We start from the raw sequence: 66,421 nt of genomic DNA, 5'->3' as shown, positions 1-66,421 counted from the left end.
CAATAAGCCCCTTTTAAAGTTTCTAGGACCACCCGTGTATATGAAGTGCCTCGAGGAAGGAAAATACATCGAAGGCTTATAACTTGTTTACAGGTAACGCTAGAGTATTACCTTTAACAAAAAACTATTAAGTCGAATTTGTTGATAGTTTTTTCAAGTTCATGTACAACAAAGAATTGGGGATATAGGCGTTTTTCTCAAAATGTGTGCTTGCTCCTTTAGTAGCAAAAAAGGGTCATTGTGCCTTTAAGTTTGAAATAAGCACACACTGTGTCTTAAATTTAGCCCTAATTTAGGTTTCTTTAACTGTATAAGTTCACCTCGAAACCCACCAAAGTTTTTTTTTTACACTTAGGGCTAAACAGGTCTTAGCCCTAAAACCTGTTTGTAAAATGGCTGTAATATTCGTTTTTTGTTTTTTTTTTTGTGTGTTTTTTTTTCAAGATGCTTTGCGCAATTATTTTTGTTTGCGTCTCATTTCTCATGGTTTTAATTTGAAAGGTATTGTAATATTGCGATGAATCAAAGATAGTAGAGCTTGTTAAAACTATATTTGACCCGCCAACAACAGGCCAGCTCTCATCATTTCTACTCATGTAAAATGCTCGTTCTATACTTTAAAATTAACTGTAGAATGAGGCGTTTTTGGAAACGTCTCTACTTCTTCTTTTTTTAAACTGGAAACTCGAATGACTGGATCGAGATGTCGTTAAGTGATTCAAAAGACTTACCACGGATCTCCAACAAAACATTCGCGGACCACCGGGTTAAAGAATACTGATTTAGATATAGACTTCAAATCTTACTCTATGCTAATAAGCCCTGGAATATGTTTCGGTCAAATCAAGGGAATACAGCCTTTCTCGGGTTAAAAAAAAGTAAATAAATAAAAATAGATTAAGCCTGCTGTGCTAGGTATTTTATATTAATCGTGTATGTAAACAGCTATGCCAATTCACGATTTTTTCCATTTGTTTTTTAACAAAGGATACAAGAAAGGTTTTTTTTTCAGAATCTAGCAGGTGAGGCGCTGGTAACAATTGGGCGTGACTAAGGCTGATTTAAGATACTATTTTCTTTAAATCCCAGCATAGCAGGGGCCAATGATCCAATTGGTTAGATTGGGACAACGGCCACTGATGTAGAAGACGTTAACTGTCACGATCAGCTGAAAGTACGGTTTAGACGACTGCATTAGCAGTTTAATATCAAAACAAATAAAAATCAAATATTTAAAACTGGACATGAAACGGTGGTTCAAATCTCTTTTTCTTCTTCATCTTCGTCTTCGGACTCGTTCTTATTCACATCGGAAAGTAGGCATTTTTGGGGGTCAGCTCCACACTTGCATGCGTTGTCACAGAAACCTGTTTTGGAGCATTTACATTGCGAGCCACACCTCGTCTTGTCACATTTTGCAAAAAGAAAGCGATGCTAGCCCATGCGGCATCGCAGAAACTAGGTCTGGTTTCAGTTCATGATCTTCAATTTCCAGCCTATATCGGTAGCTTGAGATAAATCAATACAGGGCTTGTGAATTTGGATCCAAATCAGTGACTGGAACATGCACCTTTTCAAATGAAGCAGAAACGATATATCAGTTGGTAAATGCCGCAAATCCTCCAATCTTGGGTACAAAGGTGCTCGAAGATCATTCAGATTATTGAAGTTAGTCGCACTTCTGCCATACACTGTAACCACGAGCTGCTTACAGACGTTGACTAAACCATCACTTTGCACAGATGATGGCTTCTCTGCAAGGGCTCGAACTTCATCACCTAAAGGCCCCAACAAATTTTCTGATGACTTCGCAGCTTGAAAAAAGCGGACCTTTCCAATTCCATACATAAAGCTTGGGGTGTCACATCCACTCAAAGTATGGACAAGTGGCAAGGCGTTGCAAAATATCACTCCTAGTTTTTGTGCTGCCGTATGAATAGGTATGCAGTAGGACGGAAACTTAACCCAGAGGTGCTTGAGCCCGAGATTAGCAAGATACTGGAAGTAATGTGCAGCTAGTAAGACGATATCAGTATCGTTGACTTGTATTATGACAAGTGTGCTCTTTCGTCTTGCGGCAACTGCTGTGTAGTATAACACCCGAGTGTCTGCTTCCTCATGGCCAGACGAGAGATCACCATCAACTGAGATTCCATGGGGTGTAACGGTAACAGCTCTATGTCGACTCTCAAAACCTCCAGCAAGATGAACCATCAGACGGGTCAAAATTTTGTACTCCCATACCCCGATAAGAACTTTCAAGAGTTGATATTTGGCTGAGCGACTACTGAGAATCCCGTCCCAGAGTGTTACAGCTTTGCTGGAGAAAGTGAACGGGCTGGAAATATTTCCTCTAGGTTCTCCTCTTCTTTCTCGATAGCCAGATGCTTCTTTGAGGTTGAACAAGCAGTCATCACGGGTTCTATCGTCACTAAGACCGTCATACCTGTCACCAACAAAATGGATAGACTGACAAGCTTCGGGTATGTTCCTAAGAATCCCATCGTAAACTCTTATTCCAAAATCTGCTAGAGTCTCATTTTGTTCTGGTCGATAACACCTTATGACATTCATGACATCAGCTATATAGTCAGATCGAGGAGAGTCTTCAAAAAGCGTGTGTGTAATTATTTTTGGCCATGACTGCAAGTCAGACTGTTGTAGAACGCAGTTCAAGGCTGTTGAATTTCTACCAGTACGTAGCTGAGGCTCCCTACGACTTGATGATAATACTGCAAGTGAGGCCAGATATGGCTGTAGCTCGTACTTCAGCAGCTCACAGAGGGACTAATTTTGTGTTGAATTTGCAAGACACAGAGCTGGTTACAGCAGTTCGGTTTCCCCAAAATATTTTTTTGTGGTACTTTCTTTTTTTCCTTTTTTGGCAACAGAGGCGAAAGTTTGTACTATGCCAACTTTTACGTTCGTGGATGTCCCTTCAAGATACGAGCTCATGGCTTCGAAGCCAATTTCTCGGAGGTTCAGCAGACTATTTGCTACGGCTTCTGGAGCTGTATCCCCTGTCATAAAGTTGTGCAGGTCTGTTCTCGTCGTCTCGAATGGGTTTCCGAACAACTCAACCAAGTCCATAACCCGATTTCTGCCTTTTATTGTCAAATTCGTAATCGAAGTGGTATCTTCATGATGCTTCATTGCCTCGTCATCCATATTCAGGTTTGCTTTCAGCGTTTTGGGACAGCTGTAAGAAAGGGGAGAGTAGCCAGATATCGATCCCTGGCATTTTCATTCGTTGTCGCACCAACGATACCAGAAACTCCTCGATGACCTTTGATGTCCAGATTCACTCTAAAGTCAGATCGCATGCAATGCTGCAAAACGGCTCGGTTGTTTTCCTAACAACAAAATTACCACTTACAAACTATCTGTGAACTTCTGGCGGTTTTTCAGGCAGGTGTAGTATTTCTTCTAGGTAGTTAAGTGCAGCTACGGCGTATTTATGGTTTCCAGGTGCGAAGAAAATCGGAATCATCTCTTTTGTGGCGTTTAAGTGTGATCCCCAGTGCTCTTTCAACATAAAGATAGTCGTTTCTGGTACGGATAAGATCTAAATAGTTGATCCAGAGGCTATGATTCCTTATGGTAGATCTGGACTCGTTGTACTTCGAGAAAAGCAGAGCAATACTGGCCAATGCACCTCCTATCTGTTTACATGCTTCACAACTAGTTTCACTTTTGAAGCGTTCAATTGCATCATTCAGGATTCGAAGCTACTCGACTGTAGAAGGTACTAAAACGAAGCAGGATGTTTCAAGCCATTTCTCAAATGCCTCCCACCAAAGTGGGTTAATTCCTTCGTAGACCTGGAAGTGAGCATAGAGTGCCTGGTACATGTTCTTTCCCGAAAGGACCTTATTCACAGTACATTCCCAGAGAATGTCTACCACAACAATAACTTCTTTTAGCTTTGCTCCATCCATGAGAGATCCAACCGCTTTCAAATAGTTCATGAGCTTTTGAAAACCGCCCAATAATAGAACTAGATCAGAAAATTTTTCGGGCTGGGACTTTTGAAGGCCATATCTTATTTCATAAACAGCTAGATCCTGACTGATGACTGTGTACTTGTTTCCAAGCTTCGCTGCTGTTTTTTGACAGATGCAAATGACACAGACTACAACTTCACAGGATGTTGGTGAATAGGGAAGTAAGGGTAAGTAACCTACTGTGGTTTTGCCACACCAGAAAAGACCGATTCTTGCATTGAAGGCTTTTCAACTGGGAGTTGGTTCTTCATATTCCACTTCAAAAAGTTTCGTAGGACACAACCTACAAAGCGTCCAGCAGAGGTCCAGGTTTGGCACCGAGAATGGCATTGGAGTCTCGTAACTATTTTCAAGCAAAGAAAGTAAGGAAGCAGAGTCACAAGGTCGTGTTTTCCTGGGGATTTTAGCCTTCCAGGTATGCTCACTAGCTTGAGTGCCAAGAGGGTAGTCGATTACCATCTTTCGAGTTCTTTTCCAGGGAATCCTCCCGAAACTTCCGCTCGACATACCAGTCACATCAACAGTTCTTCTGAAGTCTGCAGGAGACGTTGATGAGCAACTTGTAGAAAATAAATCATCGATAAAAATCAGAATTCATCACAAAAATTTGCAATAAAAGTAAACATCCGAGATTAAATCTGGATTAATTAGGACATGGAATGTACATCAGTCCCAAGTTGTGGAACCCTCGGTCGGAGGGAAACAGGAAACGGAACAAACTGAATGTCAGCAGAAGACACAACAATCAAACAGTTCGTGGTAACGAACTGTAAGTAAGGAGCGACCCGGCTCAATGGTAACCGAAACTCTAAAAAAAGAAATTTCGATACCAATAGATACATAAAAAGAACCAAATTTCTATTCTGATTTCAAATATATAAGTTTCATCAATTTTAGTTTTACCTATTAAAAGTTACACGCCTGAGAAAATTTGGCTGATTTTCGAAAAAAGGGAGAAAGATCCCCTAAAAGTAATAGAACCTTAATGAAAATCACACCATCATATTCAGCCTATCAGAGAACCCTACTGTAGAGGTTTCAAGCGCCTATCTACAAAAATGTGGAGTTTTCTATTTTTTCCCAAAAGAAAGATCACGAATTCGTGTTTATTTGTTTTTTTGTTGTTTTTTTCCCCAGGGGTGATTATATTAACTTAGTGATTCTATAATATCGTGGGAAGAATCATTGGAACGTACATTAAAAGTTCTAGTGCTCTTGTTAAATGAACAAAAAAAATGGAGGGCACCTAGGCCCCCTCCCACGCTCATTTTTTCCCCAAAGTCATCTGATCAAAATTTCGAGATAGCCATTTTGTTCAGCATGGTCGAAAATATTATAACTATGTCTTTTAGGATGACTTAATCCCTCGAAGCCCCTAGGAGGAGGGCTGAAAGTTATGAACTTTACCCAATGTTAACATATAGTATTGGTTATTGGGACCCGGCTCAATGGTAACCGAAACTCTAGAAAACGGTATTTTGATACAAATAGATGCATCAAAAGAATCGAATTTTAATGCTGATTTGGGATATTTATCTGATCTAGCTAAAGGTAAGGATTCTGGCAACAACGATTTTAGGGGGTGTCAGTTGTCTTGCGTGAGGTACACCATGTTTTCTAGCCTAGTAATGTTGTTTCATCGCCGGGTTTTCATTCTTGTATGACAAAAATTAAATAAAAAAACAAGTTTTTTTAACTGAAAGTAAGGAGCGACATTAAAACTTAAAACGAATAGAAATTATTCCGTATATGACAGGGGCTGTTCCCTGCTCAACGCACTGCTCTTTACGATAATGTTTTTTATTGTTTTAAAAAATAGAGTTGTGAGAAAGTCAAACTTTAGCGTAAAGAGCAAGGCGTTGAGGAGGGACAGCCCCTTTCATATACGGAATAATTTCTGTTCGTTTTAAGTTTTAATGTCGCTCCTTACTTTCAGTTAAAAAAACTTGTTTTTTTATTTAATTTTTGTCATACAAGAATGAAAACCCGGCGATGAAACAACATTACTAGGCTAGAAAACATGGTGTACCTCACGCAAGACAACTGACACCCCTAAAATCGTTGTTGCCAGAATCCTTACCTTTAGCTAGATCAGATAAATATCCCAAATCAGCATTAAAATTCGATTCTTTTGATGCATCTATTTGTATCAACATACCGTTTTCTAGAGTTTCGGTTACCATTGAGCCGGGTCCCAATAACCAATACTATATGTTAACATTGGGTAAAGTTCATAACTTTTTTTTTATTAATAAAATTAAATAAAAAACTCTTTTATAAAATTAAATAAAAACAATAATTTTATAAAATTAAATAAAAAAACAAGTTTTTTTTTAACTGAAAGTAAGGAGCGACATTAAAACTTAAAACGAACAGAAATTATTCCGTATATTTAAGGGGCTGTCCCCTCCTCAACGCCTTGCTCTTTACGCTAAAGTTTGACTTTCTCACAACTAATTTTTTTAAACAATAAAAAACTTTAGCGTAAAGAGCGAGGCGTTGAGGAAGGGACAGCCCCTTTCATATACGGAATAATAAAATTAAATTAAAAATTTTAAAAAATTAAATAAAAATAATAATTTTATAAAATTAAATAAAAAAAACAAGTTTTTTTAACTGAAAGTAGGAGCGACATTAAAACGAACAAATTATTCCGTATATGAAAGGGGCTGTCCCCTCCTCAACGCCTCGCTCTTTACGCAAAAGTTTGACTTTCTCACAACTCTATTTTTTTAAACAATAAAAAACTTTAGCGTAAAGAGCGAGGCGTTGAGGAGGGGACAGCCTCTTTCATATACGGAATAATAAAATTATATAAAAAACTCTTTTATAAAATTAAATAAAAATAATGATTTTATAAAATTAAATTAAAAAAACAAGTTTTTTTAACTGAAAGTAAGGAGCGACATTAAAACGAACATAAATTACTCCGTATATGAAAGGGGCTGTCCCCTCCTCAACGCCTCGCTCTTTACGCTAAAGTTTTTTATTGTTTTAAAAAAAATAGAGTTGTGAGAAAGTCAAACTTTAGCGTAAAGAGCAAGGCGTTGAGGAGGGGACAGCCCCTTTCATATACGGAATAATTTCTGTTCGTCTTAAGTTTTAATGTCGCTCCTTACTTTCAGTTAAAAAAAACTTGTTTTTTTATTTAATTTTTGTCATACAAGAATGAAAACCCGGCGATGAAACAACATTACTAGGCTAAAAAATATGGTGTACCTTATGCAAGACACCTGAAACCCCCCTAACATCGTTGTTGCCAGAATCCTTACCTTTAGCTAGATCAGATAAATATCCTAAATCCTTTCCTTTTATGTTGTAACGTTCGCTAATTTATGCAACTTAAACCCGATATGTAAGATGATCAGTTTTTTTTTATTGCTAGGAAACCAAATTCGCGTATGCGATCGCAGAGCGAGGCATCTATTGTTTTTTGTTTTTTTTTGGGGGGTTAAAAATATTAGTTAAAAATTATTATGCAACTTAAACCCGATATGTAAGATTATCAGGTTTTTTTTATTGCTAGGAAACCAAATTCGCGTATGCGATCGCAGAGCGAGGCATCTATTGTTTTTTTTTTTTTTTTTTTTTTGTTAAAAATGTTAGATGTATAAAATGTAAATACAAGATTTGATTCAAAAAGAGTGATATATGGTTTTGTGAGATAAAAATTATTGGTTGTGTTGAAAATATTTCAAGTAAAACGCCACTATTTAGAAAATTTTCTTTTTTGTGGGGGGGGGGGGAATTTTCTTGTTCAAACGATTATATATTCTTGCAGATTCAAGTATCGACTTTGTTTTTCGTAACAGCGTGTAAAAGACATTCTGACGGTTCGAATGATGTGCAGTTTGATTCGTTTTCATTTTTTGTCAATAGCTAAAATAAATTTAAAAAGAAACTTGGTCATTGTAGGCTAATTTTTGAAAGCGAAGACGTTATTTAGAAAAAATAAATAGTTGCTCAAGAATTAAGATTTTTTGGAAAAAAGGCACATAGTTTGACTTGTAATGATGAGCAGAATTCAAATAAAGCATAAAAAAATACTTAATGCAAGCAAAAATTTCATAAAAACCGAAAAAACTAAGAAAAAGCATATTAAAAAACCTTGTTTTCTAAATTGAATAGGGGTTAACTAAAAAAATAAAGGTTGTGGGGAAAACTAAAAAAAGAAGTGAAAGTACTTGTTCTTAGGATTCAGAATATGTCAATTTTATAAAGTTTTCAGTTTATTTTACCATGTAAAAAAAAATCAAGAGCGGTATGACGTCGTTATAGGCCAAATGATTTTGATAGACTCCAGGACGAGAATTTAAGAGAAACTTTCCAGGAACAGTTGAATACTAAACTTCAGAGTATAAAATTTGATAATGTAGAAGATGGTTGGAATAATTTTAGAAAAATAATTTGTGAAGTTGCTGAAGGTGTCATAGGGAAGAAAGCTAAGACTGCAGCTAAGAACATTAGTGAAAAACCTTCATGTTTAATAGAAAGTAGAATGGATTTCTACAAGAATTATCTGACTGATATATCATATGAAAACAAAAGGAATGTAAGGAAAGAGAAGAAAGCAGTAAAATATGGACTAAGGAGGTATGAAGGGGAGGCAATAGATAAAATTGCCGAGGATCTGGAAGAAGCAGCTAGACGGCATAATAGTAAAATATTGTACAGGTATGTTAATAAATTGAGAGGGAGTAGTCAATCCGGAATTGGCCCAGTTAAAGACAGGAATGGGACCACAATAAGCGATAAGGAAAGAATTAAAGAGAGATGGGCAGAACATTTTGAGAATTTGCTACACCGAGATAGAGTTGCAGGAAAAGATGTAGAGGAAGATTAACACGTTTGTGATACCTTGGATGTGAAAGAAAATTTGTTTTGTGAGGAAGAATTAGCGACGGTATTAAAAGGATTAAAGAATAATAAGGCTCCAGGTGCTGACAGGGTGGTAAATGAGTATCTTAAATATGGTGGCTCTGAGGTTAGAAATTAGTTATTGAAGATTATGAATGATATTTGAAAAAGGGGAAGTACCTAACGATTTTAGGAAAACCTTAAGTAAACCACTGTATAACAAAGGTGATAAGAGTGAGTGTGGTAATTATCAAGGCATTAGTCTGGTCTCTTTTTGTAGCAAATTACTTAGTAGTATGATACTTTTTAGACTGAGAGATGCTGCAGACAAAGTTTTAAGAGAAGAACAGTACCGTTTTAGAAAAGGTAGAGGATGTGTCGACCAAATTTTCACAATTAGGTTAATAATTGAGAAGTGCCTGAGTTTTCAAACACCTTTGGTCCTCATTTTTATGGATTATGAGCAAGCGTTCGATTCTGTTGATAGAAGAGCTTCAGTAAAGGTTTTATCCTTTTATGGTATACCAGACAAATACATTAAAGTGATTAGTGCTATGTACGAGAATAACACTGCTGCAGTTAAGGTAGGAAATGAAGATAGCAGCTGGTTTTGTATTCAATCAGGAATTAAGCAGGGTTGTCTTCTATCCCCCTTTATGTGGATTATTCTGATGGACTTAGTCTTAAGGAGCACAGGAAAGGCAATGGGAGACCAAGAAATCAAATGGGAAGGAAAAAGTCTCCTGGACTTCCATTATGCTGATGATTTAAGCATCCTAGAGGAAAGTGTGAGCAAAATGAATGAACTTTTAGAGGTTTTGCAAGTTCAGGGTGCTAGAATATGTTTGAAAATTAATGTTAAGAAGCCTAGGAATAAGTGAAAACGAAAAGGTGACATTGGGTAATGAAAAGATTGACCAGGTGAGCAGCTTCACTTACCTTGGTAGTTTTATTAGTAAAGATGGTGGGAGCAGTGAAGATGTTAAAAGTAGAATAGCCAAGGGTCAGAGTGTTTTTTCACAGTTAAAAAAAAGTTTGGAAGAATAGGAAGATAAGTCTGCAAACCAAGATTAGAATTTTAGATGTTTCAGTGATGACAGTAGTCAAATACGGCTCTGATAGATTGGCGCTTCGAAAAGCCGATGCAGATTTTCTAGATGTTTTCCAGAGAAATTGCCTAAGGATTGTTCTGAGTACCCGGCTGACTGACTGTATTTCAAACAATAGGCTCTACGGAAAAAGCGGTTCAATACCGCTCTCTAGGGCTATAATAAAGGAAAGGTTGAGATGGCTAGGGCACGTTGTGCAGATAAAAAATGGTGGATTGCCGAAGATTGTTCTTTTCGGCCATCCGTCTAAGGCTAAGCGGAAAGCGGATCGTCCTCGTCTGGGATGGGACGACGTCATAAAGCAATATTTAAAGGAAATGGGAACTTCGTGGAAGGATGTAAAAAGGGAGGCTTTGAATAGATTGGGATGGAGGAGGAGCGTGCGTAGCTATGTTGGTCTCAGGCGGCTTGGTGCTGTAGTGAGTTGTTAGCAGTAGTAGTAGTAGTAGAACATAATTGTTGCATATTATTTCTTCTTTTCTTTTCTTTTTCTCCTTCCTTTTTAATAGGAGCTATTTCTTTGAGTTACAAGTAAGAACCTATTTATGTGAAATAAATTCGTTTTATATTAGACTTGAAGATAACGATTTAAACACATTTTCATGCTATGTAACAAAGCGTTAAATTGTGTTTCAAACATTACATTCGAAGTCTTTCAAAGCTGTATGACGAAAAAAAAGAAACACAAGCTTAAAACGAAAAAAAAATATTTTGCTATTGAAGTATAAATGAAACTTTAAACGAACAGAAATTAAATAAACAATCAATGCAAACAAACATACAATAAATATTAATGTAAATGACTAAATAAATCTTAAAACGAGTGAAATTTAAATTGAATATGCAAATCAATGTTGAAATAAACGATATTCACTGCAAACAAGACTTTGTGTATTTCTTACTTTTCTCACTGTAAAAGTCTGAAACCTACTACCTCAATGGCGCTTTCTTGAAGACCGTTAGTATCAAAAATATTTTCTTTTGTACTTAATATTGAAAATTAACATTAAAATTACAGTGAAATTTTGAACTGATGAACTTTCAGCAATTTATATTATTATACATCAAATATTCAGTTTAATTTATTAGTTCTTTCTAAAGAACTAATAAATTACAATACTAATACATTAAAATACTAATAATTTACATTAGATATGGCCGAAAAAGCAGATGGTTGGAAAAGCAGTTGATAAAAGGCCCTCCATCACACTATTGACTGCCCCCCCCCCTAGATAATATGCTGCCTACGCCCATGCTGGTTAGGGGCTTGCGTTTGAAACTAGGTTATTTGCTTTCAAAATTTTAATTCTGTTGATTTTGATTTGAACTTTTGTTTGTTTTTCAGTGTTGTTTGGTTTTTATAATTCTCCCAACTTTCGTTTTGTTTGTTTTTCCTGTTCTTTTGTCGCGTTATTCGTTTTGTTCATATAGTAGTTCAGAAAATGTAAATGTGTTTTATTTTAACTTCCTCTTATTGTGTCAAAGAAGGAGAGCGATTTTCCTCCCGAATATTTGTTTTGTTTCCTCCAGTAGTTGCGTTGGCCTTAAAAAACCCCATTCTCGATCTTCATTTTTGAATCTATTATTTGCTATTGAAGCTAAATATAGTTTACGAAATTAACTTTATTTTATTTTGTCTGGATAGTTATCTCTGGCAGATATTTATAAAATTATTTTCATATAAAAAACACTATTTATTTGCCTTTTTGTAGAACCCCTCTCTTGGAGTGGTTTTTCTGGATGTTGCTAAATAAAGATGCAGTCTTTACCAGCCTTTTTCTTTAAAGTATCCTAAATTACATCCAAATCAATGACAAATTAAGGCACACCATAGCAGAGCTTAACCAAATGTGACCTATGTATAGAAAACTGTTTTGCTTAATTCCTCCACATTCTCGAGGATTTTCGTTTACAAAATGTGACTGATCAATTTAATGTTATGGGCTGTTTATTTTTATTTTTCCTATGCAGTCACAAAGTGTCATTCAAAATTTCTCGAGAAGAAAGGCCAAATTACACTAGAGCCAACTGGGATTTTTTTAATGTATGACTGTTTCAGCTGGAAAAGTGACACAGGGTTATAATTTCAAAAACTTTAGAACGAAGCAGAGGGATTTCAAATTTTTTAATTAAAATGCAAAAGAGGTATTTCTTAAAACTTGAAGGCAGTGGTGGATCCAGGGGGCAAGGGGGCGCGTGCCCCCCTAACGTAGTCTAAAGTAGTTTAATTTACTTAATTAACGCAAGTTTGTGTTGATTAAACTTCCTCCTAACGCAAGTATATTGGATCAACCTATATCCGCCCCTGCTTGGAGGGGGATTTTTTAATGATATTGTATGAAAATATTTTTTTTAAATAACGAGGCAACGGCTGTCCCCTCCCCCTCTAAGTGAAATTCTTAATAGCGAATAAAGCTACCCTGCCTTGAAAAGAGTTTTCTCTATCAAAAACTCTACAAACAGTTACGTTTTTATTCGTTTGGACAATACGAAATTCTTTAGGTTTATCTGCTTTTTAAAGCCAAAACCAGGTAAAGTTTTGAAAAATGCCTGGCTTAATCATAGTAAATGTGTAGTTCGAAAATTTTTACCAAATCATATTATTGACTTACGAATAAAGTGAATATACCACTTGATGCCTTTTATTATGCTCTTTCTAAGCATAATAATCATTTTTGTCAGAAATGAATTTTACCCCAACCCTATATACCCAATTCAGGGTATATATTTGCACATTAGGGGAGAGGGGGTAAAGTTTAAACTTACCTCCCACTTACATCAGAAATAAAATTTGCCACCCCCCCCCCTAATGTGCAAATATATACCCTAAATTTGTATATAAGTTATAGGGGTGGGGGTAGAATTCATGGTAAATTTTTACCAAATCATATTGACTTACAAATAAAGTGGATATACCACTTGATGCCTTTTTTATGCCCTTTACCATATAGGTAAATATCTACCAAATCATATTATTGACTTAGGGTCTATGCATAAAGTGAATACCCCCAGAGCCTGGGGGCAAGAGTTGTAAGTTATGCCCCAGGGGCATTTAAGGTTTTTATGAAAGGGATGGTTGTATAAATTTTAGAGGCGGCTCATTTGGTTGAAATTGGGAAGTTCTAGTTCCCCTTTAAGAGTCAAAGTGATGGAGAGTGGCAAGCCCCCCCCCCAACTAACCCCCTTCACAAAACAAATTTGCTCCAAAGAACATATAACAATGCCTCTAGGGTTGACACAACCCCCCAGTTCCCTGGGGATTAGGTTGTAAGTCATGCCCTGGGGACATATAAGGTTTTATGAAGTGGGTGGTTGTATAAACTTCTGATGAGGTTCACTTGATTTGAAATTGGAAGTTATGGTACTCTATTTAAGAGTCAAAATGATATGAGACCAACCAGTCCTCAAACACACACATCATTTCCCAAAAAACATCCAATTAAAATTTGGAGATAGCAAATTTGTTCATTGTAGTCAAAGGGGCCGGAAATTAGTCCTTGAGGAAGACAATCCCACTCCCACAGCTCTCAGGGCAAGGGTTGTAAGTTATGCCCTGGGACATATAAGGTTCTTATAGAATAGGGGTGGTTGTATATACTTTGGAGGGGACTCATTGAATTGGTGATATGAATTTCTAGTACCCTTTTTAAGAGTCAAAATGATCTGAGGGTGGCTATTCCCCTTAACACGTGTTTTTTTCCTGAAATACATCAAACAAAAATTTTTGAGACAGTCATTTTATTCAAAATAGTCCAAAGATCATATAAGAAGGCTTTTGGTATTGGTACAAACCACCAGAGCCTGGGGTGAGGGTTGTAAGTTATGCTGCAGGGCATTTAATGTTTTTATTGTAGGGATGGTCCTTTAACTTTAGAAGAGCCTTGTTTGGTTGAAATTGGAACTTCTAGTTCCTTTTTAAGCATTGAAGTGATGGAGGGCATTTAGACCCCCCCTCCCCCTCCCCCGACAATCCCTCTTTTCATTAAACGCCTCGGATTGAAATTATGAGATAGCAATTTTGTTCAAAATAGTCCAAAGAACATATAATAATGCTTCTAGGATTGACACAACCCCCCAGTATCCTGGGGATAGGGTTTTAAGTAATACCATGAGGGCACATAAGGTTTTCATGGAATGGGTGGTTGTATAAAATACAGATGGGGCTCATTTGATTTGAAATTGGAAGTTATAGTGCCCTTAATAAGAGTCAAAGGGATTTGAGAACAATCAGCCTCCCCTCCCCTCCATGCTCATCATTTCCCTTAACACCTTCAATTGAAATTTGGAGATAACAATTTTGTCCACTCATAGTTGAAGGGTCTGGAAATTATGTCTGTGAGGAAGACCCCCCCCCCCAGGGCAAGGGTTGTAAGTTATGTCCTGGGAGCCTATAAGGTTCTTATAGAAAGGGTGGTAATATATGCTTTTGAGTGGACTCATTGGTAATCAGAAGTTCTAGTGCCCTTTTTAAGAGTCAAAGTGATCATAGCAAAGCTACCCCCCCCCCCCCCTACACACACAATCACGTCGTGTTTTCCCGAGATGTATCTAATAGATATTTTGAGACAGGCCTTTTATTCAACATAGTCTAAAGACCATTTAACAAGAGGCCCGTTTTTTAGCACTAAGATCTTACATCTAAGATCTTACATCTTTCTGCAAAGATTATCGTTTTTTAACTCATCTTTGTTCTAAGATCTTACAGATCACTGATGTTAGCAAAAAGTGTGAAGACTGCCACTGCTTTGCCACATAGAACAATGATGAGAGAACTTTATGATCTACTCATCATTGTTCTGAGACCTCTTATCAGAGTATAATGATAAAAGGCATTTGCACAAAAACAACCAAAGATGTAAGATCTTAGGTCAAAGATTTCACTTTTAAGCGTTTTCTGACAAAAGATGCAAGATCTTAGCACATTGACGAGTGAAAAAACAAGCCTAAGGCTTTTGAGGTTGATACAAACCACCAGAGCCTAAGGGCGAGGGATGTAAGTTATGCTCCTGGGGTATTCAAGGTTCTTATGGAAAGGATGGTTGTATAAACTTTAGAGGTGGTTCATTTGGTTGAAATTGGAAGTTAAAGTTCCCTTTTAAGGGTCAATAATGAGGGAGGTCAACTAGCCCCCCCCTCAATTACCCCTCTTTACATCAAATGTATATGATTGAAATTGCATGATGGCAATTTTGTTTAAAATAGTCTAAAGAACATGTAACAATGCCTCCTAGGCTGTAACATCCCCCCAGAGCCCTGGGGCAAGGGCTTTAAGCTATGCCCTTGGGGCATATAAGGTTTTTATGGAATGGATGGTCGTATTAAATTCAGATGGATCTCATTTGATTTTAAAGTGGAAGTTATAGTGTCCTTTTTAAGAGTCAAAGTGATTTGAGACCCCCCCCCCCCCACGCCCATCATTTTCCATAACAAACATCCAAACTAAGTTTTGAGACCTTAATTTTTTAAGCATTGTTAAAAAGCTTAGTAATTATATGTTTGGGAATGGTACCCCCCCCCCCCGAGGCCGCAGGGTAAGGGCAGCCAGCTGTGCAATTTGTTCACTGTTTATATATAGTATATGTTATTGAGAAGAGGAACAGGTATGCGTGTTTGACTTAAATACAAAATACAAATACAAAGGGCATTAAGATGAGTCTTTCAGGGAATGTTGAGAGGAGTTTTAAACTGCATCATTACATGTTATGTATATATAAATTGCTAAAAGGGTGTCCCTCAGGAATGACTGAGTGTATTAATTTGGAATTTTCAGGAAATGATAAGAGAGATGATCAATTGACCAAAAAGGCAATATTTGTATGCTTCTACTGCTTCAACTGCTACCAAAATTACTATTACTACTACTACTACTATCACTAAAACTAGTACTTCTGCAGCGAGTACTACTAAGGCTGAGGATATTGAAAATAATATCTGAGAAAACATTGAGGGGAAATTTGAACTAAATCAAAACAAATTATGCGTATACAAATTGCTGATATGGTCGTATCAGCAATATTTTCAGAACGACTTATCATACCAAGAGGAAGCTTCAGGGGCATCATGAGTGGGATAGTCAGTTGACCAAAAGGCAAAATGTAATTGTTACTACTGTTATTAACGTTGCTGCTACTACTGTTACTACTAATAATTATACACTATTACTGCTACTACTGTTCCTACTACTACCACTATTACTATGATACTATTACTATTAAGGCTAAATATATAAAGATGAAAATTTGACAGAGTATTGAGGGTGAAGTTGAAGTAAATAATAACACACTATGTGCATGTAGATTGTCGAAAGGGTGTATCTCAAGAATTGATTTGGGTATTAAGTTGAACCTTGGGAGAATATTTAAAGGGGAAGATCAATTGACCAAAAAGTAATAAATGCTTGTCATTACTAACACTAATACCACTGCTACTTTTCCTTATGCTACTACTGCAACTAAACTCCTCCATCTACTACTTCAACATCAAAACTTTAAACGAACAGAAAATATTACATATATGATTGGGTTCACCCCCTAGTCAATACCTCACTTTTTAAGCCAGAGATTTTTTAGTACTTTCATAAGAGCTATTTATTCTAATTAACGGCCTTTGTGATTAAGCGGTCATTTTTAAAGAATTGGAACACAATTCGAACTTTCGCTTAAAGAGCTAGGTATTGACTAGGGATCGAACCCCCTAATGTATGTATTAAAAATATATGAATATAGAAGTTCGTTACGTAAGTAAATTCGTAAGTTACGTATATTTATTACTAATAAAAACGTTCGTAAATAAAATGAAACAAGTTTCGAGAAAGCTATTTAACCAAATAAAAGTAAATTATTATTCATGTACTGTGAGCTAAGATCAAAACCTGCATTTATTCAAAAATGTTCAAAAATTAAATAAAAAAAAACAAGTTTTTTTAACTGAAATTAAGGAGCAACATTAAAACTTAAAACAAACAGAAATTATTCCGTATATGAATGGGGCTGTCTTATCCTCAACGCCTCGCTCTTTACGCTAAAGTTTGACTTTATCACAACTCTATTTTTTTAAACAATAAAAAAATTTAGCGTAAAGAGCGAGGCGTTGAGGAGGGGACAGCCCCTTTCATATACGGAATAATAAAATTAAATAAAAAACTCTTTTATAAAATTAAATAAAAATAATAATTTTATAAAATTAAATAATAAAACAAGTTTTTTTTTAACTGAAAGTAAGGAGCGACATTAAAACTTAAAACGAACAGAAATTATTCCATATATTTAAGGGGCTGTCTCCTCCTCAACGCCTTGCTCTTTACGCTAAAGTTTGACTTTCTCACAACTATTTTTTTTAAACAATAAAAAACTTTAGCGTAAAGAGCGAGGCGTTGAGGAGGGGACAGCCCCTTTCATATACGGAATAATAAAATTAAATAAAAAACTTTTATAAAATTAAATAAAAATAATAATTTTATAAAATTAAATAAAAAAAACTAAGTTTTTTTAACTGAAACTAAGGAGCGACATTAAAACTTTAAACGAACAGAAATTGTTCCGTATATGAAAGGGGCTGTCCCCTCCTCAATGTCTCGCTCTTTACGCTTAAGTTTGACTTTCTCACAACTATTTTTTTAAACAATAAAAAACTTTAGCATAAAGAGGGAGGCGTTGAGGAAGGGACAGCCCCTTTCATATACGGAATAATAAAATTATATAAAAAACTCTTTTATAAAATTAAATAAAAATAATGATTTTATAAAATTAAATTAAAAAAACAAGTTTTTTTAACTGAAAGTAAGGAGCAACATTAAAACAAACAGAAATTATTCCGTATATGAAAGGGGCTGTCCCCTCCTCAACACCTCGCTCTTTACGCTAAAGTATTTTATTGTTTTAAAAAAAATAGAGTTGTGAGAAAGTCAAACTTTAGCGTAAAGAGCAAGGCGTTGAGGAGGGGACAGCCCCTTCCATATACGAAATAATTTCTGTTCGTTTTAAGTTTTAATGTCGCTCCTTACTTTCAGTTAAAAAAACTTGTTTTTTATTTAATTTTTGTCATACAAGAATGAAAACCCGGCGATGAAACAACATTACTAGGCTAGAAAACATGGTGTACCTCACGCAAGACAACTGACACCCCCTAAAATCGTTGTTACCAGAATCCTTACCTTTAGCTAGATCAGATAAATATCCCAAATCCTTTCCTTTTATGTTGTAACTTTCGCTACTTTATGCAACTTAAACCCGATATGTAAGATGATCAGTTTTTTTTTATTGCTAGGAAACCAAATTCGCGTATGCGATCGCAGAGCGAGGCATCTATTGTTTTTTGTTTTTTTTTTTTTTTTTTTTTTTTTTTTGGTTAAAAATATTAGATGTATAAAATGTAAATATAAGATTTGATTCAAAAAGAGTGATATATGGTTTTGTGAGATAAAAATTATAGGTTGTGTTGAAAATATTTCAAGTAAAACGCCACTATTTAAAAAAATTTCTTTTTTGTGGGGGGGGGGGAATTTTCTTGTTCAAACGATTATATATTCTTGCAGATTCAAGTATCGACTTTGTTTTTCGTAACAGCGTGTAAAAGACATTCTTACGGTTCGAATGATGTGCAGTTTGATTCGTTTTCATTTTTTGTCAATAGCTAAAATAAATTTAAAAAGAAACTTGGTCATTGTAGGCTAATTTTTGAAAGCGAAGACGTTATTTAGAAAAAATAAATAGTTGCTCAAGAATTAAGATTTTTTGGAAAAAAGGCACATAGTTTGACTCGTAATGACGAGCAGTATTCAAATAAAGCATTAAAAAATACTTAATGCAAGCAAAAATTTCATAAAAACCGAAAAAACTAAGAAAAAGCATATTAAAAAACCTTGTTTTCAAAACTAAATAGGGGTTAACTAAAAAAATAAAGGTTGTGGGGAAAACTAAAAAAAGAAGTGAAAGTACTTGTTCTTAGGATTCAGAATATGTCAATTTTATAAAGTTTTCAGTTTATTTTACCATGTAAAAAAAAAATCAAGAGTGGTATGACGTCGTTATAGGCCAAATGATTTTGGTAGACTCCAGGACGAGAATTTAAGAGAAACTTTCCAGGAACAGTTGAATACTAAACTTCAGAGTTTAAAATTTGATAATATGGAAGATGGTTGGAATAATTTTAGAAAAATAATTTGTGAAGTTGCTGAAGGTGTCTTAGGGAAGAAAGCTAAGACTGCAGCTAAGAACATTAGGTAAAAACCTTCATGTTTAATAGAAAGTAGAATGGATTTCTACAAGAATTATCTGACTGATATATCATATGAAAACAAAAGGAATTTAAAGAAAGTGGAGAAAGCATTAAAATATGAACTAAGGAGGTTTGAAGTGGAGGCCATGGATAAAATTGCCGAGGATCTGGAAGATGCAGCTAGGCGGCATAATAGTAAAATATTGTACTGGCACGTTAATAAATTGAGAGGGAGTAGTCAATACAGACTTGGCCCAGTTAAAGATAGGAATGGGACCACAATAAGCGATAAGGAAAGAATTAAAGAGAGATGGGCAGAACATTTTGAGAATTTGCTACACCGAGATAGAGTTGCAGGAAAAGATGTAGAGGAAGATGAACAAGTTTGTGATACCTTGGATGTGAAAGAAAATTTGTTTTGTGAGGAAGAATTAGCGACGGTATTAAAAGGATTAAAGAATAATAAGGCTCCAGGTGCTGATAGGGTGGTAAATGAGTATCTTAAATATGGTGGCTCTGAGGTTAGAAATTAGTTATTGAAGATTATGAATGATTTTTGAAAAAGGGGAAGTACCTAACGACTTTAGGAAAACCTTAATTAAGCCACTTTATAACAAAGATGATAAGAGTGAGTGTCGTAATTATCAAGGCATTAGTCTGGTCTCTGTAGGTAGCAAATTACTCAGCAGTATGATACTTTTTAGACTGAGAGATGTTGTAGACAAAGTTTTAAGAGAAGAACAGTGCGGTTTTAGAAAGATAGAGGATGTGTCGACCAAATTTTCACAATTAGGTTAATAATTGAGAAGTGCCTGATTTGTCAAACACCTTCGGTCCTCATTTTTATGGATTATGAGCAAGCGTTCGATTCTGTTGATAGAAGAGCTTCAGTAAAGGTTGTATCCTTTTATGGTATACCAGACAAATACATTAAAGTGATTAGTGCTATGTACGAGAATAACACTGCTGCAGTTAAGGTAGGAAATGAAGTTAGCAGCTGGTTTTGTATTAAATCAGGAATTAAGCAGGGTTGTCTTCTATCCCCCTTTATGTGGATTATTCTGATGGACTTAGTCTTAAGGAGCACAGGAAAGGCAATGGGAGACCACGAAATCAAATGGGAAGGAAAAAGTCTCCTGGACTTCCATTATGCTGATGATTTAAGCATCCTAGAGGAAAGTGTGAGCAAAATGAATGAACTTTTAGAGGTTTTGCAAGTTCAGGGTGCTAGAATATGTTTGAAAATTAATGTTAAGAAGCCTAGGAATAAGTGAAAACGAAAAGGTGACATTGGGTAATGAAAAGATTGACCAGGTGAGCAGCTTCACTTACCTTGGTAGTTTTATTAGTAAAGATGGTGGGAGCAGTGAAGATGTTAAAAGTAGAATAGCCAAGGGTCAGAGTGTTTTTTCACAGTTAAAAAAAAGTTTGGAAGAATAGGAAGATAAGTCTGCAAACCAGGATTAGAATATTAGAAGCTACAGTGATGACAGTAGTCAAATATGGCTCTGAAGCATGGTCGCTTCGAAAAGTGGATGAAGATTTGCTAGATGTTTTCCAGAGAAATTGCTTAAGGACTGTTCTGGGTACCCGGCTGACTGACCGTATTTCAAACAACAGGCTCTACGGAAAAAGCGGTTCAATACCGCTCTCTAGGGCTATAATAAAGGAAAGGTTGAGGTGGCTAGGGCACGTTGTGCGGATGAAGGATGACAGATTGCCGAAGATTGTTCTTTTCGGCCATCCGTCTAGGGCTAAACGGAAAGCGGATCCTCCTCGTCTGGGCTGGGACGACGTCATAAAGAAATATTTAATGGAAATGGGAACTTCGTGGAAGGATGTAAAAAGGGAGGCTTTGAATAGATTGGGATGGAGGAGGAGCGTGCGTAGCTATGTTGGTCTCAGGCGGCTTGGTGCTGTAGTGAGTTGTTAGCAGTAGTAGTAGTAGTAGAACATAATTGTTGCATATTATTTATTCTTTTCTTTTCTTTTTCTCCTTCCTTTTTAATAGGAGCTATTCCTTTGAGTTACAAGGAAGAACCTATTTATGTGAAATAAATTCGTTTTATATTAGACTTGAAGATAACGATTTAAACACATTTTCATGCTATGTAACAAAGCGTTAAATTGTGTTTCAAACATTTCATTCGAAGTCTTTCAAAGCTGTAAAACGAAAAAAAAGAAACACAAGCTTAAAATGAAAAAAAAATATTTTGCTATTGAAGTATAAATGAAACTTTAAACGAACAGAAATTAAATAAACAATCAATGCAAACAAACATACAATAAATATTAATGTAAATGACTAAATAAATCTTAAAACGAGTGAAACTTGAATTGAATATGAAAATCAAGCTTGAAACGAACAAAACTCACTATAAACAAGAACCTTAGCATCACTTCCTTCCCTCACGGTGAAAGTCTAAAGCCTTTTGTAGCACCGGCGCTTTATTGAAGACGGAGTATAGTACAAATATTTTCTTTTGTACTTAATATTTAAAATAAACATTAAAACTATAGTAAAATTTTGAACTGATGAGCTTTCAGCAATTAATATCATTATCCATCAAATATTCAGTTTAATTTATTAGTTCTTTCTAAAGAACTAATAAATTACAATACTAATGCATTACAATACTAATAATTTACATTAGATATGGCTGAAAAAGCAGATGGTTGGAAAAGCAGTTGACAAAAGGCCCTCCATCACACTATTGACTGCCCCCCCCCCCCTAGATAATATGCTGCCTACGCCCATGCTGGTTAGGGGCTTGCGTTTGAAACTAGGTTATTTGCTTTAAAAATTTTAATTCTGTTGATTTTGATTTGAACTTTTGTTTGTTTTTAAGTGTTGTTTGGTTTTTATAATTCTCCCAACTTTCGTTTTGTTTGTTTTTCCTGTTCTTTTGTCGCGTTATTCGTTTTGTTCATATAGTAGTTCAGAAAATGTAAATGTGTTTTATTTTAACTTCCTCTTATTGTGTCAAAGAAGGAGAGCGATTTTCCTCCCGAATATTTGTTTTGTTTCCTCCAGTAGTTTCGTTTGCCTTAAAAAACCCCATTCTCGATCTTCATTTTTGAATCTATTATTTGCTATTGAAGCTAAATATAGTTTACGAAATTAACTTTATTTTATTTTGTCTGGATAGTTATCTCTGGCAGATATTTATAAAATTATTTTCATATAAAAAACACTATTTATTTGCCTTTTTGTAGAACCCCTCTCTTGGAGTGGTTTTTCTGGATGTTGCTAAATAAAGATGCAGTCTTTACCAGCCTTTTTCTTTAAAGTATACTAAATTACATCCAAATCAATGACAAATTAAGGCACACCATAGCAGAGCTTAACCAAATGTGACCTATGTATAGAAAACTGTTTTGCTTAATTCCTCCACATTCTCGAGGATTTTCGTTTACAAAATGTGACTGATCAATTTAATGTTATGGGCTGTTTATTTTTATTTTTCCTATGCAGTCACAAAGTGTCATTCAAAATTTCTCGAGAAGAAAGGCCAAATTACACTAGAGCCAACTGGGATTTTTTTAATGTATGACTGTTTCAGCTGGAAAAGTGACACAGGGTTATAATTTCAAAAACTTTAGAACGAAGCAGAGGGATTTCAAATTTTTTAATTAAAATGCAAAAGAGGTATTTCTTAAAACTTGAAGGCAGTGGTGGATCCAGGGGGCAAGGGGGCGCGTGCCCCCCTAACGTAGTCTAAAGTAGTTTAATTTAATTAATTAACGCAAGTTTGCGTTGATTAAACTTCCTCCTAACGCAAGTTTATTGGATCAACCTATTTTGCCCCCCCCCCCAAAAAAAAAAATCCTATATCCGCCCCTGTTTGGAGGGGGATTTTTTAATGATATTGTATGAAAATATTTTTTTTAAATAACGAGGCAACGACTGTCCCCTCCCCCTCTAAGTGACATTCTTAATAGCAAATAAAGCTACCCTGCCTTGAAAAGAGTTTTCTCTATCAAAAACTCTACAAACAGTTACGTTTTTATTCGTTTGGACAATACGAAATTCTTTAGGTTTATCAAGCCTGCTCCCACTCTTGACAAAGGCAAATTTATTTAAAATTTCAGGACATGACTCTCAGAAATGGGATTAACTGTTTTTTAAAGCCAAAACCAGGTAAAGTTTCGAAAAATGCCTGGCTTAATCATAGTAAATGTGTAGTTCGTAAATTTTTACCAAATCATATTATTGACTTACGAATAAAGTGAATATATCACTTGATGCCTTTTTTTATGCTGTTTCTAAGCATAATAATCATTTTTGTCGGAAATGAATTTTACCCCAACCCTATATACCCAATTCCGGTTATATATTTACACATTAGGGGGGTGGGGGTACATTTTAAACTTACCTCCCATTTACATCAGAAATAAAATTTGCCAACACCCCCCCCCCCCCTAATGGGTCAATATATACCCTAAATTTGTATATAAGTTATAGGGGTGGGGGTAGAATTCATTGTAAATTTTTACCAAATCATATTGAATTACAAATAAAGTGGATATACCACTTGATGCCTTTTTTATGCCCTTTACCATATAGGTAAATATCTACCAAATCATATTATTGACTTATGCATAAAGTGAATACCCCCAGAGCCTGGGGGCAAGGGTTGTAAGTTATGCCCCAGGGGCATTTAGGGTTTTTCTGGAAGGGGTGGTTGTGTGAAATTTTGAGGAGGCTTATTTGTTTTAAAATTTGAAGTTCTAGCTCCCCTTTAAGAGTCAAAGTGATGGAGGGTGGCAAGCCCCCCCCCCCAACTAACCCCCTTCACAAAACAAATTTGCTCCAAAGAACATATAACAATGCCTCTAGGGTTGACACAACCCCCCAGTTCCCTGGGGATTAGGTTGTAAGTCATGCCCTGGGGACATATATAAGGTTTTATGAAGTGGGTGGTTGTATAAACTTCTGATGAGGTTCACTTGATTTGAAATTGGAAGTTATAGTACTCTTTTTAAGAGTCAAAATGATATGAGACCAACCAGTCCCCAAATACACTCATCATTTCTCCAAAAACATCCAATTAAAATTTGGAGATAGCAAATTTGTTCATTGTAGTCAAAGGGGCCGGAAATTAGTCCTTGAGGAAGACAATCCCACTCCCACAGCTCTCAGGGCAAGGGTTGTAAGTTATGCCCTGGGACATATAAGGTTCTTATAGAATAGGGGTGGTTGTATATACTTTGGAGGGGACTCATTGAATAGGTGATATGAATTTCTAGTACCCTTTTTAAGAGTCAAAATGATCTGAGGGTGGCTATCCCCCTTAACACGTGTTTTTTTTCCTGAAATACATCAAACAAAAATTTTTGAGACAGTCGTTTTATTCAAAATAGTCCAAAGATCATATAAGAAGGCTTTTGGGATTGGTACAAACCACCAGAGCCTGGGGTGAGGGTTGTAAGTTATGCTGCAGGGCATTTAATGTTTTTATTGTTGGGATGGTCCTTTAACTTTAGAAGAGCCTTGTTTGGTTGAAATTGGAACTTCTAGTTCCTTTTTAAGCATTGAAGTGATGGAGGGCATTTAGACCCCCCTCCCTCCCCGACAATCCCTCTTTTCATTAAACGCCTTGGATTGAAATTATGAGATAGCAATTTTGTTCAAAATAGTCCAAAGAACATATAATAATGCCCTTATGATTGACACTACCCCCCAGCATCCTGGGGATAGGGTTGTAAGTTATACCATGAGGGCACATAAGGTTTTCATGGAATGGGTGGTTGTATAAAATACAGATGGGGCTCATTTGATTTGAAATTGGAAGTTATAGTGCCCTTAATAAGAGTCAAAGGGATTTGAGAACAATCAGCCTCCCCTCCCCTCCATGCTCATCATTTCCCTTAACACCTTCAATCAAAATTTGGAGATAACAATTTTGTTCACTCATAGTTGAAGGGTCTGGAAATTATGTCTGTGAGGAAGACCCCCCTCCCCCCAGGGCAAGGGTTGTAAGTTATGTCCTGGGAGCCTATAAGATTCTTATAGAAAGGGTGGTCGTATATGCTTTAGAGTGGACTCATTGGATTGGTAATCAGAAGTTCTAGTGCCCTTTTTAAGAGTCAAAGTGATCAGAGCACAGCTACCCCCCCCCCCTACACACACAATCACGTCATGTTTTCCCGAGATGTATCTGATAGATATTTTGAGACAGGCCTTTTATTCAAAATAGTCTAAAGACCATTTAACAAGAGGCCCGTTTGTTAGCACTAAGATCTTACATCTAAGATCTTACATCGTTCTGCAAAGATTTTGGTTTTTTAACTCATCTTTGTTCTAAGATCTTACAGCTCACTGATGCTAGCAAAAAGTGTTAAGACCGCCACTGTTCTGCAATATAGAACAATGATGAGAGAACTTTTCTGATCTACTCATCATTGTTCTCAGACAGCTGATCAGAGCAGAATGATGAAAGACGTTTGCACAAAAACGACCAAGGATGTAAGATCTTTGTTCAAAGATTTCACTTTTAAGCGTTTTCTGACAAAGATGTAAGATCTTAGCACATTGATGAGTGAAAAAACAAGCCTAAGGCTTTTGAGGTTGATACAAACCACCAGAGCCTAAGGGCAAGGGTTGTAAGTTATGCTCCTGGGGTATTCGAGGTTCTTATGGAAAGGATGGTTGTATAAACTTTAGAGGTGGTTCATTTGGTTGAAATTGGAAGTTAAAGTTCCGTTTTAAAGGTCAATAATGATGGAGGTCAACTAGCCCCCCCCCGCAATTACCCCTCTTTACATCAAATGTTTATGATTGAAATTGTGTGATGGCAATTTTGTTTAAAATAGTCCAATGAACATATAACAATGCCTTCAAGGTTGGAAAATCCCCCCAGAGCCCTGGGGCAAGGGCTTTAAGCTATACCCTTGGGGAATATAAAGTTCTTATGGAATGGATGGTCGTATTAAATTCAGATGGGTCTTATTAGGTATTAAATTGGAAGTTATAGTATCCTTTATATAAGTCAACGGGATTTGAGACCCCCCCCCTCCCATGCCCACCATTTTCCATAACAAACATCCAAACATAGTTTTGAGACATTAGTTTTTTCAGCATTGTTGAAAAGCTCAGTAATTATGTGTTTGGGGATGCCCCCCCCGAGACCTCAGGGCAAGGGCTGCAATTTATGCAATTTGTTCATTGTTTATATATAGTGTATGTTATTGAGAAGAGGAACAGGTATGCATGTTTGACTTCTACTTTCCCAAAATACAAAGGGCATTAAGATGAGTCTTTCAGGGAATGTTGAGAGGAGTTTTAAACTGCATCATAACATGTCATGTATATATAAATTGCCAAAAGGGTGTCCCTCAGGAATGACTGAGTGTATTAATTTGGAATTTTCAGGCTGAGGATAAGGCTGAGGATATTGAAAATAATATCTGAGAAAACATTGAGGGGAAATTTGAACTAAATCAAAACAAAATATGTGTTTACAAATTGCTGATATGGTTGTATCAGCAATATTTTCAGAACGACTTATCATACCAAGAGGAAGCTTCAGGGGCATCATGAGTGGGATAGTCAGTTGACCAAAAGGCAAAATGTAATTGTTACTACTGTTATTAACATTGCTGCTATTACTGTTACTACTAATAATTATACACTATTACTGCTACTACTGTTCCTACTACTACCACTACTACTATGATACTAGTACAATTAAGGCTAAACATATGAAGGTGAAAATTTGAAAGAATATTGAGGGGGAATTTGAACTAAATCAAAACACCCTATGCGCAAGTAGATTGTCGAAAGGGTGTATCTCAAGAATTGATTTGGGTATTAAGTTGAACCTTGGGAGAATATTTAAAGGGGAAGATCAATTGACCAAAAAGTAATAAATGCTTGTCATTACTAACACTAATACCACTGCTACTTTTCCTTGTGCTACTACTGCAACTAAACTCCTCCATCTACTACTTCAATTGCAACAACTTGTAAATTTTAGTGTAATAAGTTGAAAAGGGCGTCAAAAGGGCGTTGAAAGTACACATTAACAATATTTTTGGAACAGCTTAATGTGTCAAGGTAAAACTTCCAGGGCATCATGAAAGCAATGTTCAACCGACCCAAAGGCAATATGCACATGCTACTACCACTAATAATACTGCTACTACTGCCACTACTCCTACTACTACTAATACGACACTATCACTGTAACTACTTCTACTACCACCAAAACTATTGTGATAATAGTACTATTAAGGCTAAGTCTATAAAGGTGGAATTTGAGAGAATATTGATGGCAAATTCGAACTAACAAAAAAGACTATGTGCATTTAATTTGTCAAAATAGCGTATCTTAAGAATTGGTTTGTGTATTAAGTTGGAACTCTCTAAGAATACTTAAAGGGGATGATCCATTGAGAAAAAGGCAATGTGTGCACACTACTGCTAATACTGCTGTTACTGCAACATTTACTACTTCTACTACTTCTACTACTCTACTCTTATTATTGCTCCAATTACTGCTTCTATTGTAACTACTTGTAAGTTTAAGGGCATTAAGATGAAAATTTCAAAAAGTATACGACTATACAGGTTAAAAAAGAGCAAATCGACAATATCATAGCAAGGGCTAATTGTATTAAGCTGAGTAGTTATACTGCTGCTGTGACTACTATTACAACTATGCCTAAGGGTATGAAGGTGAACTTTTCAGAGAATATTTCTGAAAATTGCTGTTGTACAGATGACAAACTGCCATCTGTTGTTAAAAGGCCATATTAGCAATATCTTAGGAACAGTTTCATATGTCAAATTAAAACTTACAACGCTTGCTGTAGGGGATGTTGAACTAACCAGAAGACAATATTTGCATCATAATATTACTGCTTCTACTCCTACAACTACTATTATTATTATTGCTACTACTACTGCTACCAAAGCTAAGGCTACTACTATTAAATTTAATCCCACTGCTACTACTATAACTACTGGTGCTACTAATACTACTAATAAATCTAAGTGTATTTAGGCGAAAATTTTGGGCAATATTGTAGCTGTATTGAAATTAATCGAAACACACTATGCCCACATAGGTTGTCAAGAGGATGTACCAGCAATTCTTCAGGACCGGATCATAGTGTTAACTTAAAAATTTCGTCATGTATTGAAGGGGATGTTGAAAAAAGGTGCTATGTGCATCCTGCTACTACTGCTACCACTGCTACTACAACTATTGTACTACACAAGCTAAAGGTATGAATGTGGAGCTTTCAAGGAATATTTAGGTCGATGTTGAACTACAAGAAAAACAATTCTAGTCATTTAGAATGTCAAAATGGCGACAAATCAATATTGCAATAATAGCTTAATTCACTAAGATTGACCTTTCAGGACAAGTTGTAGTGAATTTTGAACTAGCCAGAAGACACTATGTTTATAATTTTGATACTACTTCTATGGTTACTGTGACTATTGATACTTAAGGGCATTAAGTTGAAACGTTTAAGGGGAGTTTCAATTAAACGAAAAAACTAAACGCATTCAAGCATTAAAGTGCATATAAGAAATATCATAGGCAACGCTGCTCTATCACAACAAGTAATATCATTGATATTTTAAAGGAGCTAATTTGGTTGGAAATTCAAAGTTCTAGTTGCTTTTTTAAGAGTCAAAAGTGATTAGAGGGCAACTAGCCCTCCTCTTTAGCTCATAATTTTCCAAACACTTCCAATCAAAATTTAAGATATCTATTTTGTTCAGCATAGCTGAACGGTCTTGTAACTGTATCTCTTGGACTATTGCATAGGTCAACCCCCCACAGTTATGCAATTTGCCCATTATGTTTAAAAATTAAATATTACCTTAAGATTAAATAAAAATGCACTGTGTTAATGCTAATTCCCAATAAGGCATTTCAGCAGTATCCCAAGAACGACTGAGGGTATTACGTTCAAGCTTTCGGGACTACTTCTGCTCTTAAAATTTAACCAAATCAAAATAGTGTAAGTTTATCCAAGCTGTCAAAGAGCGCAGACAGATTTTCTTGCAAATGGTATCAAATTTCCTTTTTCAAGTCAATTAGAGGAGATATAAAACTGAATTAAACACTACTATTTGTGTCCAGATTTTTAAAAGGGTGTATGTTGTTAAAAATTGCTGAAAAATTTTCTCCAGCATGCAAATAGCAGGCCAAACTATGAACTCTTAAAAAACCGAAAAGATTTAAACAATAATTTTCTTTTTTCCTGAAAAGCCTATGTCAATATAAAACGAACAGAAATTAATTCAAAAAACTTCTTCCACGAAATAAGTTCTTCAAAGAAAAGTAAAGAAATCCATTAAACCAAAAATGAGCAAAATAAAATCAAATAATCTACCAAGATTAAAACTCAAATAGCGACGAAGACCACACTGCCTTTCCATCATAAACAAATAAGTAGAACAACAGGGAAATTTTTATACAAGACAGTGGAACGCAACTTTAAATGAATATTTCGACCCTATATCCAAGGGCCGTCCTCAGCAAAACAGACGAAGAGAATAAAAACACTATAAAAGAAACTTACATTAAAATTCAATCATTAAAACTGTTTTAAAAAATGTTTTAAAACAGCCCTAATATCATTACTTCAAGAGTCCTGTTTGAACTTCCTTGAAGTAATGATATTAGGGCTGTTTTAAAACATTTTTTAAAACAGTTTTAATGATTGAATTTTAATGTAAGTTTCTTTTATAGTGTTTTTATTCTCTTCGTCTGTTTTGCTGAGGACGGCCCTTGGATATAGGGTCGAAATATTCGTTTAAAGTTGCGTTCCACTGTCTTGTTTAAAAAAAAAAAAAAAAAAAAATCCCTGTTGTTCTACTTATTTGTTTAAGATTAAAACTACCACAAGTCAGGTTCAATAAATAAACGAAATCCAAAACGAACAGAAATTACAATAAAGAACCCAATCAAACTCAAAACGATCAGAAATTAACATCAGTAGGGCCCAATACCCCTATGCCTTCCCAAGACCAGAGCATAATTTGCACTTTACCAAAGAAAATTTAAATGTTTTTACTTTTATAACTTTAATAAATCGAATATTTATTTTTTGGCTTAATGGAGTTCTTTACTTTTCTTTGAAAAACTTATTTTGTGAAAAAAGGTTCTTTAATTAATAACAAAAAAGATAGAGACAACACTTCTGAAATAATAAAGCCAAAACTTTGCAATAAACAAAAATTGATTATTGATTTGTATTATTTATTTATAATTTCTACCATAGACATTACGGCCTATAGGCATATCTCATTGCAAAATAACAAACAGGATACAGGCAACACTTCTAGTACCAAAAAAAACAAGAATTTTACAATAAATAAATGAGAAAATATACCATATTAATACTATAGATGTTACATTCCTATATACTGCCTTCTGTGAAAAGAGATACATCAATAGGATATTTTTTCATCTTATGCAACATTGTAAAACTTAGCATACCGTATTCAATTTTATGAATATTCTTTTGGTACTAAGCAAACCGCAGTTTGCTTTACATAAAACAGCTGATGAATGTTTGTCAAACTTCTAATGGCTATTGAAAATAATACCCTGATCTCTGAAAAAATCAACAGAGCACACTACTATATTGTCAATGAAAAACCAGTATGATACTGCTTTTGCTAGATAAAATGATTTATTAATCAAAAATAAATACAGGCAAATTTGCAAAATAAATTAAACCAAACATGATATACTTCCTTAAGCATTGTCATTAAAATGCTGAGTAAAATAAGGGACAAATGTTTTATAATATCTCTTGGTGCTAAAAGCTGGGGACAGACAATTCTTTTTGATGGTTCAGAATTTTGTTTTTGGTTCTTTAATAGGATTTCTCAAGGTTGGATAATAAACCACAATGAGTTGGAGTCATAAACATTTTATGACAAATCAATATGTGAACTCTTGTCTATAACTGTCAAAGGAATACAAGCTGAGTTGTTTCAGTGCGTCAGCATATATTGAGTAGTTGTGTCCAATCATTATTTTTACAGCTGTTCTTTATGCCATCTCAAATATGTCTGATTGGTCTGTTGTCATGTCTGGATGCTAAACGTGGATGCCTGGATAATTGCAGCAAACATATTTCAGATCATCAGTTGGCATGCAAAACCTCTTTTGGTTAGAGAAAGAATGTAAAAGTGAGGCACCTTTTTTAATCAGATAGTCAATATGATTATTCCATTTTAAATATTTATCCAAAACTATTCCAAGTATTTCAACTTTTTTCTTTTTTGGTAGGAACTATATGAAGTCTGGAAAAGGAAAAGTCAGAAAGGAAATTCTGAATTTCCTTTGTAGAAAGGAAAAAGTCATAGGAAAGCTCTTATTTCTCACTAACTGTCAGTTATACCTATCTCAGTTCAAGGGGTTGGGGGCAGCCATCCTATGCTTTAGCACACCCTTGCTGTTTACCTTCCCCAGATTTCTCCAGGTACCCATTTAGAATTGGGTCAACTGTGGCAGAGCTTACAGATTTTGTGCCACTGATCCCCCAACTGTAGATGAATTTAGACAGTATAATCAAGCTGAATAATACTTGGCTACTAAAGTGTTGGCGCATATAAAAAGCTCCTCCCACTTAACTTCTAATCAACACTGCAACAGAGAAATAGCCAGAATTTCATAAATAGTAGGAGAGGGATCCACGAAGTGGCGGGACTATTTGAAATTTGCCACAAAATGTTTTACCACAAAGGTGCAACTTAATAGTTTTAGCACAGATTATTTATTATGTTTCACAATAATCTATTGTTTTAGACAGTAATATTTCGCCGTGGAGCATCAAAACTTTTTTGTTCTTGGTAAGGAAAAATATTCCCTTGAATTTTTCCTCTTTTATACTCTTTTTTTTCGAAGGACATAAAAATTTTATGTCCTTCGAAATTCCTTCGAAATGATGTAGGACCTTTGTATTTCTTCTAATAACTGGTGAAATCTGGTGAAATAGCTATATCCAATAAAATACCAAACATCTGTTAAGAACTGTTTTTCGTGACATTCTTTGTGAGTTTTCAGAAAATTGAAGGACATCAAAATAGTTGTATTTGTATTATAAGAAGAATATAAACAATGGTTGTTGTTTGTGCTGTTGTAAATTTGTGCTGCGAACTTGCAAATTACATAAAACTTCTCTTCAAGAAAGCATTTTTTTATGACTCATTAAGTTAACCCTCACAATTCTTTTCATTATCTTTCCAGTTTTGGGTTACGTACAAGTTTGGTATAAAACTTGAAATGTTTCAGAAATGTGTTAAGAGTATTTAAAATTGTTTAATCATTCTAGTAACCAAAACAGCTTTATGGGGGCATTTGGTTGGGTAGGGAAACTAGTTCGAGTAAAAAGATTTAAGTCACCTTTATTCAGTCGTTCCATGAAGCCTTCAAAACGACGGCACATATCATTTACTTTGGTAGTTACGCATGCACTTATCTCTTCTCCGCATGCAGGGACCTCGGTTGGCTCAAAAATGACGAATGTAGGAAGTTGACGCTTTTCTTTAGCTGATGTGGCAAAGAATTTCACAATCTCCAGGACATTTTCTTCATCTTTAACTGATTTACGGAAGGGGTCCGGTAGGCCAGATTTTTGTAGGATCAATTCTTTTGCACTCAGTATATTATCTCCGGAGAAAAACTCCACAGCGCGATTAATAATCAATTGATGTTTTATTCCGGCTAGCATTGCTCTTGAAACAAAATTTAACACCGCATTCCAAATGATGTTTTCCATGTCTATATTTTATAATCATTAATCACGAATATATATCCAAAAATTCACCTTTAGCTTGATTTTTCATCAACCTTAATTGCTGCATTAATTCAGTCCAAAAAATATAAGCAGTACCAGATTGCGTCAGAATAAAAAGTCACTTAATACTTTAATCCTTTTGAGATACAAACCATTCACATAGGTGTTTTCGCTTTGAAATCTAGTTTAAATCTAGGTCGCAAATTATTTTCCTCTGCCACACACATGCTTGCCTGTGAAAAAATCTAATGTGGCTTATCTTTATACTTGTTTATATGTTCTCCGGAGCAGTTCGGTCTGGCTTTGTCTAATGGTTGAGATAGTGAATGATTATGCTGTTTAAATTTATCTACAGTGGACCTCCCGTTCCAAACCAAATAACCAGGACTTGAACATCTATCGTTGTTGATGAGGGATTTTTAAACCAATTAAGTGGTTGAACAAACTTAAATGGTTTGTAAATTTTTGCCAATATATTGTTGAAAATATTCAGATGGCTCATAAGGAGTTAGACAAACTGAAATCTATAAAAAAAAAAAAAAAAAAAAAAAACTATCAAGCATGCATACAACAAATAGATTGAGATTCATAACTTCAGCTTCTTCCACTACTATATTTCAGTCAAGACTGTCAAAAGCCTTAAACAGGTCTGCAAATAATGCTTCAACATACACTCCACATTTTTTATAAATTTTTAAGGATGGTACGCAATATTGCGACCAAATAATGTACAATACTGTGTCAGGTCTAAATCCAAATTGCTGGGAGTGTATCTTATTTTCTATATTATCAAATGAAAATTTAAAAATAAAACTTTCAAATGCTCTTGAAAAGCCAATATTCTCAAAGTCTTTCTGTTGAAGATGCATATCAACTGGAAAGAAGATAAAGCTTTACATCATACACAAACATTTTAGTTGTCCTATGTTGGATTATTGTTACCTAGGGCAAATCATTTGTGAATAAACATGATAAAACTGGACCAAAGTAGTTACCGTGGGAGCTCCACTATAAAAACTACACTTCTTAGCATTGCACCTCACCATCACTAACTTTCTGCAACCTATCTGTTGGGTAGCCCATAGTCGAAGCCAGAGTTCTGCACCCAATCCGTTAATTTTGACAATTTTTCAATAGCAAAGGTATTGAAATCTTGTCAAATGCCTTACAAAAATCAACATAAATGCAATCGAACTTTTGATCCGAGTCATTCATCCGTTGAAAATCATTAATTACTTCCATTAAATACATGTTATGATACCTTGCTGTGCTATTCTTTTTCTTAATGTGCCACAGGTTCCCTATTTTCAAAATGATTTTAGATACAACTCTTTCCATAATTCTTGAAAAATTTGAAGTGTTTGAAATTGGTTCTATCTCTGCCTTTTATTACGAAGCTGAACGTTTGCCATATTCTAAACAAAGATTAAAAAGACAGGCAAGGGTTTACTAAACAAGGAGCCGATTCCTGTATAATAACATTTATAACACCATCAATATCAGGATCTTTATCAAACATAACTTTTGCATATGTTCTGGGGCTACATCAGAGTCAGTATGTCAAATAAATACACATTCAAATGGGAATAAGCCCATTTATTAGACAGTGAAAACAGATACAAAGGTCTGGATATTTCGACCACATATACACCGATCATCATAAGCAGAAATACTCATTCTGCTGACGATTATTGCTGTATATGTGGTCGAAATATCCATACTTTTGTATCGTGTTTTCACTGTCTAATAAGATGGACTTATCCCCATTTGAACGTTTGTTTGTTCGTCATAGAAAGGCAGTGCGGTCTTGGGAAAAATACCTAATTTAAGGTATTACGTCGAAAAGTCAGCGTGTTAAATGACTATTATGTAAAATTATTGAGAACAGCACTAAGTACCTTTAGTGCTGATCTGAAGTAATTCTGCTTTTCTATCACCTGCAGCAGGTCATGTGCCCACCATTTCCAAAATTGGAGATGCACATCCTTTGAAATTTTTTTATAAGAATAAAAGTGCTAGAATGCAACACTGATCAAATCCACAGGTGGGCTTGGTTCTGCTGGGTTAGAGAGCTAAGAGTAATTTATTGCTCCAGAGGTATTCCTTCATCCAGCTTGTTCATCCTTCTATGTAAGTCATGCATGAGATCTGTTGCTAAATATAGCTGGCCTTTCTACTGGAGTGCTCAAAATCTGCTCGGCAGCATTCCATGAGGTTCACAATAAGACTAAGTATAGGTGGAGTACCACCATAAATTATCTGCTACTTTAAAGTTGAGATTGAATTTAGAATCTATGACTGCTTTTACTAGAACCTCTACTCATCTCCTTTTTGAGTAAGTTTATCACCTTGCATTGTTGTTACCTCAAGAAGGAAAAACACTTAAAAGTAGCTTTGTTCAGTGCTGACTTCTGTCTTTAACCATCTCATTCAGGAGGCTGTTCCATCAAAGCCATCTGATGATCTCTTTATGTAGAGGTTTACTAAATTTATAGACCTTAATGAGTAGAGTTGGTGAGAGACTAGCAGTATGTTGGGCACCTATGTTGTACATGGTGCTGTAATTGATACTATTTAAAGAATGTTTTACTCAGTATTCTTGCAGTGTAAAGCAATTACACTGGGATTTTGTTCTGCCCTTCAAATTGCTGGTTTGTTTATATATAAGGTTGGATACCCTTGCTAATAAGATATACAAGTGGTATGATTGGCTCCAACAGATCTGAGACACTTCAATTCTCTTAATTTGCATAACTGCTAGAAGCCAAAAGTAAATAAATAAATAAATAAATTCAGTAAATAAATACAGCCATGAATAATTATATAATGTAAATCTTCGATTCTAAATCGCATAAAACAAATCTGTAGCATGACTCATTATTTTATAAAAGGAAAAACTAATAGTATTGTGACATACATACAATGGAAGTTCTAAGTGTAAATGGTCCAAGCCTCAAAATTATATATGGTTTTGTCTTGGATGCGGAGGGGGTAAAGAAAACCATGCACAAAAAAAGTTATTTTTATCTAAGTAGTTTAACTTTTGCCCGGAATGAAATAGGGGTTTTTCCAAACTTTGCGTTTTTCTTTTATTTTTCCGTTCAAAACTAGGATTAGCTCTGAAAAGGGCAACTTCTATGTTCATACATAAGCTACTACTGTTTTTATTTTATTTTTAGCTTTCAGAGCCCAAGCTCTTATTAAGCCAAATTATCTATATCAGACAAAACGGAAAAGCTTTAGAACAACTATCGGAGTAGGTGTTGGACTATTTGTATCTTGGACAATTTACAAAAATCGCTACATCGAAATAAACCCATGGATGCAAAATGTAAAAGCCACTAAATGGTTTTTGGAATTACCTTCTGTCTTAGCTGCAGTAACCATTGAAGAGCCTTTAGAAGAGGATATTAATAAACTGGATCCCAAATCTAAAGCCCATGAAATTGAAAGTCTTGATATGAGGAAGGATCATAATTTTATTGCTGATGTTGTTGAGAGAACTGCTCCTGCTGTAGTTTATATTGAGATCAAAGATAGCAGAAGGTAAAGCCTGCAAATCTATATCTAATAACAGTTTGTATTATTGAATTTATAACAGCAAACAGGGCAGTGAAGAAGGGGGATCTCCCCCACCTCAATTCTTTTTTTCTTTGGACTCTGGAAAAAATAGAGAATAAAGTCGTGTAGATTCCTTTTTGTCCCCCCTCCCACCATTCTATCTGTAAGAGATGGACTTATCCACACCCCTGCTAATAAGAAGAGTCTATATCCTGGTACCCTGTCGTAGCACCGTGGATTGAGTCTCTGCTGGGCAATGCGGGGCCCAGGGATCAATCCCAGCTGCAGCAAAGTTCGGTGACATGCTTGCTACTTGTCTCTGTAAAAAAAAGACCCAGCAAGTGAAACCTCATACTGACGCCCCATGCGCCAGCAATGGCTCTGGAGGATCCTTACCCTTTTACATCTCCTGGTGAAGGAGGGGGGGGGGCTAGTACCAAAAAGTGCATTTTTTTTCTTTACACCAATCTCAGGAGGGCTGGGAATTACTTCCTGTCACTTGTTATCTTCCTTTATTTTCTGAAATAAATGAAATGCAGAGAAATTAACTCAGAGACCAGCAAGGTCAATAAGTTTCCAAAATTATCATAGGCAGTGCGTTAGCGCTGCCTAAGTAAAGAACGATGTGGGCATAATGTGTTTTTTTTTGTTTGTTTTTTTTTTCTCCATACCCGGGCACTTCGTATCAAAGGAGCTGCCGTAGAAACTTCGAAAAGGGCTCATTCGATTGGAAATTGGAGTGAGCAGTGACCTTTTTAATAGTCGAAAGTGATTGGAGGGTAACTAGCCCCCCCCCCCCGCTCACGCCCATCATTCCCCCAAACACATCTCTTTTGAGATGGCCATTTTGTTCAGCGTAGTTGATTTCCAGATAGAAAATATGTTTTTGAGGAGGACACTCCCCCACAACCCTCGGGGCAAGGGTTTTAAGTTATGCCCTGAGGGCATATAAGAACGATGTTGGGAAAATGGCAAAATGTACTATTTATTATATTTTCCTTTAGAGCAGGGCACTTCATATGGAAGGGGTCTTCGTAGAAACTTCAAAAGGGGATCCTTCCATTGGAAATTGAGAGTTCTAGTAAACTTTTTAATAGTCAACAGTGATTGGAGGGCAACTAGCCCCTCCCCCCCCCCACGCCCATCATTCCCCAAACACATCCAATCAAAATTTTGAGATAGTCATTTTGTTCAGCGTAGCTGATTTCCAGATAGAAAATATGTTTTTGAGGAGGACACTCCCCCACAACCCTCAACTCAATTTTACTATTTATAGAAAACCAACACAAAATAATAGATATTTGCATTTTAAATCAAACCACCCCCACAAGTTAAAAGAGCAGTCGTAATATCCTTTGTCAATCATGCCCTAAACATTTGTTCTGATTCCCACATCAAAACAGAATTAAAATTTATCAAGGACATACTTTTTGGAAATGGGTATCCTACTTTATTTATTAATAGTGTGATTAACTGTAGACTGAATAGACATTCCTGTTAAATTAATGATAGTTTACCATGTGAGATTTCTGACAAGCCCTTAATTATAATATACCTCCCCTGCATCCCAAAAATCACTACAAATCTTAAAAAAGTTTGCAAAAAAAATAATCTGTATGTAGTATTCACAAATAATTTTAAAATCATAAATTTTCTAAATTCTGGTAAAGATAAAACCCCAGTTACTCACCGAAGTGGGGTCTATCAAATACCATGCGATTGTGGCAAATATTATGTAGGTAGAACACCAGAATTTAGAAAAGCGAATACAACAGCATAAAGATGATACAGTCAAAGCTCTAAATTCTAATATTTCCGCTGTTTCATCTGGATCTGCATTAGGCCGCCATATTTTTCAAAATCCTAGCCACAATATACTTTTTGATGAATCCACCCTTATTACCAACGACCTAGGCATTAAGCAGGTAGTCCGAGAATCAATTGAAATCAGACTTAAGATTAATAATAATATTTCCTAAAATAGGGACTTGGGGGAATATACACTAAATTCTCTATACACAAATTTAATTAAAAATGATCTTACAAAATATTAAAAAAAACAATAGACATTAACACAGAACTGGTCACAAAAAGACCTTTGAGGTTAGCTGCTAAAAAGGCTGGATTAGCAATAAGAACGTGTTTTTAAATTATTTTTCTTTCATTTTATTGAATCGCCTTGTTTTACCTTACTTTTTATCAGTCCTGGTTAAAACTTCGCTGAAGTAAGGATGCTTGGACTGTTTTGAAAAAAAATTTAATTTTTGGTTTTATTGGTCGCATGTTGTTGTGAGTCTTTTTTTTATATATTTTTGTCTTGCTGAGGACGGCCCTTGGACATAGGGCCGAAATATTCATTCAAATTATCTCCACTGTCTTGCAAAAAGATTTCCCTATTGTTCTTCGTGCTTTTGTTGTTTGATAAGGTTTTTATAGAAGGTGTTGTCGTAGAAACTTCAAAAAAGGCTCATTCAATTGGAAATTCCAAATGGCTAGTGCCCTTTTTAATAGTCGAAAGTGATTGGAGTGCAACAATTCCCCCCCCCCCCTCCCACGCCCATCATTTCCCCAAACACACGCAATCAAAATTTTGAGATGGTTATTTTGTTCAACGTAGTTGATTTCTAGATAGATAATACGTTATTGAGGAGGACACTCCCTCAGAACCCTCGGGGAAAGGGTTTTAAGCTATGCCCTGGGGGCATATAAGGTTTTCATAGGAGGCGTTATCATAAAAACTTTAAAATAGACTCATTCGATTGTAAATTCAAAGGGCATAGTTCCCTTTTTAATAGTCAAAAGTGATTGGAGGGCAACTAGCCTTCCCCCACGCCCATCATTCCCCCAAACACATCCAATAAAAATTTTGAGATAGTCATTTTGTTCAGTGTAGTTGATTTCCGGATAGAAAATATATTTTTGAGGACAATCCCTCACACCCCTCAGGGCAAGGGTTAGCCATTTTGTTCAGCGTAGTTGATTTCTAGGTAGAAAATATGTTTTTGAGGAGGATACTCCCCCAGAGCCCTCAGGGCAAGGGTTTTAAGTTATGCCCTGGGGGCTAATAAGGTTTTTATAGAAGGCGTTGTCGTAGAAACTTCAAAAGGGGCTCGTTCGATTGGAAAATCAAAGGGCTAGTGCCCTTTTGAATAGTCGAAAGTGATTGGAGGGCAACTAGCCCCCCCCCCATGCCAATCACTCCCCCGAACACATCCAATCAAAATTTTTAGATAGCCATTTTATTCAACGTAGTTGAAGGTTTTGGAAATTTGGTCTTTAGACATGTCAAACCTTCCCCCCAGAGTCCTCAGATAAAGAGTTGCAAGTAAAGTCATGGGGGCATGAACTGTTCTTAATGAAATCCTTGGCGTAAAAGCTTCAAAAGGGCTTATTCAATTGGAAATTGAAAGGGCTAGTGCCTTTTTAATAGTTGAAAGTGATTGGATAGCGACTAACGCCCCTCTCATGCCCACCATTTTCCCAAACACATTGAATTAAAATTTTGAGGTATCCATTTTGTTCAACGTTGTTGAAAGTTCTGGAAATTTTGTCTTTTAGGATTATAACCCTCTCAGAGCCCTCAGTGCAAGGGTTGTAAGTTATGCCCTGGGGCATATAAAGTTTTTATTGAAAGTTTTGTCGTAGAAAATTTAAAAGGCCTCATTCAATTGGAATTTGAAAGGGCTAGTGCCTTTTTTAATAGTTGAAAGTGGTTGGAGAGCGACTAACGCCCCTCTCACGCCCACCATTTTCCCAAACACATGCAATCAAAATTTGAGATATCCATTTTGTTCAACGTAGTTGAAAGTTCTTGAAATTAGATCTTTTAGGATGATAACCCCCTCAGAGCCCTCAGTGCAAGGGTTGTAAGTTATGGCCTGGGGGCATATAAAGTTTATGTAGAAAGTTGTTATAGAAATTTCAAAAAGGGCTCAATTTATTGGAAATTGAAATTGCCCTTTTTAATAGTCGAAAGTGAGTGGAGAGTAACTAACTCCCCTCTTAGGCCCACCATTTTCCCAAAAACATTCAATCAAAATTTATAGATAGACATTCTACCCAACGTAGTTTAAAATTCTGGAAATTTAATTTATAGGGATTACGAACCCTCCAGAGGCTCAACGGAGCAGGTTTTAATTTCGACCCCGGGTGCATTTAAAATATACATAGATAGAGTTGTTTTAAAACTTCAAATGGGGCTCATTCAATTGGAAATTGAGAGGGCTAGTGCCCTTTGTAATAGTCGAAAGTGATTGGAGGGTAACTAACCCCCCTCTCACGCCCACCATTCCTCCAAACACATCCAATCAACATTTTCAGATAGCTATGTTGTTCAACGTAGTAGAACGTTCTGGAAATTAGGTGTTCGAGGATTACACTCCCCCACCCCAGCCCTCAGGGCAAGGGCAGTAAGTTATGCCCGGGGGGCATATAAGGTTTTTATTGAAAGCGTTGTCGTAGAAACTTCAAAAGGGCTCATTTGATTGGAAATTCAAAGGGCTAGTGCCATTTTTAATAGTTGAAAGTTATTGGACGAGTGTCTACCGTCCCTCTCACGCCCACCATTTCCCCAAACACATCCAATCAAAATTTTGAGATAGCCATTTTGTTCAGCGTAGTTGAAAGTTCTGGCAATTCGGTCTTTGAGGATGACAACCACCCTAACAGACCTTAGGGTAAGGTTGTAATTTATGCCCTGGGGGCATATAAGGTGTTTATAGAAAGCGTTTTCGTTTCCAAAATGATTCATTCAATTGAAAATGGAAAGATATAGTGCCCTTTTTAATAGTAAAGCGTGATTGAAAGGTTTGACCTTTTTATAGTAAAGATTGATGTGGGTATAATGTACTATTTTTTGTTGTTGTTGTTTAGACCAGGTCACTTCGTATCGAAGGAGTTGTCGTAGGAACTTTGAAAAGAGCTTATTCGTTTGAAAATAGAAAGGGCTTATGCCCTCTTTAATAGTCGAAAGTGTTTGGACGGCAACTAATGCCCCTTCCACTCCCACCCTCCCACGCCCACCCTCCCATTTGCCTATTATGTTTAAAAACTAAATGTTGCCTTAAGATTAAATCAAAATACACTGTGTTAATGCTAATTCCAAATAAGGCATATCAGCAGTATCCCAAAAACGACTGAGGGTATTAGGCCTATGTTCAAAGTTTCGGGGCTACTTCTGCTTTTAAAATTTAACCAAATCAAAATAGCGTAAGTGTATCCAAGCTATCAAAGAAAGTAAACAGATATTTTTTGCGAATGGTATCAAGTTTTTCATTTCAGATCAACTAGAGGAGGTATGAAACTAGATCAAACAGTAATATTTGTGTCCAGATTTTTAAAAGGCTGTATGTTGTTAAAAATTGCTGAAAATTTTTCTCCAGCATACAAATAGCAGGCCAAACTATAAAGTCTTAAAAAAGGAAAAGATTTAAAGTATTATTTTCTTTTTCCTACAAAGACTATGCCAATACAAAACGAACAGAAAATTAATTAAAAAACTTTTTCCACAAAATAAGTTTTTCAAAGAAAAGTAAAGAACTCCATTAAACAAAACATGAGCAAAAATAAAATAAAATAATCTATCAAGCGTGAAACTACCACAAATCAGCATCGATAAATAAATGAAACCCAAAAAGAACAGAAATTACAATAAATAACCGAGTCAAATTAAAAACGAGCAGAAATTAACATAAGTTGGGCGCAAAACCCCTATGCCTTCCCAAGGCCAGAACAAAATTTACACTTTACTGAAAAAATACAAATGAATGTGCATTGTCAGTTTAATATACATATACTGATATTTAGTCATCAATATGTTAATATTATTTGATTTATTAAAGTTATAAAAGTAAAAACATTTATATTTTTTCATTTGTCTATTTTGTTTATAGGAAAGATTACTTCGGTAAACCGGCAACACTGTCAAATGGTTCCGGATTTATAGTGAAGGAAGATGGATTAATTTTGACTAACGCACACGTTGTTGTGAGCAGACCTTATGCTCGAGTCCATGCAAGTATTTTATCTATTTTTTCTGCTTTGGCTTTCATTAAACAACTATATTCAGAAAAAAACTTCAGTAACTGTTATCATTCTCATGAGTACGGCAATGTTATTTATTGACTTTTTTTTAGGAAATTTAAAAAAAAATGTAGAAATAAAGCCGTGTTTACTAGAACGCAGGTTCTGGGTGGCTAAGTTTAGAAAAAAATACGAAATAAGTTAATCATTATTATTAACGTTAAAAAGACGTTAATTATCTTAAGGGAATATTCTCGCCACCGGCAAAAAAGTGCCAGTTACATATACCCGATTGTAAGCAAAGCTGGATTATAAAGCCATCTAGGGAAAACCAGCATTTTTCTCAACTAAAAAGTAAATTGCTTGAAAAGCGTGAAAAAAAAGAATAGTGAGGAAAAGTGATTGATGTCCTTGTAAAGTGATGGTGTCCTAATCATCATATCTAGATAAACTGACATTAAAAATTGCCGCTGTGATTCTGCAAGTTATTCAAACTTTTATTTATTTCATGAAATGATTATTACACAAAAGAAAAAAGTGAGGTTCATAGGTCTTTTTAATGCCGCAAGGGTAATCTTTTTCTGCTAGCAGCCTGGATTTGGTCTCCAAGATCATGAATACTCACCCAGCAGCCACTAGTCATAAATAGCAGCGGAATAGGAAGCCGTCTTTGCTACCCAAGCTCGTGAGTATCACCCTTTAGTAATGCCTCATTTCTAATGGGCTGCTTCTGTATTGCGGTATAATATATGAAGGCATGGATATATAATGAGGCGGAGGTAATAGGCTTCAAAATGCTTCTGCAGGAGGTTGACCCTTGTTTTTAGAAGAGCATTGCCAAGTTTGGATAAAAATGCACTGACCAAAATGAGCCCAGACTTGCACAAAGCCTTCATGCAGGTGGAGGTCCTGGGGACCTCTAGTTGTCTGGTTCTAAGCTGGCTTAAGCGCTTTGTGTAGACTGTAGAAGAAGTCATTAGTCCCTAACAAGTGCTTGACTATTGTTATGGGAGAACATGGTATCAAATGAGAAGGTAAAACTTTTGTAGATTTAGATTATACAAATGGTTTGATTGTCTTAGATGAAAGTGTTAGCAAAATGAACGAACTTTTGGATGTTTTGAGAGTTCAGGATATAAGATTAGGTTAGAAATTAATGGTAGTGAGGGTACTAGAAAAAAAAATTATATAGGAAAAAAGAGGGAAGTTGGGGAACGAGAAAATTGATACTGTGGTACCTTTACTTCACTGCTCAGTATTTTTTGTAAAGACGGTGAATTCATTGAAGATTTAAAAAGTAGAATATGCTATGCACAGGGTGTTTTTTTTCATTGTTGGAAAAGTAGTTGAAATGGCTCTGAAACGTGGGCGCTTCGAAAAGCTGAGGAAGATTTGTTAAATTTTTTTCAAGGGGAATTGTCTTCCGATAGTTTTAAGTACTCGTTTTACTGACCGTATGTTGAACATTAAGCTGTACAAAACTGGTTCAGTCCCACTTTCTAGGACTATAAGGAAAGAATGGATGAGATGGCTCGGCCAAGTTTGCAGATGAAGGATGACAGGTTGCCAAGGATTATACTTTTTGGTCATTGATTGATGTGCTCTTTGGTTGAATTTTTTTCTGATGAAAGTAAAGAGCGAAGTTTAAACTTAAAACGAACAAAAATTACTGCTTCACAGTTTGTGCGACATATTTGGAAAACCTTTTCGAATAAACTGGCTCGTGATAGCTCTTTGTACCTGTAGAATTCTGAAAACGAACACTTTACTGAAAACAAAAAATCGACGCAACGAAACAGGAACAGAAACAACCTTAAGTGGTCTACCGAAAATTAAAGAATAATCCATAAAGATCTCAATAGTCTTTTATCGGCTGTGAAACTATTATATTTTACTAAATAATTTCAACTGTCTAAAAAAGTCAAGAAATATTTTTTAGATATCCATAAATATAGGGAATATTAAGAGTCAGTTTATTTAAGATAGTTTTTTTTTTCAAAAATATGTTGTTTAAGGTAATTTCATGTTATTGTTAATACAATTTTTCTGCTGCAATGCTGGAAAGATTTTGAGCTTCTCATTGGAAAGTATACTTTAATTATTTTTGCCACTAAGATTCTAATTTTGCTGTTTCCAGTAACCTATATATTACATGCTAGAAATTTAAGACAATAAGATAACCTTGACCTCGAAGTTTTATCATCAGTCGATACGGCTTTTCTGTGGTATAACTGTTCATAATACATCAGTTTTATTCACAAGAATTTGGATTCCAGTCCCTATTCCTTCTTTTAACATTATAATTAATTTGCCAGTGTAAATTTCCCAACAAAAGCTGGGTTGTTTTTTCTCTCTAGCCTATATGAGAAACCTACTTTAGAGAAATTTATACCCAGATAAGTGTCAAGTTTGAGTTAGGGTGTTCCGCCATAGAAGTTGTTTGTAAAAAAATTTTACACTCTTTCTCTTGTTTGCATAAAATTTGAATTTTGATATTTCTCATTCTTGTATGTTTTTTTTTGTCATCAAAAATATGCTACTTAGGACTTTTTTTTTGTTTGGTATGCCAAAAAAAACACGTGCTTATAGCCCAAAAATATTGGCCGTCTAAAATTCAAAATGCATTCCCCAGAGGTTTAAGCAAAAGATGAGGGGAAAAGTCTCTAATTTTAAAAACGAACACAATATGATACAAACTATACTCTTCTAATGTTAGTAGGTTTCATGGAGAATAATAACCGATGTTTCATTTTGAAAAAGAATAAATAGAACAGTAGACGTCTAGAAATTTCTTGGGTGTCACCGACTAATGCAACAGGGCCGGTAACAGAATGGGTGTATCTAACTGGGGTTGGGGTATCTAACTCGAATTTTTTTTTTCGTTTTGCACAGGTTGGAGTTTGAATTGGGTTGACCGAAGTAATACTGATACGGAAACAAGAAAGAGAATCATAATCAAATTTGTCACTTATAAATTTTGTGGAATAATGGTCAAGTCTCTACAGGAAATCAGGAAATCAGAACTTTCGAACTCCTTCCTAGATTATGACCTCGCTTATTAATGTTTTTTTTTAGGTTAAATTGTATGATGGAAGAACTTTTGAAGGTTATGTTGAAGATGTAGATGTTAGAACGGATTTGGCAACAATTCGAATTCCTTGTGTGAGTACTTTATCTTTTTTTTTTCAGAAAAAGCGTATGTTTTTTATATTGACTCTAAAGCCAATCACAGAGACCCAGGGGATGGGAAGCCCCCCTCAGGTTCGATACGAAGACTCCTTGAAGCAAAGTAAGTGCCTTAAATTCAGTTTCCTTCATAAAACTCACAGACTCCCCCTCTTCTTAAGACTCGTACTTGTATCCCCATATGGCGCGTGTACCTTCCTTATCTAAGTTAATGACCCTGATTTGTGCTATTTATTCTTCTGTCCAATCTGTCCTAGGTGCTGCCCTTAAAGAATATTATCAAGTGTTAACCTTTCGTCTAATAAACATCGATAAGGATATCACCTCCCTATAGTTGCTCGTATCTTGGGCCCTCACCATAATAGGAATAACTCTTTGACCCTTGTATGCTTGTCATTCATTTTTTCTTGTGAAAAACTCAATTCTGCATTTAACATATTGGTCAAATTGTTCTAATTATTAATTGTTAGCATGCAGGTTTTCAACATTCATTTACTTTACAATTGGAACGAATATTATGTTTGTGCTCTGTTCATTGCGTTTTTCGGATGTTTGTTTGGTGACTAAAGAACAAGAGTTGTAAAATAATGCTAAAGAGTTTAAACATTTATGATGACTAAACCCCTGAGATGGGAATGTAGTTAAAAAAGACAAATAGTTCACATATATTCTTTGTTTCTCTCGTAGTATAATTATTTTCCTTTTGTTTTCTTTAAGGAAAACCTTCCGGTATTGCGGCTTGGAACTTCAGCGCATGTCAGGCCAGGAGAATGGGTCGTCGCAATGGGCTCTCCTCTGTCATTGGCCAACACAATAACCGTTGGTGTTGTTAGCTCTATTAACCGAGCAAGTGCAGAGCTTGGTCTCCATGGAAAACAAATGGAATATATCCAAACTGATGCAGCTATAACAGTAAATTTACCTTCTCTTTGAATACGAAATAAAGCTATCATGTTTTCCCTGCAGAGAAGGGCTACGTACACGGTCCCTATCCATATAATCTTAGCGTCTTGTGATTTTTATGATAGTTCTTTTTTTTTTTTTCTGCATTGACGAAACTTCGTGAAAACAGGGTGGGTGGTTCCAAAATTGGGGTTTTTCTTTCTATCTTCTTGTTTCTACTATTTATTTCTCGTTTCTTCTCTCGTTCCTACCACAGTTAAATTGCTTGTTTGAGAGGTTATATTAATTTTGTTCAATCGGGATTTTATTTGTTTCTTTTAGTATTATCATTTTCCATTTTCGACCATATGTCTTTAATGCTATAACTCTTGTGTTTTTTCTAATGTGGCTTTTGCTTCTTTTTTGCCTCTTGCATTGGATGAGATTACTGTTGTCGTGCAAGTGATAATCTAAGTGTGACCTCCGCCCGATGGGGACGGACGGCTAAATAATACAGTTTAAACATACTAGTGTCACAACAGTAATCTGCCTAGCTAAATAAACTTGAACTTTTAGCAATAATTTTTCTAAATAAAGTCATTTAATTTAAAAAAAAATTCAATTACTTAATTAAGCAGTGTGGCCTAATTTATCAAAAATGTTTGTCTATTTGAACCGTTATGGGGTGAATTACATCAGACCCACTAAGAAAATGTTACAATATAGAAATAAAATTCATTGTTAGTTTGTTTTTAAAAATGTCTGACTTTTATGTTTGAGTAAGAAGAATTTTGTTTAGATTTTGGTGGTAAAATATTTTGTGTTTTCCAGGTACTATTTCCTAGTTGTTGGGGAATGTCCTTGTAACTGTATAAAGTTAAGAAAACTCAGGCCCTTTGACACAAGAGTATAATTGGTCGCACTAACTTTTAAAAAGTTATTTCCAGCAAATATTGTCGATTGACTTTTTAAATGCTTTTCAAAGCCTAAAGGGTGGATTTCAATAAATCTTAATTTTTAGCAATAAAATTTTACCTTTTCTGTGATCCTCATGAATAAGGTTGATTAAAATATTAACATTTCATAAGCGAAAAATAGAATAAATTATTATTCTTGTTTTATGCTTGATTTTGCTGTTGTATATTTTGAGTCTACGTCGGAAAATTTTCCACAAAAATTTACATTACATTTTGAGTCCACGTCGGAATATTTTTTCCAAAAATTTACATCAACAGCGACACCAAATGATGGATTTGAAAATAACCTCAGCAGGCAAACCAGCGAAATTTAATAGTTTTTTTTTTAATGCAACCTAGACTTAATAAAATATTTCTATAAGTAAAAATCACTGGAGTAAAAATTTAGTTCGAAGAAAAGCCTTGAGAAAGAAAATTTTAAAAAGCTTAACGCTCAAACGACTATATGACTGAAAATTTGCCCTTAACTCAATTACAATGTTACTAAACTTGGAATAAAGACAACAATTTCATTATGTAACTGCAATACCAAGAAATTTGAAAGTTGATATTCTGTATTAAACATTCAATTTAAACTGCCACAGGGCTGGGGCGAGGACCTACGTAGTCAAAAATGTCTTTAATTCATAGAAAGAAAAGAAATGTACAATCCAAACTTAGAAAATCATCTTATTTCTAAAAATTACTTATGGAAGAATTTTCACCCAAAAAAAGGTTGAGGCCAAAAAGTTAGCAGTCTTTGGACTCATATGTTCAATGCATAAAACTAAAACCTAAAACCAATGCATATTGGTAATTTTCAGTAACATGACTGAAAATTATCTGTGGCTCACTTACTGTGCCATTCAACGAGAAATAAAAAAATTCAATGGATTTCAGCTCGTGAAATTCAACAATTGTGTTGCTTTGAACTACGCATATAACCTAAACTCAACACATTTCTTTTCTTTTAAAAAGTCTTTAACGCCGGGATTGCAGGTGCATATTTTTATGATGAAACTCCATTTTTGTGATATTGTAGCAAAGTATTTCCCACAACCAATGCATATTTCTTGCGTCTTTGGTAAATATCAAGTGAACTGAAATATTTCTATGGTGCTAAAATATCGGCGAAGAAAGCGAATTGTTAACAATTAAAAACTAGGAGAGCTCAAAGGTTTTTTTCCGGTAACAGCTTATCAATATTTTTCTCTGGTAGAATGCTGTCAATCAACAATTTTGTCTCCACGACCAATAACGGGTTTGTCGCTCATAATTTTGTGTGAAAGTGACCAACAGTTTAAAATACTGTTTGTCAAACAAACCTTGGCCAAATAAAGAGAGATTTCGAAATAAAAAATTTGTCAATAATATTTTCATAATTCAGAAAAACTTCGAAGACAAAAATTAGTTGGTTTGTTGTGTGTTCATCTTGTTACTTAACCTTAGTTCCTCCCACGCTGGCTGGCGCACAAGGCGACAACAGTGCCTCTCCACAATGATCTTTGAAGAGCTTGCGGCCAAAAATCTTCTAGAGATGTTCCCGCCAGGGTTGCATTTTTTCTCTAGGCATCGGCCAGGCGTCGCTTTCTGCTGTCCACACCTTCTAATGCTTGGGGGGGGCAGCACCAAATATCATGGGAGATCCTGCCATCGCACATACGGACCATATAGCCCCAATAGTGTCATCTACTACTAAGTAACTTCTGGACTATCAATGGTTATTTTGTTCTTTCACCTATGGTGGTGTTCGTAATTCTGTCAGACCATTGGATTCCCAGGATGTGCTGAAGGCAGTTATTCTTGCAACCGTGTCTTTGTTTCTCAAATAGTTTTGTCTGTGCCCATGTTTTACATGTGTGCATTAGTAGAGAAAGAGCATTGCTATTTAGTAGTTAGAGCTTGAGTCTTAGAGAATATGCAGAGATTTTCCAGATCTTTTTTAGTTTAGTGAAATCATTGCCTGCACAAGCAATGCGTGTAGTAATTTTGCGCTCCAGTCTTCAATCAGATTTTATGATGCTTCTAAGATACTTAGATCCTGTAACTTCCTCTGCCTCATCAGAACCGACATTGAGTGTCAGGTCTGGCATTGTATTTGCGTTGTTGCGCATGACTTTGGTGTTTTCAGTACTGATTGACAACTCCACTCGTCCGTCTAAGTTTGAGAGTTTTGTGGTGTTCTGGCGTAAGTCTTCTTTTAGATGAGAAAAGATTGCAATGTCACCACTAAAATCACCATCAAAGATAGTGCGGCTCTCGTTCAACTGGATCACTCAGATAATGTGATATGATCGAAGTATGTAACCAATGAGAATCGTGAAGAGTATAGCAGAGAGGATACAACCTAGGCGTACGCCGGAATGAACCCAATACCATTCCATCCTGTACAGCGCCCAGCTGGTAATTATATAAAACAACGATACTTCTCATAATCGTAAATAGCTAAAAAAAAGTATTATGGCTTGGAGTAAAGGATTAAAGGTTTTAGAATGTAATAAAGCATTATGCAATTGAATTTGGAAATTTCGTCAGTTTCTTAAAAAAAATGTAATATAATTTTTTTTTCTTGTGAATGATTGTTGATCCAAAAGTGTGCATGATCAATCTGCTCTCGTGTTAGCATAGCATCACCAGCCACAATTGTTGAAATCAAAAGAAAAGCTTTATATTGTCACAGTTACGCGAAAATAAGTCTATTTATCTCTATTTTCTTACTAATCTTCTATTTAAATTTATTTCATGTTTGCTACTATTTGTCCTGTAAGTCAGTTTTTCTGTTTGTATGAATGCTGGTTGCAGCATTTGACATGCAGTATTCATATGCAGCTCAGTTCGTAGACATTTGTATGCAGCCGAATTGTTTACTGTGTCTATGGTATAATAATAATTATGATATCTTTTGTAATGTCCGCTTAAATTCTTAAGATAAATAGTGGAGCAGAAACAAGAAAAAAAGAAAAGAATAGGACCCTAGGGTAATAAAAGGCTTCGAATGAAGGAAAAGGCTTGGTGATTATTTACCCACTTCCCCAAGAATCACCAAAGGTGATTTATTTATTATTTTTTTTTGCAAAAACACTGTCTGCAGTATACATCATTTTTTTTTGACAAGCAGAGATTTTTCTGTATATCTACAACTTGTATCTTACAAAATTAAGTAGAGGGAAAATTTATCCCTTAATGTGCATACCCTAATTGCTTCCTCCTAATAAAAAAAAGAGATAAAACCGAAAGCCTGCATTGAATTCAACATAAAAAAGAGATAAAACCGAAAGCCTGCATTGAATTCAACATATATAACTATGCGGTCTCCATGTAAACTCTTGGGTTTACACTAAGATTCAAGTTTTCGAGGGAGGACTTCAAAGACCTTTATAGATGATCATTGACAAGGAATGACTAATTCAACATGTAAATAAATGTTTCAGATAAATAGTTTTTATGAAGCGAAAGTAATTGGGGCATATACATAATGGGAAAAAAATATGCATTATTTTACGTTCTAAGGTAGTAGCTGTAAATACATAAACTGTTTGTTTCTAAGTCGTTGACGGCTGTCTAGTGTATAGGATATTTACATGCTTCTAACAATATATGATTGATGGAGTAGCAATGAAATGGAATTAGTTGAGAATGGATACTAGTCATCCATTTTCAATGTGAATGGAGGTGACAACCTTCTTGTGATGTCCCTTAAAGTAGTGGCACTAATAATCACCTACCACTGCTGATTTCAATGACTGTCTGACCAGTAATGGTAAACCAGTATGGCTGCCAATAATCATTCTTGGGCGGTCAATTCCACTGGATATATGAAGCCCCGATCCTGGCGGAGGAAAAAATCTCTTGAGGAGTAATCTTAGGGGGGGGAGTTTTCTTGCTAATACGACTTTTGATGATCAAATACTGTTTGTCGCTGATGGCTCGCAAGTTGTGATAATTCTCTTCTCTCTTTTGAGGGATATTGTTGCCGGTCTGAAGCGGGCGAATGGGATTTTGGGGACGAGAAAAATAATGCTAGACACTTGGACACTACCAAGGAAGGCTCTTCTAAAGAGGAAAAAGATAGGGAAGCCCTTTTTTAATGCAAGCTTCACAGCTCCATCACAAGTGATGATTTGCCTCTAGTGCTGGTATTTACCTCATTTTCTAACATTGAGGTACTTGTTATACCTTCTCTTGAACGCGTCAAGGGAAGGATTTTTCGGGATTACCTCATCCGGCAATCTATTCCATGTGGCAACCGATCTCCGGGCGGAACTCGTTTTAAGATATTCTTAAGGGGGGGGAGTACCCGGCTCAAGGTAGTCCTGACGAGCTGCACTTCGGCGAGTTGATCTCAAGAGCTTTGCTGTATCAGGAACGAGCTTCGATAGCTCCTCCGATGGAGGTTTTACAAGTACTTATAGAAATCCGACATGGACGCCTTATCGAAACGCTCCTGGATCAGGTGTGGGATTTAGCGTTCGTGTTGCCAGAGGTTGCTGCAAGCACTGCTCTATTTTGAATATGTTGGAGTGGAGCGATGTGGCTTTTTGGTGCACCAGCGAAGAGAGGACATGCATATTCCATGACAGGTCTGATGCAGGAGTTGAATAGTGGCAGAATAGACTCATCAGGGAGGAGACTTTTGTATCTTAGGATAACTCCTAATTTCTTGTTGCAAGAGGATCTAATTTTGCTGAGATGCTCAGTTCATGAGAGATCCCAAGAGAAATTAACTCCAAGTAGACGCAGTGTATCAACTCGCGTTATTACCTCTCCTTTGAAGACGAAATCAGGATGAGCCCTCACGCGCCTTAGAAATTAGGAGCTCTTTTGTTTTTGATGTGTTAAAACTTACAAGCCTAATGCATCTGCCCACGCCTCAATTTTCACCAGGTCCGCCTGAAGCTCCTTGTGGGGTTCACTGGGATCTTCGTCTTTTGCGATTGATGTTTTTGTTGTTGTGTCATCCGCAAAGTGGTGAGGTTTTTTCACAAGGTTGTCCCCTAGGTCGTTTATGAACACCAAGAAAAGAGTTGGTCCAAGAATACTTCCTTGTGGTACTCCTGATAAAACTGGGTGTTCTTTTGATATGAAGCCATCGAGGACAACTTGCAACGATCGTTGACGAAGAAAGTCAGCAAGCACGTCAAATAGTCGACCGTGAATTCCATAGGCTTTCAGTTTACAGAGAAGTCCCTTGTGCCATACACGATCAAAGGCTTTTGCAATATCAAAGGAGAGAAGGCGAATATCGTGTCCCTGAGAAAGGAGCTCAACCCACTCTTGATACTGGGCAATCAAACAGTCTAACGTAGACCGTTTTCTGCGAAAACCATACTGTGTGTCTGCCAACAGCAGATGTGACTCAAGGTATTGGTAAAGGGTATTATTAATGACGCTTTCATAAACTATACCTACGCAGGACAGCAGACTTATTGGACGATATGATCCTACATTAGTAAGGTCAGATTCTGTCTTTGGAACAGGCACAACATGAGCAGTTTTCCAGGCTTTCGGGAATAATCCCGCTGCAAAGCATTTTCTATGGACAGAGGCAAGAGGACCAACAAGTTCAGGGGCACATCTTTTAAGTATGAGATTGGGAATCTTGTCAGGTCCTGAAGCTTTGGTTACATCCAGCTGGCTTAGCGTTCTGAGCACCTTCCTAGTAGTTATCTTAACGCTGGTACTTTTTGCATCTGTTTGTGGCGGAAAGGGGGGAGGGGAGACTCCTTCCTCATCAAGTTGGGAGACCTTTGAAAAGGCTTGTGCAAGAACATCTGTCTTTTCCTGGCCTGACTGGATCATCGTCTCTTCAACGTGAAGCGAGGGAATTGATGTTGATTTAGATGACGGTAGGGCTTCTTTGACGACCCTCCACCACCGCTTTGCAGGGCCACTTTTCGGTTTGTCTACAAACTTGTGCTTGTAATTGGCTCTGGCTTGACGTACAGCTTTAACAGACTCGTTTCGAGCGCTAATAATAATAAAAGCAGTCCGGTCCTCGTCGGATTCAGTTGAACGCCATTTCTTGTGAGCCTTCTTTCTGGCCCTGATTGCCTTTCTACAACCAGCATTGAACCATGGCTTATCTCGAGATGAGACTTTTACTGTTTTTGATGGGACGAATTGATCAATAGCCTCTGTAATCGCTTTTTCGGAAAGTACCGCTGCTTTATGTGGGGCTTCTTTTAAAAATGTACTCAACGGATTTGCCGATAAGAAGTTTCGCAGATCATCCCGGTCTGTGCGGTGATGCTGCCTGATGATCCGCTCGTGCTTTACAGGTGGAGGTATTTTGAGATTTCCACGAGCTATAACTGCCACATACATGATTGCTGGCAGAATGATAGCTTTCAACACTAAAGGAATCCGAATGATCAGTTACGAAGAGATCAAGCCTGGATGATCCATGAGGGCCGATGTAAGTGTCGAATTCAACAAGTTGTTCTAGGCCATAAGTAAGACTCAGGTCTAGCAGAGCTAAGCCCTCCGAATCAGTCGTACGACTTTTCACCAGGGGCCTTGATGAATGTTGAAGTCTCCTTGGATTATTATACCTGATTTAGGGAACTTTGGCTTCACAAATTCCAAGCAATCTTCCAGATGTTCGATGATTTTCATCTTTGGTGGGTTATAGACTGTACCAATAACAAACGATTTGTTTGATAGGTTTACTTTAACCCAAAGAACTCCTTATCGCTAGGAATTGTAAGTGCCAAAAAAGGGATGTTATTTTTAAGATACATAGCAACACCACAAAAGTCGAGCTTCTCGGGTTTTTGTGATCCAGCCTGAGCAGAGTGTAACCAGGAATACTGATCTCACTATCAATGACGCTAGAATTCAGGTTGGTCTTGGATACACACATGGCAGAAAGGGAGACCTCATTCATCATGTGCTGTAGGTGATCCAACTTGGATCGGAGACCACGTTTTATGGGTGGGAGGCACTTGTGCCGAATCCTAAGCCATTATGGGGTACCACCTCCATGTTGAAGATACGGTAATGAGGTGCGTGGCAGGTGGCATCGTTCTCCGTCTAATGATGCATGGCAATGGATTTATGGGCTTTGTTGGGCTAACCACCCAGCAAAGCTTCTTTTACCTGGTTATGATTAACAACAAAAAGCCTCGGACCAAACAGCCATTTTGACGACGACCTGTAGCATGTCCACCGACCATCCAAACAGACCAGATTAAAGTAGCCCACTGCCATGTATAAGGTCTCAGATTTAAGTTTGACCAGTTCCTACATTTAGTGAACTCGGTCAAGCCATCTATCATGTGCATCATTGAGACCAATCTAAACCAAGAAACTCAGAGCAGTGAGGTTGCCATACAGGGATACACGCTCGTCAGGCAGGATCAAGAGTGTACTGACGGCGCTAAATACGGAGGAGGAGGAGGTGTCGCTGTTTATCTACAGAGCCATATACCTTATTCATGCTTGAACATACCAGATTCAGCAGGCGAAGAAGCTCTGTGGGTCAGGGTGACCCTCCCAAATAAATCCGTGATTGTCGAACCGTGTATAACCCTCCAACTTACCAGATTACCAGCTACCTTGAAACCTCCCTTGAATATATTCGGGGCAAGTACGCTAAGTCTGCCATTATCCTTCATGGAGACTTCAACGTCCATCATAGCGTGTGGCTTCGCAGCAAAAATACTGATTGGGAAGGTTCGGATTTGTATGATCTATCTCTCTCTTACGGGCTGGAACAACTTGTCGATTTCGACACGTATCATGGCCCAAACGGATCATCTCGTCTTGACCTATTCCTTACAGATCACCCTGACTCCTTTAAGGTAGACGCTCATGCTTTCACCAGTGACCACGTTGCCGTCGTTGCACGTGGAAACCTACGTATTCCGCCTCCAGTAAAGCATGGACGAACAATCTTGCTATACAAAAGAGGTGATTGGGACGGTTTGAGAAACACTCTTTTTTCTCTGTAGTGGAGAGCCTTCCTCCTGGAAGGCCCAGAGAAATCTGCAGATAAGTACCAGCAGGCCATAGTTGACTCTGTCGAAAAGCATATCCCTTCAAAGCGGATCCAGGTGTCCAGTAAGAACAAACCTTGGTTCAACGCCCAGTGTAAGAAGACAATCCGAGCAAAGCAAAAGACACACAAGCGATGGCTACTTTCGAAGAGCGAAGAAGACAGAACTGCATTCATAAATGCGCGCAAAGATGCAGTTCGAGCGATTCGGCAGTCCCGGGTTCAGTATAAGGAGAAATTCGCCACCAAACTTCAACTTGCTTCGGCAAAGAGTTGGTGGAAAATTGTCAAGGAGGCTTTACCGTCGTCCAAGGGGACTGCAATTCCTTCTCTCCAGAGTAACGGGACAGTGGTACAAGATCCACAGGCAAAGGCTGAAGCTCTTGCTAAGGCTTTTGCCGAATTCTCGAATCTAGACGATGACGGTAGAGAAGTGCCAAAATTATCCGACCGAACTGACACTGTCCTGGAACGCGTGAATTTTTCTGCTCACAAGATCCTTTGCATTCTGCAACATCTGGATCTGACCAAAGCCACGGGTCCTGACAACATACCAAATGTTGTCCTCAAATCCTGCAGTGCCGAACTAGCTGGACCCTTGTCATTGCTTTTCCGGCTGTGCTTGTGCTCCGGAACCTTCCAACTAACATGGAAGTCTGCCCATGATATACCTACTCTAAAGCCAGAAGGCGATCCAACGACCGTGGGCTCCTACAGGCCTATTAGCCTTCTCTCCTGTTTTGGCAAAGTCTACGAGAGTGTCTCCAATAAAACACTTCTTCAGTATCTGGAATCAAATGACCTTCTAGGCGATCGCCAATATGGATTCCGCCGGAAACGCTCAACATTAGACTGCCTAGTGGCCCAGTATCAGGAGTGGATAGAACTACTGGCAATGGGATACATCAGGCTACTATCCTTCGACATTGCGAAAGCTTTTGACAGAGTATGGCACCATGGCCTGCTAAAGAAACTATGTGTTTATGGTATCCGTGGATGTCTGTTAAAAGTGATTGAGAGCTTTCTTTCCGATCGTTCACTGCGGGTTGTTCTTGACGGTTTATTTCCCGCGAATATCCAGTGAAAGCAGGGGTACCCCAGGGCAGTGTCTTGGGACCTGCGCTCTTCCTTATCTACATAAACGACATGGGAGACAACCTCGCAAACCCTCTGCATCACTTTGCCGACGATATTACGACACACTCAGCCGTCCCTAAACACGAAAATTCAACACAAGCCTCCCTTTCCTCACAGATGGATCTTTTGAAAATTAAAAAGTGGTCTGATGCATTGATAATCAACTTCAATGCATCGAAAACAAAGGAGGTTCTAATTACCCGATCAAAGGTGCCTCGTGAACACCCCAGTTTCATCTTCAAAAATGAAGCTATAAAGAGAGTCGACGAGCTTTGTCTACTGGGGATTCATTTCACCACCGATCTTGGATCAACCACCTTGATCGGGTGAGAGCCTCATGCGCAAGAAAGCTGGGAGTTACTCTTCTCTGCAAAAACCTTCTTCCATCAAGCTCGATCATCCCACTCCACAAGTTTTGCATCAGACCCATAGCTGAATATGGATGCCCGCTTTTGCTGGTGCTCCGAAAACGCTGTTGGCACCACTTCAGAAGATCCAGGATAGGGCAAATAGGGCGTGGTGTACTTCTACACAAGAATCGATCCAGCCTCTAAATAAAAAGTCTGATGTAGCTTCGACAGCTGTTTTCTACAAATACATGAATTTGCCTCCCTCAGACGAGCGCTCTTAAATTGTGCCCCTCTTTGTCCAGCTAACACGGCATACACGAAGGCGCACAGCTCGGTCCATTTATCTAAAGGAGGATACGCCGAAAACCGAGTACTTGAGGAACAGCTTCATCCGGCATTGCTTGGAATGATCTTCCTGAGGATATTATCCCTGCAAATCCCTCTGTTGACACCTTCAAAATAGACACCTTCAATAGACATTTAAAACCTCGAGGCCATTGAAAAAGATAAATGAATAGCGGCATATCAGATACTTTGAAGTACCTGGCGCCGTGAATATTGGAATAAAAAAAAAAAAAAAAAAAAAAAAAAAAAAAAAAAAAAAACGTACATTGCAGTGGGTAACAGTAAACGTATCCGTAAGAATTGTCTTGGGGTGTGCATTTGGTCGTCTACTAGAAGGAAATCCGATCCGAGGCTGTTTTTTCCGTTTGAAAACTTGGTAAATACTGGCTGAATGGGTAGTTGGCCCAAACAGCGGACAAAGGAACTCCTAAGACAGACTTTGCCTCATCAGATAAGGAGCAGTCATAAGACACCATACTTAACCTCAGCAAAGGTGGTGGTGACCCCAATAGAGGCAGCAGTCGACACCTTGCGGTACCTACCACTCTCAAGCTCTGCGGGCAGGGACGCCAACCCCTGAGTGGTTTGCCGGAGCATACCACCGCATATCCAACATGCAGAGGCCGTTGTCCATATCTGGATCTTCCGCCCATATTTCGCAGTTTTCCTCCTGAAGTGCATCCTCCCACGATGGTATCCTACAGTACCATACAATTTAACCCATTGCTGGGAGAAGGTTTGAAACTAACGGGACATGTCCACACGCCGGTGGGCCCTGCTCAGTGTGCATCAGAGGGGCCTTCTTCCTCCTCCACCTGTATTTCTGGCCCCCGGGTGAGGGTACCCCAGTTCATTTTATGGACCCCCAGGGGCTAGATCTCTCCTTTGGTCCGCGCCTCCCTTTATGGGAGGTACCCTATATATCTGTAGAACGTTCCCCTGTCCGCTGCCTGGGGACGCGCTGAGTGGCCTGGAGAGGGCCCCTACTGAGAAGGTGACTCAGTAGATAATCAGAAAAAATACCCCGGCCAAGAGGAGCTCCAACAGCTCTGGAGCTATTATTGCTATATTTATTTCTTTTTCTTAGGGGGGGGGTTGAAGAAGCAATTGAGATTTGTGAGTTAAGCCTCGAATCAGTTTTGTTAGTTCGTCTATAATAATAATAATAATAAAATCTATTTTAAATAATTAAATGATTCTAACCCTGATGAAGAAAGAAAAATTCTGTTTAATACTGCGATCTTTCCTGTCTTAGCTTTTACATGCAACACGAGTACATACGGGAAATCCTTCACTCACCAGCGTGACTAGGATAGTTAGAAATCTAGACCTCTTAACTTTTAGTTTTGATTCAATAGAAGGAACTTAAATTTTCTAAAATGAAGTTATTTTGTCATAAAATAATTTTTATTTCTCTTATAGCATTACAAAATTAAACCAAAGCAAAATTCCATTCTTTAAACTACTAAGAAAAGAATTTATTAAGTAAATTCATTTACAATTTTTTTTATCTTGAAATTGTAGAGTGACTTGTATGCCTCCCTCTAGTCTCCTTTTCCACCCAACGAAAACATTCCTTCGCTACTCTAATATGCGAATCTTCTTCTTTCAGTTTGGCAATTCAGGTGGGCCTCTAGTTAATTTAGACGGTGTAGCGGTAGGTATAAATTCAATGAAAGTCACATCTGGGATTTCCTTTGCAATTCCTATTGATTATGGAAAGAAGTTCCTGAAAGCTGCCGAAGAAAGAAAAGCAATGGAAGGTAAAGCTTGGTTTTCCTTGATGGAAAACATAAGTTAGTTGTATCAGGGAATTCTAATAGTGTTTATGGCAATTTAATACTTAATCCAGATTGCTGCTTGTGCACTCAATAATCTGGTTATAAATAGGAAAGTGTTATTCGCAGAATGTATTCTATTTGTATCTCTACTATTTCAAAATAATTTTCTTCCCGTTGACTAGTCTTAAAATCTGCTGATTTGGTTCACTAAAAGTATCAGTTTTGCTTTCTTGTTTCATATTTTTTTTTTTTTTTATTTATATATTCAAGAATTTGTTTTTTCATTCCTGTAAAATATCTATTGTTGATTTGAGAAGCAGTTATTATCCAATTTCAGTATTGTGAATGAAAATCAGGTTCTCACAATAGGACTTATGATGACGGTCAAAATTTTGACTGTCATCTATTTCAGACGCGGTTTTTCAGAAAATCATGTATTAAGAATGGACAGTGAACTATTTCGAATTAGTTAGTTCGGCCTTGTGAAAAAAATATCAATTATGCATATATTTCATAGTTGGAAGCCATAAGAGACCAGAGAAGGGTTGAGCAACTCGGTCTTGAAATATTGGTACTGTGATCCCCAGCCATTATATAATGGCGTCGAAAATCCGGTTTTGTTTCCGGCGTCGGCTCCAGGTCCCTCTTGACTATATTGAGCCAGGTTTTAAATTGCCCTCATCCCCCTTTCCTTTACTTGCGCTTCTTCTTCCAATATATGTGTATATATATTCACCGTCATCATGGTTTGTCTTTTTTTCAGCTTAGAAATTCTTTTTGAGTAAAATTTGGTGGATTTTTACTGAAAAAAAATTCCACAGCCTGACTGTCTTTGCTCATCAGAATCGAAGGTTTCTCCATTCAAATATGGCCATAACAAACAGAAAAGGTTTCTTATCCATTGGAAACTGTCTAGACAACAGCCATGTCGGGGGACTAAGGAAGGGCTAAGCCTAGCTCCTTTAGCTTTTAGTTTTTTCATATTTTTTTTCTCTTTTCTTGTTTGATATTTACTGTATGCTGCAAAAATAAAGAAATCAGAATCACGGTGGAAAAGTTGTGAGTGCCAGAAAAAGCATGATTATATTTTTGGGTTGCGTATAAGACATTCAGTCGAGAAAAAATTCCATAATTACGTTTTTTTTTAATACCAAAAACCTAAATTTTGCAAAAAAGCAAAAATAAAAAAACAAATAAGAAAAGATATATGTTACAGAAAAAATTGAATCGCATTCTTGAATTTAGCGTTAAAATTTGCATTAGTTACGCACAGCTACTGCAACGGTACAATAACATGCAAGGTTTAAGAAATGTAGTTTTAGTTAAAAAGTGACACAATCGTATATCTAATTTAAAGGAAGGTGTCTATATTTCGGTGTAGCAAAGCTGAGGTGTGCTCAAAGACGACAGTGAGGGATAGAGGCTGAATTTTCAGTATAGAAACGCTTGTTTTCCAAGACACTGTCTTAAATACTGTAGAAAAGCTTTATACTGTGCTAACTATAACAATATATTTTAATTTGTGACTAGAGAAATACTTGAAAATTGCAAATGTGTAAATTTTATTTAATTTAATTAAAGTTATACAATTTAAGCATATATTTATAGCGATACAATAAGCCGTTTATATTTAAAACCAAGATTAAGCATATATAAGGCCAGATTTTGTTTTTCCTGAGAACAAAAATATATGCTTGGAGGTAGGTACTCTTCCAACCCCCCACTGAACCCCCCCCCCCCTGGACGGCCTTTTACACGACTCTTCATCAAGTTGTCTAGTCGTGTTGTTTCTAAGTTCAGCGTTATCTTAGTGGAGAGCAATATTAAGCATTTCTAAGGCCTGAACCCTGAAAAACCCTGAACCCCCCACCCCCTGGACGGGCTTTTACACGACTCTTCATCAAGTGGTCTAGTCGTGTTGCATCTAAGTTCAGTGTTATCTTAGTGGAGAGCAATATTAAGTATTTCTAAGGCCAGAACCCTGAAAAACCCTGAACCCCCCCCTGGACGGCCTTTTACACGACTCTTCATCAAGTGGTCTAGTCGTGTTGCATCTAAGTTCAGCGTTATCTTAGTGGAGAGCAATATTAAGCATTTCTAAGGCCTGAACTCTGAAAAAACCCTGAACCCCCCACCCCCTGGACGGGCTTTTACACTACTCTTCATCAAGTGGTCTAGTCGTGTTGTATCTAGGTTCAGTGTTATCTTAGTGGAGAGCAATATTTAGTATTTCTAAGGCCAGAACCCTGAAAAACCCTGAACCCCCCCCCCTGGACGGTCTTTTACACGACTCTTCATCAAGTGGTCTAGTAGCGTTGCATCTAAGTTCAGTGTTATCTTAGTGGAGAGCAATATTAAGTATTTCTAAGGCCAGAACCCAGAAAAACCCTGAACCCGCCCCCCCGGGACGGCCTTTTACGCGACTCTTCATCAAGTGGTCTAGTCGTGTTGCTTCTAAGTTCAGCGTTATCTTAGTGGAGAGCAATATTAAGCATTTCTAAGGCCTGAACCCTGAAAAACCCTGAACCCCCCATCCCCTGGAAGGGCTTTTACTCGACTCTTCATCAAGTGGTCTAGTCGTGTTGCATCTAAGTTCAGCGTTATCTGAGTGGAGAGCAATATGAAGCATTTCTAAGGCCAGAACAAAATATGGGGTCATAGCTCCCTCTTCCCCCAACCGAGCACTTGGGTCCGCCTTTGCACTAACTAATAAGTATTGTCATTGAATAACTTATATGGCAATGCTAATAAATTCATTTCATGCTCATTATTATTTTGCACCTAAGAAACAAGACCTTTCCCTATATCTGAATGCAAAAGCTCCCACTGAAATTCTTCATTTAGGCAAAATTTAGAACCCACAATTTCTATTTCCCGGGGGGGGCGAGATTTCGTCTATTTTTGGTGAGATTTTGATGACATTAATACGAAATTGCCGTAAAATGATACCCCAAAACAATCATAATATTAACCCGTAATAAGAAGTTAAGTAGAACATTTTCAATTTTTTAGCATTTTCTTAAAAAAAAGAATAAGAAAAACACAAAATCTTTACTAAGTATATAGGACTTGTTTTAGACATTTGATTTCTTAAGGGGCTAATCTTCATCTCCAAAAGGGAATAAGCTTCTTTTCTGCAGAGAAAAGAACATTTGACAATAATAGCGGCATTTTATTTAGCTGAAATGTTCTATGTAAATAAAGAATCTAACTTCAAAAAGGCACGCAAACAGTAATTTGAGGGATTGTAATGATTCACGTCAAGGGGAAAAAACAAGTTCTTCATTCAGGATTTATATCATTTCCTTCTACCCTACCTTCTGTTTAAACCTAATAATTTAATAAAACATTTTTGGTTTGAATTTTCCCCAGTCATTACGTTTTTAAATGAAAATAATTTTATTTAGGCCCTCCAGCAGGGCCGTACACAGGATTTTTTCGGGGGGGGGGGGATGTTTTACAGAAGAATTTTTTTGGGGTGGGGGGGGGGTTACAAACAAGTTCAAAAAATGCATAAGAAATTTGTTTATATTCATTTTTGTTACGTTTTTACGAGTCGGACAAAATTTTCGGGGGGGGGGATGTTTTACAGAAGATTTTTTGGGGGCGGGGGGGGGGGTTACAAACAAGTTCAAAAAATGCATAAGAAATCTGTTTATATTCATTTTTGTTACATTTTTACGAGTCGGACAAAAATTTCGGAAGGGGAGGGGTTAAACCCCTCACCCCCGGATACTGCTTTGCCCTCCAGAGGCAGTTTTTCTTCTTTTTTTCGGGGGGGGGGGGGCAGAAGGGGCACTTGCTCCGGGTACAAAAACTATCGGGGCGCAAAATGTCTGTTAAATAATCTCACGGCTATAGCCATTTTGTAGTTGCTTTAATTTTATTTTTATTAAAATAAAGTAGAGAGCGCAGTTGACAGTAAGTATAAGTAAATTAAATCCGAAATTTTCATTTTTCTCATATCTCATCACCATTCCTTGAAAATAAAATTAATTAGACCGAATTTTATTAATTATAATGTTTTTTTTTGTGATATTTTGTATTCAGGCCTGTTCGTATTTTACAGGATCTCGAGATAATTAATAATTTTGCAAAGGGTAAAGTAAAAAAAAAAGTCAGATTAAATAAAAGGATTTTTTAAATAAATGAAAATGTTAATAAATTTAAATTTTGCTAATAAATAAATTTTGATAAAATTTATCCTGAAAATTTTGGGAGACAGGGGGGGGGCTAATCAAGATTTTGCCCCGAAGGAAAGAGAAGTCAAAACCGCCACTGAGGCTTTCCCAACTTATTGGTCGTGTGGGAACAACTCTCCCCTTCCAAATGTGCTTATATAGTCTGTAAAAGATTAGCATATCTGTAATAGCCCTTCTTATTTTATAAATCATATTTCCAGGAAAAACTAGCTGGTTTGGTACTAAGAAAAAAGAGGACGTTGCTCTTGCAAAGGGACGCTATATGGGTGTTACTATGCTGCCACTTAGCCCACAACTAATGCATGAGCTTCAAGTGCGGGGATCAGACCTAGCTGCGGATGTAACACATGGTGTTTTAATTTGGAAGGTGGTTGTTGGTAGTCCTGCCCATAGGTAAACATTTATTCATTTATTTAATTGTTTTGTTTATTTATTCCTCTGAACCTTACCAAATATATATTACATTTATTCTTTTACTTTAGATTCTATTTTAGAACAATTAAATATTTTCTACTCTTGTTCAGGGTCATCTTTATTTCATTCATTTATTGTTACTGATCATTAGTAATTGCTAGTTCATTATCAATCACTAATAGTCGTGGATTAATCCTGGAAAACTGATTAAACGCTTGATGTTTCAAAAATAATATCACGCTAAAGAATATCCTTTTTTGTAGTACTATTCTTATTATTTTTTCTTTTTCAGTGGAGGGCTTCTGCCAGGCGATGTGGTAACGGCAGTAAATGGAGAGCCAGTAGTTGTTGCTGAAGACATATATAAAGCATTAAAACAACCAGGAACTTTAGTGCTTGATGTGTCTAGGAAAAGAGAAAAACTGAAGTTGACCATTGCTCCAGAAAATCCATAAGTGCGTTTTTATTGTTATGAGAGTATAATAAGTAACTGTCAACTGAAATAAACTCGTTTTAGGGTTTATTCGTTTTCCTTATTCAATATTTTGTCTCTCTTAAATCATCTTCTTTTAATTTGTTTTCCTTTTTTCTCTGTAATCTACCATTTAGGAGTAAGGGAATGTTTTTGTTTTTTCTCTTCTGAAAAAGTTTTCTTTTTTGAGCTATTCTGCTTCTGAAGAACATATGTGGCACCTCCACTTTAGAACTCTGGGTTAATTTAAAAATAATAGTAGATAGTGCGTGATATTTGTCAGTAGAATATGTGCTTTAAGATGCCTTAGAAATTAAATCACAGTTTTTGCAGGGTAAATTGAAAATTTTTTTCTTGTGGGAACTGTTTTTCTTGAAAATCCTTGAAAAATTGCTGAAAACTTAAATTTTTCAAAAGACGTAATTTCTTTTAGTTAAAAAAAAAAAAATATGAATTAGTAATCTTTAAATGTTTAAAACTACATCAGCTTAAACGCTGAAATAGATGAAAAAGCTGGTCGTGGTGAATTTGACTAAACTTCTATAAAAAATTTGTGAATCTAAAAAAAAAATGCAAGATATTCCTTTTGACAATAACTTTTTAACAAAACCATAGATTTTATGGTTCACCCTTTTAGTGAAACTTGAAAAATCGTATACACGGCTCCCTTACTCTGCGTAATTACTTCATAAAGACGATCAAAAACAGTTTTTACTTCTATTGTCGGATTATCATTAACACCAGTTGTCAATGAAATTGAGCACCTCAAGGCTGCTTCACTCAGAAAACTTTTATGATTTAAATGTAAAGAATCGAACGTTCCATCAGCAAATCTTAAATACGCTCTTCCGTGGGTCTAATTAATTCAAAATGAGTTTTTTTCCCCTATGTCGTTGGGCTATCATCAACACCAATTGTCAAAGAAATTGAACACCTCAAGGCTGCTTCACTCATAAAACTTTTATGATTTATATGTAAAGAATCAAATGTTCCAATAGCAAATCTTGAAAACGCTCTTCTGTGGGTCTAATTAATTCAAAACGAGTTTTTCCCCTATGTCATTGGGCTATCATCAACACCAATTGTCATAGAAATTGAGCACCTCAAGGCTGCTTCACTCAGCAAAATTTTATGATTTACATGTAAAGGATCAAACGTTCCATCAGCAAATCTTGAATACGCTCTTCCGCGGGTCTAATTAAATCAAAACGAGTTTTTTCCCTATGTCATTGGACTATCGTTAACACCAATTGTCAAAGAAATTGAGCACCTCAAGGCTGCTTCACTCAGCAAACTTTTATGATTTACATGTAAAGAATTGAACGTTCCATCAGCAAATCTTGAATACGCTCTTCCGCGGGTCTTATTAATTCAAAACGAGTTTTTTCCCCTATGTCATTGGGCTATCAGTAACACCACCTGTAAAAGAAATGAAGCACCTCAACAAAAGTGTTGCTTTACTCAACAAAAGTTTATGGCCTACATAGAACGAGCAAAATGTTCCGTCAGCAATACCATGCTTAAAAGTACTGTAAATTTGTGTACCTCAAGGTTACTGGCTGCTGCCAAAGGCTCTCTGCCATCGTCAACCTCTTTAAATTTTGCTGTAATTTTACAAATATTCTAACTTGTGTGCAAGAGTATTGCTATTAGTCACACCTGCGATGTTAATATTGTTGGACAGAGATTGTATCGCACAATTGCAAACGATTGTGCCCGCATTATAATTGTTGGCTAAAATACTGAGACAGATACAGAATTACAACGAGGTCCCGATAATATGCAAGATAAAATTACTCTTTCACAGGCAGAATGAAAGCTCGGAGATTCATTGGTGCCAGCACTTAGTGTTGAGAGATAATTCGTATGACGACTTATATAGAATTTGTTGCGTGTTAGATTGGAAAGTGATCAAGAGAGTTATATCCAGAAATGGAACATTCGAATCAGAAGAAAGCTTAATCTAAAATGAGAAAGAGTCAAAAACCAGTACACCATGTAATGAAGTAATGAATAGAGAAAATATTGAGGGAAGGGTTCATGAGGACCCAGAGAGAGAAATGTGAAGGGGTTCAGCCCAAAGGTTTTAGGCCGAATACAACAGAAAATGCACACTCAGAGAATGAGATACGAGTTATTAATGAAAATATGAATTG

General features: G+C 36.6%; 1 protein-coding gene across 2 annotated transcripts; it reads left to right on the top strand.

The window, feature by feature from the left end:
* The first annotated feature begins 23,269 nt into the window (after positions 1-23,269).
* Positions 23,270-64,366, top strand: LOC148951388 (serine protease HTRA2, mitochondrial-like). Of its 2 annotated transcripts, XM_089090274.1 has the most exons (9): positions 23,282-23,327; positions 31,206-31,352; positions 36,142-36,508; positions 42,415-42,535; positions 45,620-45,706; positions 46,448-46,642; positions 59,009-59,159; positions 63,580-63,772; positions 64,086-64,366. In XM_089090274.1, exons 2-9 carry the CDS (start codon positions 31,316-31,318, stop codon positions 64,246-64,248), a joined length of 1,314 nt encoding a protein of 437 aa, XP_088946400.1. In that variant the 5' UTR covers positions 23,282-23,327; positions 31,206-31,315; the 3' UTR covers positions 64,249-64,366. The 2 variants fall into 2 exon arrangements, with proteins under 2 accessions (XP_088946399.1, XP_088946400.1); XM_089090273.1 differs by lacking the exon at positions 31,206-31,352 and having other exon boundaries at positions 23,270-23,327.
* Positions 64,367-66,421: the final 2,055 nt, after the last annotated feature.

The sequence above is a fragment of the Artemia sp. Qi Xiang Cuo genome, chromosome 6, assembly GCF_049724085.1.
Source record: "Artemia sp. Qi Xiang Cuo chromosome 6, ASM4972408v1, whole genome shotgun sequence".
Lineage (NCBI taxonomy): Eukaryota > Metazoa > Arthropoda > Branchiopoda > Anostraca > Artemiidae > Artemia > Artemia sp. Qi Xiang Cuo.
The sequence above is the reverse complement of the archived record's forward strand: the minus strand, read 5'-3'. Positions and strand labels throughout refer to the sequence as shown.

Coding starts and splice junctions, on each gene's coding strand:
- LOC148951388 (XM_089090273.1), top strand. CDS start 23,282: ATGACTCTCAGAAATGGGATTAACTGTTTTTTAAAGCCAAAACCAG. Junction 36,509..42,414: donor GAGATCAAAGATAGCAGAAG/GTAAAGCCTGCA, acceptor TTTTGTTTATAG/GAAAGATTACTTCGGTAAAC. Junction 63,773..64,085: donor GTTGGTAGTCCTGCCCATAG/GTAAACATTTAT, acceptor TTTCTTTTTCAG/TGGAGGGCTTCTGCCAGGCG.